Genomic DNA, 68552 nt, shown 5'->3' with positions numbered 1-68552 from the left:
AAAAAAAAAAAAAAAAAAGAAGATGTGGTTTATTTATACCATGGAATACTACTTGACAATGAGAAAAAATGAAATCTGGCCATGTGTAGCAACATGGATGGACCTTGAGGGTGTTATGCTGAGTGAAATAAGTCAGGCAGAGAAGGACAAATATCATATGTTTGCACGTATAAGAGGATTAGGAGTAACTTAACAGAGGACCAAGGGGGAGAAGAAGGGAGGAAATGGTGGGGGATAGGGAGAGAGGCAAACCATGAGAGACTCTTGAATGCTGACAAAAACTGAGAACTGATGGATGTAGGGGGTAAAGGGGATGGGCATGGAGGAGGGCACTTGTGGGGATGAGCACTGGGTGTTATGTGGAAACTAATTTGACAATAAACTATTTGTAAAAAAAAAAAAAGAAAGAAAGAAAATGCTGATGTCATTTAGATAAAAACAGCTCTCCCCTTTAAAAGAGAGAACACAGGATGGTGCTTCTCTTTATCATGGTTCTCCTTTTCTACTCAACGTACTCAGCCACTTTTTCGTGAGCAGGCAGCAACGCTCAAGTCTATGGGCCTGCAACATGCCCAGCTGTGTGAGGTGGAAGAAGACATCATGCAGGTATAAAGGGTCCTGGCTCCCAAAGGAGTTACAGACTAGCTGGCAGCACAGCCGGCCAACAAGCAACAACAGTGCAGAGAGATGAATGCTCAAGAGCTGGTGGGGTAGAGGAGCTTGGGATGCCTAGTCTGGGGAGAGGAAGGTCCCTGATTTTGTGGACTTCCCCTTCCTGTCCCTGCTGTTGTCAGACTACATGGAAAGGCAGTAAAACATGGAGGTGAAGAGGATGAGTCCCATCTATCCTGCCTGGTGTTGTTTAACCCCTGGTCATCAGCTTTCACATTACACAGTGGGGATGCTAATATTAGTGCCTACATCATAGGATTACCATGAATTTAAAAGATGTTGCTACATAACAGTGCTTACAAGAGTGCCTGGTACACAATATATGTTCAACACATGTAACTTGTCACCATGTGTTACATTCAATATTTACTTGTTCATTCACTTTCTTTCTCTCTCTCTCTGTGTGTGTCTTTATCTGTCTCTCCACTAAATCATAACCTTCATGAGCAGGGGATTTTTTCTTTTATTGTTTGGTACAATAATCTCAGAGCTTGGAATAGTCACTAGGACACAGGCACTTCCTAAATATTTGTTTATTGTATATATGATCACTAATAGTATACTTGGCTTGAATTATTTTAGTAACCTCCCAGCCTCTATATACCTCCAATAATTTTTCTCTCCTGCCTAAACCTTTTAAGGTTCTTGGGGCTCTTGAGTTGCTCAGTTAGTTAAGCATCTCAGTCTTGATTTCAGCCCAGGTCATGATCTCAGAGGGTTGCTGAAGGGGAGGTGAGTGGGGGAGGCGTTAAATGGGTGATGGGCATTCAGGAGGGCACTTGGTGGGATGAGCACTGGGTGTCATATGTAAGACATAAATCACTGGATTCTAATCCTGCTGCCATGACAATACAGTATGTTAACTAACTTGAATTAAAAAGAAATAAAGGAGTTCTTTTCACAAATCAGGAGTTCACACCCTGTCTCTCTTCTGTATAATTGGCCTCAGCCTGTGTGGACAGCTTTGTCACTTTCTTTTGCCCCAACCCTTACAACCACCTGGCATAGTCTGCTCCCTGTCTTAGCTCCTGCTTTTTCTCCTCCAACCAGAGCCTTTACATGTGCTTTTATTTTCTTTCTGTATAACATGACTTCCCCTATATCCCCCTCAATTAGAATCCTAATTCCCTTTCATAGTCCATTTCACACTGTCTTTCATTTGAGAGCCTTTTCTTCACCTCTCCTCTAATACTACATTTCTCCCCTTTGTGTGCCTATTTTGGCATTCGTCTTGTTCTTCCTTGTGTTAGCATTAGGGGTGTATACATCTGCCTCCTGTTTAGATCAGGAGCTCATTTAGGGCACTAGCTGTGTTTTTGTATCTTTATATTCCTGACCTATCCCAGTGTCTGGCATAGAATGGGCACTTAATATGTGCTTATTGAAGAGCCTCAAAGTTACCCCAAATCCTATAACCTCAAAGTTACTTGAGTCCTGTACTTGTATGGCCTTCATATCTCACATCCTGGTGCATGAGTATCTTGCTTATTTACTTACTCATTCATGTTCTGCTTTAGAACGTGAGCTTTGGGGCACCTGGGTGGCTCAGTCGGTTGAGCACCCGGCTTTGGCTCAGGTCACGATCTCACTGCTTGTGGGTTTGAGCCTCATACTGGGCTCTGAGCTGACAGCTCAGAGCCTGGAACCTACTTGGGATTCTGTGTCTCCCCCTCTCTCTGCCTCTCCCCCTCTCTCTGCCTCTCCCCCAGTCTCTCTCTCTCTCTCAAATATAAATAAACATTAATAAAAAAACCAAGAACATGAACTCAAAGATGAGAACCTTGTCTGTCTTGTTTACATGTGAGTCCCTAGTGCCTAACAGTGTCTGGTATGAACAATTGGTCAAGTGATATTTGGGCAATGAACGAATCAATTCCAATTGGCTCTGACACTCAGTGTCTTTGTGGGAGGAGTCTGCCTCTTCCAACTGAATCGCTTATCACTTTCCCACATCCCGCCTCCTCCGTTATTTCTACTTTCTGACTCTCTTGGTACAGGGCTGACTTCTATATGCCCAGTAGCCAATTCTAAGTACATATCTGCTCCATAATTTGTTTGTTTGTTTTTTAACTTAGTGAGAAGAGTGCTCTTACCAACATTTATATATTTGAAGTGATATCATGACCTCAAAAACAATTACTTTTGTCATTCGTGTGGAACTTTTAAAAAGCACATTCCCAGTAGTATTCACAATATTGAGAGATGTTTCATCTTGAACAGAATGAACTTCTAAAAGCTTTACTTTGATTGTTTAGATTAGATGAAAAAAAGTGAATTGTTATTGGAATTAACAGATTTTTTTCTAATTGATACATCTGATTGCATTAATATAAAACTGGTATCATTTAATCGTGTTTTCCATTCTTCTCTTGGTGGTGGTTGTCAGAAAAACTTATCACTTCACTCCTAGCATGAGTGCAGTAAAACTTGGAATTGACAAATGTATTGGCAAGATTGTCCAGAAAAACATAACCAATCGATAGAAGAGTGTATATATTTATCTAAGAGTTGTATGATAAGGAGTTGACTTACATGGCTATGGAGGTGGCAAGTCTAAAATCTTTACAGCTAAAGTCTCAAGCTGGCAGGCTACTGTAGAAACAGAAAGAGCTCACAGTCCATTTCAAATGCTGCCAGGCAGGGGGAATTCTCTCTTACTTGGGGAGAAGGCATTGTTTTATTTTATTCAGGCCTTCAACTGATTGGATGAGGCTCACTCACGATTAGGGAAAACAATCTGCTTTATTTAGTCTGCTAATTCAAGTATTAGTTTCAGTCAAGAACTCTCTGACACACATACCAGAATAACATTTGACCAGGATTTTAGACAGTGTTCTTAAAACCACTGATAAACTTGGAGTTAGATACTGATGCTTCTGGAACAGATCTGTGTTCTGTTTTTTTATGTAGCCAGTAATATCACCATGGTTCTCAGCAAAGATGATAAATGCTGATAACCATTTTGTGTGTGTTACAGTTTTATCGTTAACTTTATTGAAAAAGAGAAAGATATTTACATTTCCATTACTCATGCACTTTCTTTTTTGTTGAACTCATTGCTGCTGAGAGTTTATTGTAAAATGAAAGCAGCATAGCAAACACTAAGATAAATAGTTCCAGATTTTATACCACACAGAATGTGAAAAAGTTGCTGCAGCAAGGTTGCTCCCGTTACTCTCTATGGGCCCTTGAACAAGACTCCTGCATGTCATGTGTGTCACCCCAACTTTCCCCACCGACCTGGGAGCCTGGTGGCCTGTGGCTTCCTGCACCTGGCAGGTCATGGCACAACTGGAAAGAGCCGAAACACCAAGTCTGTAACTTAGCACCACTCCAGAGGGGGAATTACTCTCCTTGGTGGCTTGTGTCTGTGTGCATTTCAACATCTAGGGGAGAGCTGTACGCAGTGTCCCTAAGATGGTGGCACTGAGTCAGGAAAAGATGGGGAAGGAGAGACAGGTCAACCCTCATTGTCTTCCAGATGTAGCCTGGAGTAGAAGTTAGAACTTGCTCACTGCACATGTGACTCCCACTCCAAGAGATGCAATTGTGGCAGAAGCCGGAAGTACAAGTGAAAGGGCACCAATCCAATCATGGCTTCTTTTAAAGAAATTCTTTTTTTTTTAATTTTTTATAATGTTTTTATTTTGTTTTTGAGAGAGAGAGAGAGAGAAAGAGAGAGAGAGCAGTGGAGGGACAGAGAGAGAAAGGGAGATACAGAATCTGAAGCAGGCTCCTGGCTCTGACATGTCAGCACAGAGCCTGACATAGGGCATGAACCCACAGACTGTAAGATCATAACCTGAGCCAAATTGGACACTTGACTGACTGAACCACCCAGGTGCCCCTTAAAGCAATTCTTAATAGGACTCCATTAAGCAATGACAACCTAGGCAGAATACCAGGATGATATCGGTCAACAGGCACCATCCATGACAAACAGAGCATTTGGTCACCTTACCTATAGGTGCTTTATCCTTAGGCTCTAGGGATGCTCCGATCGTGGCTCACTTTTAGGGTCATTTCTCTAGGGTTTCCACGTCTGTGTAGTGTCAGCATCCAAGACTTGCAGGAACGTGGGGGCACAGGCGGGGACTCTGCCCTCCCACAGACTCCAGGTCCTCCAAGAGTTGTTGCAGAAGGCTGGACTGTGCTGCTTCCCAGGTGGCTGGGAGGGAGGACATTCCCATGGAACCACCCATTCTCCATTCTTACCTTGATGTAGAAAGCCCAATTTTAACTCCCAGTGTGTATGGGTCTTGAGGCTTCCTCTCCTGTCCCCACGAGGCCTTAAATTCACTTGTTGTTGTGGCTTCTCTCCTCATTTCTGGTCCCTGTGACTTCCCTGTCCCAGCCTCCTTCATAAATACAACTCAGATACCCATGAAATAGACATGTGCTGAAACCAGAACTTCTATGTTTGAGTAGGAGCTGAAGGGGAAGGATTGCTTAGGGTGTCCCCTCCCTCTCAGACACCAAGCCTCCAGGCCTCCTCTGCTTTCCTTGAATAGAAGGCACCGAATGACTGTGGAAGTCAGATGGGCATAGGGGTGTTTGTCTCCCTTGTTAATTGAGGACACCTTCTTGAGGGCACAAACTTCTAGCACAAGGCAAAGCCCAGTGGAAGATTCCATAGGGAAGGCCAGGGCAGGAGAGTTTCCTAAGTCCATCATGTGGTAGAGCCTACAACTCTGCTTTTGGCCTTGGAAGGAGAGAAGAGTGTTTTATCCCTGAGGAGTTTGATAAGATAGATTCTCAATACCTCTTTGGGTAGAGAAAATGAGTTCCAGGATTTTCTTAACATTTTCATTCATTCATTTGTTCATTCATTCATTCTTCCTTAACTCCCAAAACACTTTTTTAAAAATTTATTTATTTATTTTGAGAGAGAGAGAGAACAGGGGGAGGGGCAGAGAGTGAGGGAGAAAGAGAGAATTTCGAGGAGGCTCCACACTGTTAGCATGGAGCCTGATTTGGGGCTTGAACCCACGAACCATGAGATCATGACCTGAGCTGAAACTAATAGTCAGCTTAACAGACTTAACTGACTGAACAACCCAGGCGCCCCATCCCCAAACACTTTTTAACATCTACACCTACTTTGTGGCTGAAATAGCTCTGATGTCAATCCTTCCAGGTTACGGAGAAGAGTTGTCTCTGAGGGCAAAGGAGGGCCTGCAGGCTGATTACGTGGACACAAGGCTTCAAGAACCACTTCCTCCCCTTTCACAGCCACTACAGGAAGTGCCTATGGCACCCACCTCTTGCTGGAAGCCTGGCTATTGTGGGGAGGAGGACCCTGGCCAGGCTGTGGGTCCACCCAAGGGGTTGGTGACTAGGGGCTCCCTTGGCAGAAGAGCAGGGGAAGGTCCAAGTCCAGTGGGGAAGACAACACCAATAAGCCACTGTCAATACCTCAGGGTCTGAGTGGCCCGAGACTAAAAGGGTTAAAAGCCTTGGGGGTCCTGAGGATCTGTCTGGGCGCTAACAAGGCAAGGCTGGGACACTGGGTGTGGACGGGATGGTTGAACAACCCTCCTCAACTTGGGAGAAAGGCAAGGCAAGAGGGAGCTATTAATCCTTTTATAATTGATTGACCCAACCCAGTGTTGACCACTACTTCCAGGGTCTTCTGGACACTCTAATAATTGTGCTCTCAACTCAGCTTCTTCCCAGGCTGGCCAGGGTGCTGATTCTCTCCTGCTCCAGCACTGAGGATCTCCAGCATATGCCCTGGGCTTGAGCAGTGCCCACCTGCTCCTACCCCCTCCCCCCAAACACACACACACACTCACACACACACACGCTTACAAGCATACATACACCCATGCCTGCACATGTGGGCACGCACACACACACACACACACACACACACACACACACACACACACACATCTCATCCATGCAGGTTGCAGGAGAGTTTTGCAATCCTGGTCAGGCCTGGGCAGGATAAGATGGCAGCTCTCATTCTTTCCTCTGGGTCACAGTGGTTTCAGCCACACAGTAGATGTGAATGTTAACAAAAAAATGTATAATATGAATACACGAATGGATGAATGAATGAAGGGATGAAAATTTTAGGAAAACCTGGAACCTCCTTCCTCTGTCCAGAGAGGTCTGGGAAAGTTTACTGCACTTCTCAGATAAAAAGCACACTCCCAGCAGCCTCAAGGTAAGACAGGAGAGAGTAGGGCAGTGCTCCTTCTCAGCTGGGGGACACCTGTCTCCTGGACTTCTCTCAGAGGGCACTCCAGGCTGGTGACATGCCCCCTCTGGGGCTCCCTCTCTTTACCTGAACCCAGTTTGACCTCCAAGAGCAGGCTGACTTTGCCTGGAAACACATGGAAGCAGGCACACTTTGAATGGCAAGACCCCGAAGGCAACAGTGGCAATGGTGAGATGATGGGTGTGATGCACGGTGGGCCATCCCATAATCAGCAAGGACACAGGGCAGATGACAGAGGTGGGCAGAGCAGGTTTCTGGCCTGGGAAAAATCAGTGAGTGGTAATGTCCTTTCTGTCCTGATCCTGGGGGCCACAGTCTCCTGTCAGTTACATGGCTGTGATAAGCTGACTACTACTGGATTCGTGCCACTGTGTGCATCAGGCATGATGCTATAGAGGCAACAGCATAGAAATAAGAGTCCAGATGCCAGAGTTCCAGTTACCATTCTCTCACTGCATCTTGTGTGACTTTGAGGTAGGTACTTGACTTCTTTGAACATTGAACTCCTAGAAAAATGGGAATAGACAACCTTACTTCATCTCTCTTCTGGGGGAGATGGGACCTTCCCAGGGTTAGAGTGAGAGCCACTCTAGAGAGACTTTAGACACCAGCCAGCAATGCCCTCACTTGACACAGATAGAGAGCTGGGGTCCAGAGAAAGAAGGGGCATGGGCAAGGTCACACACAGTAAACCAGAAGTAGAGCTGGGCTCAAAGCCGGGTCTCTGGCCTCTTGGGCAGTGCTGGTTCCCCTGCCTCAGTCTAATCAGCATGGGTCCTCACAAAAGGAAGTTTTCTAGAGGCTCTAGGTGGCTCTAAGATCTTCTAGCAGGGAGACCAGCACATGCATAGGAGGCTGCAAGCAGTCAATACTGTTGTACAAATTGTGGAAAGGAAACAGAATCCCAGGACCTGTTCCCACACTAGCCAGAGAACTACTGTGTTAGCTGAAAGTCCTTCCTGGTATCTGTCGTCACCCTCACTCTTATCCATTTAAACCCACCGGTGGTAGTTCTGTCTTTAGTGTCTAAGTTCAGCCTTAGTCAACAAGTGATGTTTGCTTGCCTACTGAGCATAAACTGTGCTTAGCAGAGAAAGACAGCTTTCTTCCAAGATGCAGGGAAAATTCATTTGGGTTGAATTTTCAGGGGGCAGAAGATGGTTTCCAGAAAGAAGAGAGAGGAAATATGATGACTGCCATTTTATTTCTTTTAATCACTAGAAAGCTCTGATTTATAGGTGCTGAGCACGTCACATAATACTTTCATAATTGTCAATGGCTTTTCCTCAGAGTCTTTAGTCAGTGGATATCAGGGGCTCTCTACTTCTTCTTTGCTTTTGCTTTCTTTCCTTTGTTTGTTTTGTAGAACTTAGATTCATCTTGGCCTGGCTGGCCAGTGATAGAGAGGGGGAAAAGGATAGGAGCATTGAGGTTCAAAGTCTTCTTCTGAAGTTTCAGGTCCAAAATATCAAAAGTTATCTGTATCTCATATTGAAGCAGCTCCTTCAGGCATTCTATCTGAATGTGAATGGCCTCATTGATGAGATTTTCTAACTCCTGGAAGAAATAGAACATGGCTAGTGGTCAGAGCTCTGGAGAAGGCTGAGGCCGTCTGCAGATATCCAATTCTGAACACATCAGCTCTTTTTTTTCTGTGTTCTAAAACATTCTATTTCCCTCACCAGATCTCTTGGCCACCGTTGTCCCTCTACTTTGTGCTCTGAGAGGCTGACTTATAAGGGCTGCCTCAGTCGGCTACCTTGACCTATAGCTTCAAGTTGAGTTCAGCCAATGGAAGATACTGGCAGGAAATCTGAACCTGGGAAGAGAATGAAGTCTCTTGACTCCCTCTGGATCTGTGGTGGGTTGGCCATGGCTCTGATCCTCTGCCTACAGCCACACCTCCTATCCCATAGCCTTCTCCTACAGCTCTCTTTCTGGATTCCAGTGACTGCTTCTTTCCTTATCCTTTCAGGCCTACTGTGGCAATAACCCTGGTTGAGTGTGTTATTTATTACTAATATGGTTCTGGGCCTATAGGCTAGTCCCATATTCCCCTATCTTCTGGTCAATGCATGTTCCACTTGGATATCATTCCCCTTCCTTCCACTCTTGCCCTCATCTCAGTTTTACATCTCAAAGTTCCAGTAGCAGCTTTCATCAGAAGGGACAGTGAAAGTTTCTCAGAGAGTGTCCTCCAAGCAGCCAGCCATGGAAAGAATGGAAACTTAGCCACCATCTGCCATGTTAAACTTGAGACCCTCTCTGTCATCTCAATCAGGATTATGGCACCATGGAATCCTGGAGACATAGACAATGTAATTATGTGTCTCCAAATTTCCTGCTTGAGCATCCAAACAGTAGAGGAGAGTTTGTGCTTGTCTTGAGGGTGTCAGGTGACAACATACTTGTAGTATCTAACTGTCTAGAAGACATTTCTTTGAGATATCTTATTTTAACTGAAAATATCATGCAAAATCTTGTATTTGCTCCAGAATATCTCCTTGCTTGTTTTTATATAAAAATAATATTCTTACACTAAGTCCTTGGGGAGAGGATTGTGCTCCAAGAGGATGTATCACGTTTATCCTATGGTGTTCAGTGTCCCCACCTCAGGCACACAAGCAGGGGCACACAGTGGAGGGGACCCTAGTTCATGAGCTACATCAGGCAGGAACCAGCAGCAAAGTAATGGGGGCTGGAAGGGCAACTGGGAGGGGCAGGGAAGGACTGCAGGAGTGGGAGGGAAGGCACTCCCTCCCATCCATTCCCTTGTCCACATGTTCTAGAGCAAGATCCCCCGGAGGAGGTGAGACAGGCTATTGCTTAAGTTCTTTTCTTCTTTTAAAAAAATTTCTTTTGAGAGACAGCACAAGCAAGGGAGGGTCAGAGAGAAGAGGGAGAGAGAGGGAGGGAGAGAGAGAGAATCTTAAGCAGGCTCTACGCTCAACACAGAGCCATATGTGGGGCACAATCCCATGACCCTGGGATCATGACCCAAGCTAAAATCAAGAGTTGGATGGACACTCAACTGACTGAGCCACCCAGGAGCACCTGTTGCCTAGGTTTTGTTGGGTTCTTCTTTGCTGGACATCGTATTGCACTAAGATTACCTGGCAGCCCAATGTGCTATTTCTCTGGGAGACTTGACTTAACCTAAGAAGAGTATCATTTATTCTATTGTGTTAATTGCTCTTTAGAGATTTTCCCCATGTTGTACTTCACAGGGCCATTCGCTCCTTGCCTGACAGTTTAAAAACCTTTTGGAATACACAAGCCCTGTGACTCTCCACCCTACCCCAGCCCTAATACCCCCAACATAGGCACCCATGTGTACACATATACACATACTTGTCTCTGTGTTCAAAGATACTGCAATGATGCTGCTATTAAGTGCCTATGCTTAGTTAAAAAATTAATATGGACTCTTCCAGGCCCTTAATAAGTTGGTTGTCCTGGGGCCAATCTAGTCACCATTTAGTAAAGAGCTGGTGGGTCATTGAGACTCTGGCTCCTGGAACCTTTGTGGCCTTAAGACTGGTCGAGATGACAGCCCGATTTCTTCGATCCATGCCACAATCTTATAAGTTCTCCCTGGACCACTAGCCCCACTGCTTTGCCTACCTCAGCATATCACCCACCTTGAGCTGTCCCCAGTGGCCCTTCCTTCACCAACTTTCCCCACCCCCAGGCCCCGATGAATGCCAACTCTGCCGGCAGATGAAGGGCACTGAGACAATCTGTGGTGGTTCAGAGCCTGGGCTTTTCTTTAGACATTGGGATCTGTCAGGCCTTAGTCCAAATGTAAACTCTACCACCTGATACCTTGGTGACCTTGGGCAAGTGGATTAAGTTCTCTGAGCCTCACTTTTCTCATTACTAACATGGGGACATGAATTATATCTCACAGAGATATTTTGTGAAATATGTATGCAAAGGCTGTGGCTGCAGCTCAATGACTGTCTGTCCCCTTCTTCCCCATCCCATGTGTGCAGACAATGGGGTCTTGTCTGCGAGTCTGACTCCAGCCTCCATGTGCTCTTGGTAGGAATGCGCATTTGTATGTAGTAGGTAAGCATCCTCCCCCCTCACGGGTCCAGCCTTACCTCTCTCTTCAGAACCTGGCTGGGTTGCTCGGGCACCTCAGAGAATGTTTTCTGTAGCTTGTGCTCCTGTTCCAGGTGCAGCGCCTCTTTCAGGAGCCGCACATTGGTGCGTTTCTGTACCTCAGCCATACTGAGCTCTGCCACTTGCTGCTCAATCTGCCAGATGTCCCTGTCCATGCCCTTGGCTAGCGGGAGGGGCTGCGGAGGTGCACACACTTCCAGGTGGGTGACAGTCAGGTTGACCTCCTGGTCCTGGCCTAGGACATACTGGTAGAGTTTGTAGTGGCGGATGAAGGTGTTGTGGAAGTAGTCACAGAGGGCCAGCAGGTGAGTGGTATTGAACTGCCCCTGGTAATCTCTGAGTTTATTCCCCAGGATTGTCACAGCCTCAGTGATGGAGCAGCCTGTGGGCACAGAGGGGCTGGGCATTGTCAACTGAGGTAAAGCTGCACTGATAGGTGATCAACATAGGTTCAGAAACTAGGCCCTTTGACCCCAGAAACCATGTCCTACCAGTTACTCTATTTTACCATTTATCAGTTCTTAAAAGTTATGGAGTAGGGGCACCTGGGTGGCTGAGTTGGTTGAGTGTCCAACTTCAACTCAGGTCATGCTCTCATGGTTCATGGGTTCAAGCCCCTCATCAGGCTCCTGCACGGGGCCTGCTTCGGATCCTTTGTCCCCTCTCTCTCTTCGCCTCCTCTGCTCATGCTCTTTATCTCAAAAAATAATGAACACTAAAAAATATCCCCCCCAAAAAAGCTATGGAATATATCACATTTCCCTTTTGCCTTGGCTTCTAGGAAGTTCAAAGCCAAATCTATATAGTAACTTACCTTTATCTCATTTTTAAAATATGACTATCCCACCCCTTACCGATATTTTGACCTTTAACTCTTATTTTAAAGGTTTACTTCCGCTGTTATTTATATTGTTTCCACTCCAAACCCTTAGGAAAGGAAATGAGGATGTAAAAAAAAAAAAAAAAAAAAAAAAGATTCTTGGGGTATCAGGATGGCTCAGTTAGTTGAGTGTCCGACTTTGGCTCAGGTCATGATCTCATGGTTCATGAGTTCGAGGCCCGCAATGGACTCTGTGTTGACAGCTTGGAACCTTGGAGCCTGCTTTGGATTCTGTGTCTCCCTCTTTCTCTGCCCCTCCCTTGATCACACTCTGTCTCTCTCTCAAAAATAATAAATAAACTTAAAAAAGGATTCTAATAAGAGTAGAGTATGAGATGGCTAGAGAGACAGATGTCCAGGCAACCGTTATCTTGGAGATGTGTGTCATAGACTTAGGCAAATATTGCTTCTACCATGCAAACAAAGATCAGTTTTGGGGTTACACCATAGAATGCTTTCCTGAGCGAACTGTATTCTCTCACCCTCTCCATGCACTCCTTTTGCCCACAACTCCATCAAAAGCTGTGGTCAAGGAAGCAGGACTCTTCCCAGCATATGATTGGGTCTTAACACAGGGGGTGGCTCAGTAAAGGGTGTATGCCTTGGTGAACAGACATTGGGCAGAGAGAGGGACAAGAGACAAGTGATAGAGAAAGAACATGCCTTGGTACAAGGATACCTGGGTCCTCACACAGATGCCATCCCTGCCATGCACTGTAAATTCAATTAAGTGTCTCTTGCTTTCTGACTCAGTGTCTACCTCTGCAGAATGGGACTTTGGGCCTGCTGGCCACCAAGTCATATGATTTTGGGGATTCACAGTTTTATCTACTAAAGGTCGATACAAAGTGTTTGATGCACTGAACCTGGATTTCCTTCCGGAGTGGAGGCCCAACCTGTCTGTAGATACTCCTCCTTATCTCTCCTATGTGAGGGCCCCATGTGCTACTGGTGGAGCCTCTCATCTTTCTAGCCAGAGGGCCCCTTTCTCTTTTAGGAGGGGCTGTCTCAGTATTGCCCATGTAGTTGCTTGTAAAATCCTCCACACTCCACCCCCACTGTATGTTCATCTGGCTCCTCACTCTTGGCTTTGTGTGGGCATATTTAACCTTAAATCTCCCCAGAGTACTGAGATGGTAAGTCATCACTGTCTTAGAAAAATATTAGTAGATGGATCACTACTCCACTTTTAGCCTCATTTAGAATGTGCTGGGAAGTGTCACTTGAATTTAGACTTCAGTCTCCTGGGGGAAGGATGAAGAGAGGCATCTCCAATGTGCAGAACAGGAGGCTGGTGGCTGTTTTCTCCCTCTTTCAAGGAAAATCAGCAGGCTCAGAGGTCCAAGAGAGTGCTTCTGTTTCCAGATGGTGTAGAAGGAGGGCACTGGGTTTGGAGGCCTGAGACAGCTCTGTCCCATTCTAGTTGTGACACTGGGCCTTAATTCCCACAGATGTAAAATGAGAGATAATTATATTTAATTGATAGGATTTTTATGAGGATCAAATGAGATGACTTTATCAAGTGCCTTTTACAGAGCCTGCTACAAGGTGGTAATTAATAAACACTGTAAGAAAAGATGAGTTTGTTTCTGCCCTGTGAAAAGTCTCTCCTGGCCACATCTATAGTTCCTTCTTTCCATCTCTCCATCTGTTCATCCACCCATCCATCCACCCCTCCATGCATCCATCCATGAGTGCATGCATGCATGTATCCATCCATCCACCCCTCCATAAATGCATCCATCTATCCACTCATCCATCCATCATCCATTCATCCACCCATCCAACCACCCATTCATCCACCAATCCACCCATTCTTCCATCTATCTCTCCATCTACCCACCCATTCATTGAACCATCCAACCATCCATGCACCCATCCGTTTCCCATCCATCCACCCATTCATCCCCCCCATTCATTCCCTACCCACCCACCCATCCATTTGTCAACTGTTACTGAGTGCCTGTTAGTTACTAGGAACTATGCCAAGTCAATACTATGGCAATACTATGATAAATAAGATGCATTCTTTATTTTTAAAGTACTCACAGGAAAGACACACAAGTAAATGTTACAATATATGTGTAAAGAGAAACAGAATCAGGTGAAGAGGAAGATTCAGTTGAGGATAGGGATTTCCCTGGAGGAGATAATGCATGAACTACCTCTCAGAGGCTTAGTGGGGGGACTGAGCCAGTAAAGATGGTGAGGGAGACACTTTCTGGGTACAGCCTGGGTGAAAGCATTGGGGTAAGATGCTTCATGGCATGGGTGGGGAACAAGCTTGGGTTTGTTGTTGTTGGCATGGAAAAATCGGAGCAGAAAAAGGCAAGGGTTGTGTGGAGAGGTAGTGGAAGACAGATGGGAGGGCCTTGAATGTTGCATTCAGAAAGCAGGGCTTTGCATTATAAGCAGTGCAGGGTCTGTCCAGTGTTGTAGGAAGATTGTACACATGGCCATGCTTGCCTTGAGCTAAATCACATTGACGGTCATATGGTGATGGTGCATGGCTTGGCCCAGTCCAGATGGGATTACTGTGGCCTGACAATGCCAGGTCAGCAGGTGTGGACAGGAGCAGATTTGAGTAGCAGGACCGATGGTCAGATGTGGAGTGTGGCAGCAGCCTGCATAACTCCCAGGTGCTTACATGAAAAGAGTGGTGGAACCACCAATAGAATATGATATAGGTTGGACATTCACCTCTGACATGACCCCTGCCCTCAGAGAGCTTCCAGTTTGTAGAAGAAGTGACAATTAAAAAGATGACATTTCCTTTTTTATGCTCAGTCCCCAGCACAAGGCTTTGTGCACAGTTGGAGCCAATGGGTAGCTAGTGAGTAAATGAACAAATTCTGATGTTAAGTGCAGTGACAGAGCTATTCATTTACCCATCCAACAAGTATTAGGGGCTTTCCATGTATTACAAGCTCTTCCAGGTTCCAGGGAGGCAGTGAAGGGCTAGGGAGAAAACACACAAGAGTATAACTCTGTTCAGGCTATGCGGGCTGGGTGGGCACAGAATAACAAGTGACTTTGTTAGGGAAGTCAGGGAGCAGTTCTCTGAGAATGTGATGAAGGGGCTGAGATGAACAGTGTCAGAGGAGTTAATGGACAAAGAGAGGTAGGAAATAATGAAGCAGGCAAGGGCAACGTTATGTGCCTGCAGATGGAGAAAGCATGGCCCATTTGAGGAACCAAAAGGTTGGGGGTGAGGGACTGGTAGGCTAGAAGGCAGCCAGTGAGAGATTCCCTGGTTCTAGAAGAGGTTGGGCGGTGGACAGCAGCCCAGTGGTGCAGGACCTCCTAAGATCCTGTGGGAGGAATTTGGTCTTTATCCTAAGAGTGATGTTTTTAAAACAATGACCCTTTCACAACATGAGTCAGATCATGGTCTTCCTCTGCATAAAACCCTCCTTTCTTCTTCTCCCTCTGTTTCTGCCTGGCACAATGGCCTTCCCCTATTTTTCCACCATACTATGTATACCTTTGTGCCATACCTTAGCTTCAGATTCTATTCCTGGCTAATGATGCTCTGCCCCCAGATGCTCTGTTCTGCTGAGTGACCTTTACACACGGCACCTGTCTCAGGACCCTCTCACCTGTCACATGGCTTCTGGGTCCCTTCTTGCACAGGTGTGAGCTTTGTGCTGCTCTGATCCCGTGGGCATTTTGTTCTTTTCTTTTTTGCTTTTGGAGAGGGTTGGTTAAAAATCATACAGAATATACAAGTCTCTGTTGTTGTTGTTTTTTAAGGTGCTCATGTACATTACATAACAACATAACAAGAGGTGAAGATTTCTCTAAAAGCAACATTCAAGCAAGTGCCCATGTTTAGGACAAAACTGGGCACTGATGTGCAGAGAGGACTAAGCGAAAGTACAAGGAGATGGGTGCTCACATGGGAAAGGTATCCTGACCCAGGACACGGGGGGACCAGGAGCCAGCAAAGTTCTCCTACAGAGAGGACACTGGAGCCCAAAGGAAGAATGGGAAGTTTGACAGAAGATGGTAGGGAAGGGCCCTCTGGGTGGAGCCCACAGGACAAAGGCTGAAAGTAAATAGGGCACAGCGTGGGCATGTACATGATCCACATGGTTCAGAGTTTCTGGGAGGAAAAGCTGGAGTCTGGGAGACTCTCTGGGGGTGGGAGTGGGGGGCGGACAGAAGGGCTTGGCATCATCAGTTTGCAAAGGGCAAGCTTGTATATGTCACATGAAACAACTGGACTTCAAAACAGAAGCCAGGCTCTTTAAAGAGAATTCATTGATCATTTAAATTTGGCTTCAGGACCAACTGGTACCTTCTGAAATTGCATCCAGAATTTCAATGCACTTTTTTTTCCTGGGGGGGGGGGTGTGCGTGTTCATAGAAAGAATCATCAGATTTCTGAAAGGAAAATTAAGAACTGTGGCTGAGAGCTGCAGAGCCACTCAGAGATCTTAAACCGAGAAGGGAGAGGTCAGATGGGTATTTCAGAGGGATAGTAGTGGTGTGTGGGGATGGCAAACATGATCAGTAAAGGAATCTCAGAGTCTGGGGGACTAGGGTAAGGTCATTGGTTTCTGATAATCAAAGCTGGACTCCAGGTTGGTATGGAGGCAACTGTGTGAAATTTGTGAGGTGAATCATTGCATCTTCTCTGGGCTTTGTGGAGCCAAAAGAATGTACTGGAAAATGCTGTCCCTCCTCCAGCCTGGCCTGTCAGTGCACGGAGCTGGGATCACCTGCATCCTCCAGATGTGGGTGGCCACAACTGCCTCGTTTGCCAAGGCCAGCCCATGATTTTCTCTATTGAACCTGTGGGCAGCCATGCACAGAGCCCAGGTTTGAATCAAGAAGTCTGAGGGCTCAGTTGTGCTGAGTGACCTCAGCAAATGTTGGCAAGTGCTCCCAGCTACCTGTCATCCTGGCATGTGCCCTGTTATGGGCATGAGCTATTGCTTTAGCTTCAAGGTCATAAAACGCAAAAGTGGACCTCGTCCAGGGTCAATGGGGAAGGAGGTCTTGAGTTTGATTCTAACTTCCAGCCCCAAGACTCTTTGGACCAGCTCTGGTTTTCAACAAAGATCATCCAAAACTTGCTCATGAGACACACTTTCTTGGCCCTCAGACCATTCTCTATTTGCCGCAGGTTGAGAAGTTCCGATGACTCAGAAAGCCAGGGATTAAGTCTCAGAGAGAATCTGCCTCTGGCTGCCAGGGGACAGATCTGTACGTGCAAGTTGCTCTTCAATAACAGGGAGTGGCCTTCATTTGCATTGGCTGCTGGGAACTTCCTGAAGACAGTCCCCAAGCCCCTGGAGGCCAGCACCTGCATGGGGACGCAGGTATGGGAGAGGAGGAGAGCAATGAGGAGGTGAAGAGCGGGGCTGGGATGACAATACCAGATGCTCCAGAATCAGGGCAAAAAAGCATTGGGCTTGGACCAGGCATTCTGGACACCTGCCTCCCACCACCCCTCATATTCGGGGTCTGGGGCTGGGTGAGAGCAAGGGAGATATGCCGTGTCCTGAAAGGGCTGGGAACGGTGAAGAGGCGTTGCTCCTTCTGGGTGGGCGTGAGGGGGAGGATCCAGGTGCCACTAGTGCCCCCTGACAAACCAGTTTGGTTGCCCCCGCCTTGGCTCGAAGGGGAGGAACCAAGTCAGGCTGAAGCCTCGCTGGCTTACCTTTCTATGCACCTACCAAGGCTGACCTGGGATGGTGGAAAATAGATGAAAACACAGGACCTGCATCTCCACCCCCATCCTGCATCCTAAATGCTGCCCCCTTGCCCATCTTTCAACTCATGGTAAGGTTCTGCCAAACTCATTTACACCAAGGTGCAAATGACAGAGACAGCTCATGTGCTTTCCTTGAGGTAGCAAAAGACTCTTGTTGAGGGAGCTCCCACTGGTCCCCACATGCCCTAGGTCATCTCAGATTCCATTGAATCCCTCCTATGTGGGAGGTATATAGGCACTTTACTGGTGAGAGAAACTGAGGCTCAAGGACTCAAGGGATTTGCTTAAGGACACACAGCTGGTGCAGTGGGGATCCAGAATTCAAGCTGCAGCTTCACCCAGCCATCTAGTTCCAAGCAGCTTTGGGCTGTCTTTGTAGACCCTTAGAGATGGACACTGGAAGGAGCCCTCAATCCTTTCAGACACATGTTCAAACAACATGTCTGATGTGTTGCAGTAGGTATTACATAGAAATGAGTGCTTCAAAGCCAGAGACCTTGAAGACATGTTGGATCAAAATAAATGAAGAAGGCCCTTAATATGCTAGTGGGCTCGGCAAGTGGCCCCAAAGTGTTGAGCATCTGCAATATTTCTCAAATTTATTTGAGGCAAATAGTCTCTTGGAGCAAGAAGCATATTTGAGCAACTATCTTTTCATATTAGAGATGGGAAACTAAGACCCCCTTTGCCTCTATGAACTGCTCTAGATAACCTCACATAAGTGGAATCATAAGGTACTTGGCCTTTTGTGGCTGGCTTATTTCACCTATGGTAATGTCCTCAAGGTTCATCTGTGTCATAATTTCCTTCCTTCATCGGGTTAATTAATGTTTCATTTTATGCATATAGCATGTTTTGTTTGTCCATTCTTCTGCTGTTGGACAGATAGCCCATATGGATGGGTTGCTTCTACCTTTTGACTGTTGTAAACAATGCTTCCATGAGCACAGGTGTGCAGATATCTGTTCAAGTCCCTGTTTTCAGTTCTTTGGGGGTTTATACCAAGAAGTGGTATTACTAAGTCATGTAGCATTTCTATGTTTAAATTTTTGAGAAGTTTCCCTACTACTTTCCTGCTCACTAAGTGTTTTGTTTTTGTTTTTAAGATAAACCAAGAAATGCTGTAAAGAAAAAAAAATCTACTCCAACAGCAGGACTAGAAAGATTCAGTTGACCTTTTAAAGATTTCCTCGCTTTTCACGTTTCTGGGACTCAAAAAGGGCAAACATAGGGCCATGTATTTTAAATTGTCATGTGCTTTTGCAAAAACTCCTCTCATTGCCCCAAATGGTCCCCTGACCTTGTCCGTTTAGCAAACGCACCCCTCACTGTTCCTCACTCCCTTTCCTCAAGAAGTTGGCATGCTTTTTTTTTTCATTGAAAAGGAAGTGTTTTTATTTTTTAATTTTTTTTTCATTCCAATTAGTTAACATACAATGCTATATCAGTTTCGGGAGTACAATATATTGATTCAAAACTTCCATACAACACCATGTGCTCATCCCAACAAATGCACTCTTTAATCCCCATCACCTATTTCACCCATTCCCCTACCCACTTCCGCATTGGTAACCTCTAGTTTGTTTTCTATAGTTAAGAGTCTGTTGTAGAAGTTAGCATGCATAATGCTAAGGAACTTTGGCAGGAAGAACAGATCTGGGGCCACAAGGTCTCAAGGTTAATGCTGGTTCTGCCCTTATACTGTGTGATAATTCGTAAGTTACCTAACCTCTCTGAACCTCAGCTGCATCATTGAGAAATCCACCTACAGTTGCTGTGGACATTAAAGGAAATGACCCATGAGGAGAGCTCAGCACATAGGGACTGCTGAGTGGATGTCCCCATCTTCTTCACCCCCTAGCACAGTGCCCTGGCAATGTTTGCTGGAGGATGGCTGACTGAGTGTGATGGATTAGGCTGATTCATAGAGGAGGGCCCAGAGGGCAGAACAGAAGTCTTCAGATGGAAGTCTCTCATATGTAGAACAGGAGAGACTTAACTGAGGACCATGGGGGAAGGGAAGGGGAAAAATAGTTGGGGAGAGGGAGGGAGGCAAACCATGAGAGATTCTTGAATGTTGAGAACAAACTGATGGCTGATGGGGTGGGGGAGGGGGAAGGGGGGTGATGGGCATGGAGGAAGGCACTTGTTGGGATGAGCACTGGGTGTTATATGGAAAGCAACTTGACAATAAACTATAAAAGAAAAAAATGACAATCTGGACTAAAAAAAGGAAGTCTCAAAGAGACAGGTTTCAGTTCAGCAGCAGGAAGAACTTTTTAGAAGCAAGAGCTTTCTTTCTCAGAGCAGTCTAGTCTTGAGGGGTGAAGAGGCATTTGACTAATGAGAGGATTATTGAATAATGTATTTGTGGTGGTGGTGGTGGTGGTGGGGCTTGGGTTAGGTGAGCTCTTGGGTCCCTTTTTGATTCTCAGATGTTACAGTGATTTCCATGGAGCTGACAGTCCTCCATAGCCACATCTGGGGCACTGTGGGTACCTTGTGGCCAAGCTCTGCAGCTGTCTCAAATTTAGTAAAAGGAGTCCTGACTTTGATCTTCATCATCATCCTTGCTGTCATTATTCTGAGTTGAAAACGATCCAGGGATAACACTGTCTCAGGGACCTAGACTAAAACCGGGCTATTTTGTACCCACACCTTGTCCCTTCTATTGTTGGGGGGCTCTGAGACTGAGCAGCATGTCCAGCTGACTGAAGAAGGATATGGGAAGTTAGAGGTAGAGCATGAGGTCACTCCAAAGGGCCAGAGGTCGGGTTTAAGGTACTGGAACCACCCACCCACACACAGGTGGCACATCCAGGCCAGAACACATTAGCCAAAGGGCATGGCTACTCTTTGCAACTGGGCCTGCGTCACCCACCACATTGGAGCCATCTTGTTGAGGGTCAAGATCCCAGGCACATGCTGTAACTCCAGTTGACCCAGTTAGGAACCCCACCCCCAGGTGTTCCACACCTGGTTCTCCCAGGTGTCCCGCTCTTCCTGCATGCAGGCAGCCTCAACCTCTCATCGCAGGGTGCTCTCCCAGGCTTCATGCTTCTCAAACCCTGATGTACTCTGTGGACAGTTTCCTTTGATCAAAATGGAAGGTCACATGGCAGGGTATGTGCTCTGCTATCAGACAGACCTGGATTCAAATCCATTTACTGGAGGTGTGACCTGGGGCAAGTTACTTAAACTCTCTGGGCCTCAATTCATTCATCATTAAAATAATGTTTATGATGCAAGATCATGGTGAGGATTATAGATGCCCCATGCAAAAATGACAGGATCATAAAGTCCTCACTGTTCCTCCCTCTACAGGATGTACTCTCCCCCCCAGGGAAGGCCAGAGAAGGTTTCTGTGACATAGTCTTGATTTCTGGCCTACTAGCTGGCACAGTCTCACCTGGAGAGCTGTGACCTTACTTATCATTATGGGCTGAATTAGCACAGTGTCTCCCACAATTCATATGTTGAAGTCTGAACACTCTGTGCCTCCTAACTGTTCTCAGAAATAGGGTCTTTAAAGAGATAATTAAGATGAAATGTGATCATGTAGGTGGCTGTAATCCATGATGACTGGTATCTTTATGAAAAGAGGTTAGGACACATACACAGGAAAAGCCATGTGAGGACACAGTGAGAAGATGACCATCTGCCAAGAGGGAGGCCTCAGAAGAAATCACCTCTGCTGACACCTTGAACTTGGACTTCTAGCCTCTAGGACAGTGAGAAAAAAAAATGTCTGTTGTTGCAACTGCCCAGTCTGTGGTACTTTGTTATGGTGGCCCTTGCAGACTGATATGCTCAGGGAGGTATCTCTGAAATGGCAGTTGCCCATTTGTCCCATGAAATTTTCCTTCAAGATTTCAACCAATGGCTTCTGTGGCAGCTTCCATTCTCCATCAACGAGGTAGTCACCTCCAAAGGGTGCCTCCTTAGAGTCTAGTGGGAGAGGCATTGGATTCAGGTTGCCGCAGAGAAGTTAGTTACCTTCCAAGAAGAGTGAAGGTGCATTTTCTCTCTGTTTGGGCTGGTCCTGAATTGCTGGAGGCTCCCTGATATAGGGTGGGGTACTTGGGGACTGGTGGAGTAGACCCTGGGCATGGCCATGAGTATTCTGGTAGAAAGAACACACACAGAGGAGCTTGGGCAAGTAATGCCTCTGGGCAGCCCCAGACTGCTGGGGGAAGGTGTGGTGGCTACCTTCCATGCTATGGCTGTCTGGATGACATTTCCTGGAGAATCAGGAGTGGCCATAGATGGAACTACAGATACAGTACAATGACCCACTTGCCCAACCACCTCATGCCTCTACCAACTGGCCATCAAGGCCTACTTCTTTCTTTTTTTTTTTACACAAATAGTTTATTTCAAATTAGTTTCCACATAACACCCAGTGCTCACCCCCACAAGTGCCCTCCTCCATGCCCATCCCTCCTCCCCCCCACATCCATCAGTCCTCAGTTTTTGTCAGTATTCAAGAGTCTCTCATGGTTTGCCTCTCTCCCTTTTCCCCGCCATTTCCTTCCTTCTTCTCCCCCTTGTTCCTCACCCAAAAAACAAACAACCCAGTGAAGAAATAGGCAGAAGATATGAACAGACACTTCTCAAAAGAGGACATCCAGATGGCCAACAGACACATGAAACGATGTTCAGCATCCCTCCTCATTAGGGAAATACAAATCAAAACCACACTGAGATACCACCTCACGCCAGTCAGAGTGGCTAAAATGAGCAAATCAGAGAACTCTAGATGCTGGTGAAGGTGTGGAGAAACGGGCACCCTCCTACACTGTTGGTGGGAATGTAAACTGGTACAGCCCCTCTGGACAACAGTGTGGAGGTTCCTCAGGAAACTAACAGTAGAACTCCCCTATTACCCAGCAATAGCACCGCAAGGCCTACTTCTTAATAGCTGCAGGATATGGGACCAGGACAGAAGGAAAGAGGTACTTCTAGTCTAGATGTCTAGGTAAAGCATCAGAGGGAGATCAGGACCTGCCAGACACTGCTGATGACAGATGCCACAGAAGCTATTCCCTACCCACCCCTCACCTGCTGTTACACGCGAGTTAGAGATAGGATGTGCAGCTCTACACATTCAATGCAATTCCAATCAAAATTGCACCAGCATACTTCTCAAAACAAGAACAAACTATCCAAAAATTTGTATGGAACCACAAAAGACCCCAAATAGCCAAAGTAATACCGAAAAATAAAACCAAAACGGGAGGTATCACCATCCCAGACTTTAGCCTCTACTACAAAGCTGTCATCATCAAGACAGCATGGTATTGGCACAAAAACAGACCCATAGACCAATGGAACAGAATTGAGAACTCAGAAGTGGACCCAAAAGTATACAGCCAACTGATCTTTGACAAAGCAGGAAAGAATATCCAATGGAAAAAAGACAGCCTTTTTAACAGATGGTGTTGGAAGAATTGGACAGCAACATGCAGAAGAATGAAACTAGATCATTTTCTCACACCATGCACAAAAATAAACTCAAAATGGATAAAGGACCTGAACGTGAGACAGGAAACTATCAAAACCCTAGAGGAGAAAGCAGGAAACAACCTCCTTGACCTCCACCGCAGCAACTTCTTACTTGACACATCCCCAAAAGCAAGGGAATCAAGAGCAAAAATAAACTGTTGGGACCTCATCAAGATTAAAAGCTTCTGCACAGCCAAGGAAACAACCCAGAAAATTAATAGGCAACCAACGGAATGGGAAAAGATAGTTGCAAATGACATATCAGATAAAGGGTTAATATCCAGAATCTATAAGGAACTCACCAAACTACACGCCCGAAAAACAAACAACCCAGTGAAGAAATGGGCAGAAGACATGAACAGACACTTCTCCAAAGAGGACATCCAGATGGCCAACAGACACATGAAACGATGCTCAGCATCCCTCCTCATCAGGGAAATACAAATCAAAACCACACTGAGATACCACCTCACGCCAGTCAGAGTGGCTAAAATGAGCAAATCAGAGAACTCTAGATGCTGGCGAGGATGTGGAGAAACGGGCACCCTCCTACACTGTTGGTGGGAATGTAAACTGGTACAGCCCCTCTGGAAAACAGTGTGGAGGTTCCTCAGGAAACTAACAATAGAACTCCCTTATGACCCAGCAATAGCACTGCTAGGAATTTACCCAAGGGATACAGAAATGCTGAGGCATAGGAGCACATGTACCCCAATGTTCATAGCAGCACTCTCCACAATAGCTAAAACATGGAAAGAGCCTAAGTGTCCATCAACAGATGAATGGATCAAGAAGATGTGGTTTATCTATACCATGGAATACTACATGGCAATGAGAAACAATGAAATCTGGCCATGTGTAGCAACATGGATGGACCTTGAGGGTGTTATGCTGAGCGAAATAAGTCAGGCAGAGAAGGACAAATATCATATGTTTGAACTATAGGAGGATTAGGAGGAACTTGACGGAGGAACAAGGGGGAGAAGAAGGGCAGAAATGGTGGGGGAAAGGGAGAGAGGCAAACCATGAGAGACTCTTGAATGCTGACAAAAACTGAGGACTGATGGATGTGGGGGGGGAGGGATGGGCATGGAAGAGGACACTTGTGGGGATGAGCAGTGAGTGTTATGTGGAAACTAATTTGACAATAAACTATTTGTAAAAAAAAAAAAAGAGAGAGATAGGATGTGCAGGGCCTTCTGGGCACCCCAAATCTCTGCCACTCCCATATGCAAAGTGGGAGACCTCAGGGTTCCAACACCTCTCTTCTCTCCTCTCCAGAGACTCAACAGGGCATGAAAAATCTGCCCACTTCCTGCGATTTCTTCCCACCAGGACAGAGCTGAAAGCCTTCTGTTCCTCTGTGCTGTGCCTTGTGACTTCTCCCCAGGGCCCACAGAGACAGAAGAGTGGGATTTGCTCAGTGCTTCCTGGAAACTGGCAAAAGAGGTGCAGTTGACAAGACTCTTCTGGCCAGGAGTAGAGAACATCCTGGTGAGCCATTTGCCAGGACAGAATCAGCTTATGTTTTTGAATAAAGGGCCACTCTTTCCCTCCTGGTACTGAGGACCGATTGGATCAGGAAATAAGCCCAGTTGGCACCTGGCCTGTCAAAGCTCTGAATCATTGTTGTACAAACATGACCCTCCTTAAATTCTGTCTGCCAGCTTTGTTATCTAGTATGCAAACAGAACTCAGCCATCCTTAGCCCCAGATTAACAAAAACAAACAAATAAACAAATCCCTGGAGAAGCTCCCTTCCAAGAAGAGTGACAATCCACTCTGGAAATTAGTTGAAACAGAAGCTTGCACGTAAGTTGGTTGAACAGTGAGACCCTGCTGTCTGCATCTTGCACCCCATGATCTATGAGGACCTGACTTGCTGTCTTGCTGGCTCTTCTTGCCCCTTGCTGCCTGGGTCCCCTAACAAGGTCAGTGAACAAGTGCCTTCTCCCCAATGCTGTTGCGCAGTGGCGCTTCCTCACATATGTGTCCAAGACAGGTCATGAGTGCTGGGTGGCTCTATTAGGGGCCAGGTTTAAGGTTGTCTGTCCCTCCATTCTGTTGACCCATGATTTGAATGCATCTGCAGTTATGCCTGCAAGGTGAGGGGAAGACAATAAATAGCACAGACAGCGAGCTCTCCGAGGGGCAGCATGCAGCAGCTTCTACTCCTGGACTGCCAGCACTTTCTGTTCATCCCACCTCCCCTCCATGTGTGATGGGCACACAGGAGCTAACACTTGTTAAGCACTTACTATGTGCCTGTTACTGTGCTATACATTTTGCAGGCCCTATTTCATTTAATCCTCCCAACTGCTCTATGAGTTAGAACTATTATGCCTTTCATTTTAGAGTCAAGGAAATGAAGGTGTAGAAAGGTATGGTAACATTTGCAAGGTTACACGGTGATAATAGTAGAGGTGGGATTTGAATCCAGATCTTCTGACTACAGAGTTTGGTGCTAATCACCCCGCCTTGCACCCTCTAACATCACCTGGACACACAACACTCAGTGAAGTCACCCTGGATGAGTTGAAAACACTAACCTCTCAGCATACAGGGCATATCATATCCATGGGCATCTAATATCCATCCATCCATCCATCCATCCATCCATCCATTCATTCATTCATTTATTCATTTAGGACCCACTGTGTGCCACATGCTGTGTTTGGCATGGGGTTATGAATAGAGAGAGAAAACTGAAATGGGCACAGACCCTTCCCCAGCAGATCCAGCCTCCCCAGGGTCTAGACTTCCTTGCTATCTAACTATGGCTCTTTGGGGGAAGAGTTTAGATCTGAATAGAGAAGGAAGGAGGACACCTTGATGTAAGCAGGGCTTGAGAAGGATGAACAAGATGGCCACCACAGGCAAAAGGGTGCTTGCAGGCATGTGGGTGCCCAGAGAGGATGCAGCTGCAGAAATCCAGGTATGAAGTGTTGAGGGCATTGGGAAGGTGTGGCCACGGCGGGGAGTGGGCCTGACATGAAAGGGCCTAAGGTTGGCTCTGGGGACCTAGGGCATGAGGAGATGGGATAAGGTGAAAGAGTGTGAGAAGACCCTGGGCTGATCTCAGAGATCAATACAGGGGGTATCTCAGAGGTGGTAGACAGCATGAGTGGACAGGGCCTGGGGAGGCGTAGGTTGAGCTGAGAAAGGATTTGGAAACATCCTCCATCAGGAGGGGCTGATGTCAGGTGCCCCTTTGTTCAGCTGGACACTGGTTCAGTTGGTCCCTACTGGGGTTGGGTTCCAGATTAGGAGGAGAGTTTACCCAGAGCTGGTAAGCACCAGAAGGAGAAAAGTGTATATGGGCCAACTCCTTAGAGAATATGGTCCAAACCTGGGCAGTGTGGTTCAGATAACATCAGATAAGAGAGCAAGAGAAGATCAAGACCAGGTCAGGAATTGAGTAGAATGGGAACAGAACTAAGTAAGCAAAGGCAGAGATTTGGGGAGCAAAGTCAAGAGGAACAAACCAGGCACCCTCAATGAACAGTACTGAATGGCTGTCTCCTGCTGCAGGTGTTAAGGCCTACATTCTGGATGGACAGTTGCACTCATGGGAGTGCCTAAAACCCCTGAAGAATGGGTATTATAATAACAGTAACTAACCCACTGCATGCTCACAAGGCTTCCTATGTACAGTCACTGATCCAAGTGCTTTACATAAATGTACTCATTTAATTCTTGTGGAGATCCATGAAGTTGGTATCATTTTTGTCCCCATTTTACAAATGAGTGATCTGAAGCACAAAGAAGTTAAGGGACTCCCACAAAGTAACACAGTGAGGAAATGTCAGAACCAGAACTCAAAGCAGGGCCTCAGCAATGTTAAGGACCAGTCCAGCCCGATACTGGGATTGACTACAGACTGAAGAGGAAAATCCCAGGGAGTAAGGAGGCTTAAGATGAAATTCTATCCCCTGTCTTGGGGGTATTGATGAACTTGTTCATGCTCTTGCTAGTGACCCTGTGCTAGGTTTCTGGGAAGCAGTGTGGGCTTGGCTGCTATGGAGATGTCATCTGGGCCAACCTAACCATCTTCAGGTGCAACAGCCACCATCCTGAATGGCACAATGGGGGGCCCAAGGTGAGCAGGGCCTAGCTCAGGAGGTTTGGTTCTAGTGTGACTCTGTACCCATGGGTTCTGCTAACCCACAGTCAACCTGGTGTTTCTCGCAAGTCAGTTACCTGGGAGCTGAGCTGGGAACAGTCTTATGGGCCTTTTTTCTTGCATCCTCATTTCTCAGACAAGTCTGCCAGTTTCCTTTACTTCCCGGGCCTGCCTCTGGCCAAAGTGCCAGCCCTCTTGCTTTCAGTCCATTGTCCTGCCCCACTCCCTGGGACACAGGGTTGGCGAGCTAGTACTGGCAGCTGGGTCTCTCTGCTGCCCTTGGCAAAGACCTGATGCTGCATTTGTATGTTTGGAAACTGATCTGTAGTGCGTGTTTCATGAAGTACATGCAGCCACATCTGATCATGCCACCTCTGAATCACATCCCGTCCTCTCAAGCCTTGGGTCTTTGTCCCTGTGGTCGTCTCCTAAGATTAACAGCTGACTCTCACTGAGTACTTACAAGGCACCAAACGCCATGCTATGGGATTTATGTATGTAATCTCATTTAATCCTTAAAATAATCCTAGGAAGTGGATGCTCTGGCTTTTTCCACTTTCTAGATGTGTAACCAGAGGCTCAGAGGTGATGTGACTTGCCGAGGACCACACATCCAGTAAGGGACTGAATGAGGACTGGAGTTTTCCCTTTGAGTGCTGAATTCTATCTTCTGTGAGTCAAATTTCAGGCATGAGGGGCTGACTCAAGAGCTTGTTCCCACTCAAGGTTTTTACTAACAATGTTTCTCAAATTCTGAGATGATTTAAAGGTAAGAGGAAGAGCCTGTAAGCTGGAGAGCCCAGGATCAAGATTTAAAAGATGTTAGGAGGAAGGGGAGATGGGTCAACACTGACGAGATGGAATCCATGGGGATAATTGTAAAGCCTTGCAAGTATACTTAAAATTGCCATTGCACAAGGGCAGGATGGGAAAAATCATTTACATGTGGGACTGCCTGCCCAATATAAATCAGTGAGACTTTGATGCTGATAAAGTAAATGCACCCATAGGCTATATAAACAGTAGCATCATCCCCAGGACAGAGGAGACAATAAAATTCCCAATCACTTCATTGACCAAGTTGCAGGTTGTTTTGTGCTTGGATTTGAATGACATATTAAGAACACTATTGACAGTCACAAGTATTCCCAGAGAAGGACAGCAAGAAAAAGAGCAGTGATGGGAAGGTAGGGGGAAAGGGCCTGTGGGAATGATGCTGCATTAAGAATGATAAAAGCAAGGTACCTGGATGGCTCAGTTGGTAAAACTCTGACTTTGGAACAGGTCATGATCTAGTGGTTTGTGAGTTCAAGCCCCGCATTGGGCTCTGTGCTGACAGCTTCAGATTCTGTGTTCCACTCTCTTTCTCTGCCCCTCCCCTACTTGCTCTCTCTCTCTCTCAAAAATAAAAACATTAAAAAATTTTAAAACGAAAGAATGATAAAAGCAACTGTGGATGTCTAGTTTGAAATGTAAGGACATAATAGTCACATTAGATAAAGCGCATTAAATATCTGCAGGGCTTGCATTCTGGTTCTGGGGGACAGATTTTGAGTGTTCTAGTAAAAGGTTCAGAAGGCAGATGTAACTAGATATAAACAAGACCTTCCTAATAACAGGAATGGTTGTACAAAGGAATGAGTGGCCTTGGAAAAAGGGAGCACCCTGTTGCTTGGAGGGTGTCTGCAGAGGCTGGAAGAACCACACTGGCTGGTTGAGGGGGCTCCTTGCAATAGAGGGAATTAAGTTTCCTGGCCACTGAGTGTCCTTCCAAATGCAAGGTTTTAGAAGTCCACAAGACATATATAGGCTGTGTTGGCAAGTTAGGCACTAACCAGATATGGTGAAAGCTCCAGGGTGATCTAATCTCCTTGGTTTGAAGTTGGGTCTACATCATCATTGACTGTTTTTCACGGGCTCAGCCTGTGGAAGGCTCTGATGGAAACTTGAAAGAGCCCGAGTTCCCACCTGCTTGGGGCTGACATTCTTCTTCCCGCTCGTCAGTGTTTGTTCTGGCCACAAGCCACTGCAGAGCTCAGCTCAGGTTGAACTCTGGTACCTGAGCACTGTTGTGAGCAGCAGGGAGTGGGACCCAGAGGGATGCCAGGAAGGCCCCAGGGTTGGGGTCTGGGGGATGGCTGGTAGGAGATGAAGTTTCCCAAGGATCTCTGAAGCCAGCCAGGAGCAATGCCATGTCTGGTTCAAGCCTTCAGACTGAGATCACTGGTTTGGAGGAGAGAAGTTAAAGGACATATGGGCAGCTCAAGAAATAAAAAGAGACTGATCCATGTACACATAAGATGTGTGATTCAGTGGCAGCCACTAAATGGCTTGAAGCAGAGAGGTGACAGGATTTTATTTGTGCCTGAAAAAAAATCACTGTGCAGTCCAGTGAAAGGCTGCAGAAGTATAAGATCTGATCAGCAGTGGGCTGGTCAAGAGAGGTAGGTGGGTTAGAAAGCGTTGTGGACAAGGAGCTGGTAAAAAGTGGTGAGAGCTTAGGGAAGGACACTGAGGCACTGCCGACTGGACTGATGGATGAGCTCTGAGTGCATAAGGGGTGGGGACATGATGTACGAGGGATACAGCATCAAGTGTCCTATTTGTTTGGCAGCTGTTGGAGACTTTGGTCAGAAGTCCAGAGGAGAATTTCAAATGTGCCACATGTTAAAGAAAATATCATGCTTAAAAAAATTTCAAAATAAAGAAGCACGGAAAAGCTTCAAAAAGAGTACACCATCAGGGCTGTGTGGTATTGGCAAAAGAATAGACAAATAGATTAATGAGACAGACAGAAGAGAAAGCCCAGAAATAGACCCACACGAAATATAGGCAACTGATCTTTGACAGGGGAGCAAAGACAAAATAATGGAGCCAAGATAATCTTTTCAACAAATGTGCTGGAACAACCTGGCATCCATGTGAAAACAAATGGAATCTAGTTACAGACCTCACACCCTTCACAACAATTAACTCAAAACGGATCACAGATCTAAATCTAAAATGCAGTACGATTAAACTTCTAGAAGATAACATGAAAAAACCTAGATGACCTTGGTGATGTTTGGTGATGATTTTTAGATACAACATAAAGACTTGGCTCATGAAAGAAGAACTGGTAATTAGGACTTCTCAAAAATTTAAAATTTCTGCTCTGCAAAAGACATTGTTGAGAAAATAAGACAAGCTACAGACTGTGAGAAAATACTCGCAAAAGACACACCTGATAAAGGACTGTTATCCAACATAGACCAAGAACTCTTAAAATTCAACAAAAACACCTACTCTGCTTGAAAAATGGGTAAAAAATCTTAGCAGACATCTCCCCAAAGAAGATATACAGATGTTCAAGAATCTCTCATGGTTGCCAAGAACCAACTGAGGGCTGATTGGGGTGGGGAGGAGGCGAAGAGGGGCAGTGGGCATGGAGGAGGGCACTTGTAGGGATGAGCACTGGGTGTTATATGGAAACCAACTTGACAATATACTATTAAAAAAAAGAAGATATGGTGTATATATATGTATATATATATATATGTATTATATACAATGGAATACTCCTCAGCAATGGAAAAGATTGAAATCTTGCCATTTGCAGCAACGTGGGTGGACCTTGAGTGTATTATGTTAAATGAAATAAGTCAGTCGGAGAAAAATACCTATGATTTCATTCATATGTGGAGTTCAAGAAACAAAATAGATGAACAAAGAGAAGGGAAGGAAAAATAAGATAAAAGCAGAGAGGGAAGCCAACCATAAGAGACTCAAATACAGAGAACTGTTGGGTGGAGCAATGGGGGGTGATGGGCATTAAGGAGGGGGGATGGGCACTGGGTGTTACATGTAAGTAATGATACACTGGGTTCTACTCCTGAAACCAATACTACACTGTATGTTAACTAACTTGAATTTAAATAAATAAATTTTTTAAAAGTTTAAAAGATATACAGATGGCAAGTAAGCACGTGACATGATGTTCCACATCATATGTCTTCAGGAAGATGCAGGTAAAAACTGCAAGATACTGCTACACACCTCCTACAATGCCAAAATCCAGAGCTCTGACAATGCTAAATGCTGGTGAGGATGTGGGCCACAGGAACCTTCTCTCCTTTATTGCCAGTGGGAATGCCAAATGGCACAGCTACTTTGAAGGACAGTTTGGTGGTCTCCAACAGTACAAAGCATATTCTTACCTTATGGTCAGCTGATCTCATTCCTTGTTATTTACCCAAAGAAGTTGAGAACTTATGTCCACCTAAAACCCTGCACACAGATATTTATTGCAGCTTTATTCATTATTGCCAAAACTTGGAAGCAACCAAGATGTCTTCCAGTGGTTGAATGGGTACATAAGCAGTGGTGCATCCAGACAATGAAATATTACTCAGTGCTAATAAGAAATGAACTATCAAACCGTATAAAGATGGGAAGGAAAATCAAATGTATATTATGAGGTAAAAGAAGCCAACACAAAAAGACTGTATGATTTCAACTGTGTGACATTCTGGAAAAGGCAAACATATGGGGATGGTACAAAGCAGTGGTTGCCAGGGGCTAGCGGAGAAGGATGGATGAATAGATGGATCACAGATGTTTTCTAGGACAATGAAACTACTCTATCTGATGCTTAATGGTGGATACATGCCCTTATACATTTATCAAAACCCATAGAATGCACAAGACCAAGAATGAACCCTAATGTGAACTAGGAACTCTGGGTGATGATGATGTGTTAATGTAGATTTGTGAATTGTAACAAATGTACCTCTCTTGGGGGGATGTTAGTAGTGAGGGAGCCTGAGCCGGGGGAAGGGTTTCTGTGAGAACCTTCTGTTCCATTTTGCTCTAAGAAAAAGTCTAATAAAAAACAGCGCAACTAAAACCATAAAACTCCTACAATAAAATGAGAGGAAACCTCCTTGACATAGGTCTTGACCATGATTTTTTGGAATAGTACCTAAAGCACGAGCAACAAAAGCAAAAATAAACAAGTGGGACTACATCAGAGTAAAAGGCTTCTGCCCAGCAAAAGAAAATATCAAGACAATGAAAAGTCACTCTATAAAATAAGAGAAAATATTCACAAAACACATTTCTGATAAGGTGTTAATAGAAGGAACTCCTACAATTCAACAGTAAGATTCCCAATAATCTGATAAAAAATGGGCAATGGATCTAAATAGGTATTTTCCTAGAGAATATATTCAAATGCCCAACAGATCCATGAAAACAGGCTCAATATCACTAATCATCAGGGAAATGCAAATCAAAACGGCAATGAGATTTCACCTCACACCTGTTAGAATGGCTAGTATCAAAAAGCAATATATAACATAGTGTTGGAGAGGATGTGGAGAAGAGGGACTCCTCATGAACTGTTGGTAGAAATGTAAACTAGTACAGCCACTGTGAAAATAGTATGGAGATTCCTCAAAAAATTAAAAATAGAATTACCACATGTGATCCAGCAATTCCACTTCCAGGTATGTATGCAAAGGAAATGAAACTGCTATCTTGAAAGAGGTACCTGTTACCCACAGGTTCACTCCATCATTATTCACAGTAACCAAGCCAAGACATGTAAACAACCTATGGTCCATCAGCGGATGAACGGGTAAAGAAAACATGATATTTTTCAGCCATAAAAATGAAGGAAACCCTACGTTTTGCAACAGCATGGATAAACCTTAAGGGCATAAAGACAAATGATATATGATCTCACATGTGGGTTAAAAAAAAAAACTGAAGTCATGGAAATGAGACAGACTGATGGTTCCCAGAGGTGGGGGCAAAATGGACGAAGGTGGTCAAATAGTACAAATTTTCGGTTGTAAGAGTAATAAGTCCTGGGGAATTAATGTACAGCATGGTGACCCTAGTTAATCATATCATGTTGTATATTTAAAAGTTGGTAAGAGAGTGGATCTTAAAAGTTTTCATCACAAGAGGTGATGAATATTAATTAAACTTACTTTGGTAATCACTTTGCAAAATATACATATATAAAGTCAGTATGCTGCATATCTTAAACTCATACAATGTTATATGTCAATTTTATCTGATAATAAAACTGGGAAAAAATAGTACAAAGAAAATTTTCCCACAAAATGCCCTATCATCTCAGAATGCTTTCATGTGCATTACCAAACACAGGGCATTCATAACCACTGCTATCAGAATTGGGAGATGATGTTTAAATCACTCCAGTACTGTTTAATCTCCAGACCACATTAAAGTTTTACCAGTTGTCCATTAGATACATCCTTCATAGCAAAAGGACCCAAACTGAAGCCACATGTCACATTTAGTGGCAACATTTCCTAGGAGGCTTTCAGTTTAAAACAGCTCCTCTGTCTTACCTTGGCTCTCAGGACCTTAATGTTTTTGAAGCTCACAGGAGAGGGACTTTGTTTAGCGCCGCGAATTTAATGCTTTCCCATGGTTAGATCAGGTTCTGAGTCTTTGCTAGAACCATCACAGAAGGGTGCTGGGTTCTTCTTTTTCATTCTACCAGGTAGAATGTGATTCTTGGTGTGTCCTTTTACTGATGAAATCTACTTGGATCATTTCGTGAAGGTGGTATCTGCCAGGCTAACTCACATAGAAATATTCTTTTCCCTTTGTGATCAGTAAGAATGTTGTGGGGAGGAACTATGTAAATATCCCATTTCCCATCAAGCATCCACTTACCGGTTGTAGTACTTATTGATTATTCTTGTCTGAAAATTACTATGATGGTGGCCAAAGAGAGACTGCTCAATATATTTGCTTAAGGAATGAATCTGCATTTCACAGCCCAAGACAAGTGTGGGTGTGATCACATTCTCTTGCACCAGGGAGTCACAGGAAGAGATGTTCTTCCTCTTCTCATGAAGCACAGCACAGGGCAGGGGTGGGAGAGATGCTCCCTCCATAAACTCACTTTACTGCTTTCCCCTTCACTGCTGCCAGCAAGCTGTTGCCTGTAAAGGATTCCTTCAAGACATTCAACAGACCAAAACTTGATACATGGAACAATTTGCAGTCTTTCAGGAATGCAATGGGGGGGAGGGGAGAGGTCAGTGAAGGGTTTTAAGCAGAGGAGTGACATGTTTGATTTCTGTTAAGTAAAAACAAAATTAAACAAAACAAAAATTATGAATCTTGGTTCCTTCTCTTTTCAATAAAACCTGATTCCACTCTGAGCCTACTCTCAGCCAGCTGCCCCAGATGTATTGATCTGATAAGAAAATTCATACTTAAGTATAAATGACTGACCAAGAGACAAACATTCTGGCTGCTGTGTGAACAGCTTAAAGTGCAAAATTTTTAGCCAGGGAGATAAGTATAAAGACTCAGTGTGAACATTCAGTTTGCTTCAATTTCCAGAAAGACTAGACAGGAAACTTGTTTATGAGCATGCTAAATGTCAGAGAAAGAAAGAAACGGACTTCCAGCTCCTCAGAGGGTTCCTGAGGTTGTAGACTGCAAGGGGTTCCTGTGCCACCCCACCCATTCCCCTGCAAGTCTCGCTGACCCCTGCCCTGGATGTCCCATACCTTTGGTTTCCTTGAGTAGCTCTTCCGTGAACTTGACCACCTTGACCACTTCCACCCATGGGAAGCCTTTGCCCACGGCAAAGATGATGCTTTCGTAGAGGGTATCCAGCAGAATGCTTCTGCGGGAGTCTCTCACCTCATCAAACTCTTCCCAGTTCAGCAGTCTCCGTAGGTGCTCCCTACCTTCTGGTTTCTGCAAGGCATGGTATGAGGGATGGAGAGTGACACTGAGGAATCAAGATGCCATCCTCACTGAGCAAATCACCACTGGGGCCTCACAGGGCTCCCATTGTCCTAAAGAGTCATCAGAAATGTGAGTATGCCTGGGGAGAATTATGCTTTCATTTTTGGACAGCTCTCATCCCCAACTCTTTTTTGGAAATGTACTGTTCTTTCTAGCATGGCTCCTTCCTCTGAGAGGTCTCATGCTAGTCATTGCAGCTTGAGCAGGCTTCAAGTCCTGAATTATGGTCCCTCCTTCCTCTCTAAAACAAAAGCTGACTTCCCTATGAATCCACTCTCAACTAACTGCTGCAAAGGTATTGATCTGTTCATGAAATTCATACTAAAGTATAAATGACTACAAAGAGGCTTGGTGAGGCTGTTTTAGGAGAAGGAATATGTCTTTTTCTTGGTGAAAATTTAGGCACTCTAGCAGGCCAGGAAGGGAAACTTGATCAGGGACCTAGCTAAAAGAACCCATTTCACTTGAGAGTTTGTCTGGACCTTCCAGAAAGGTTCTTATAGGTAATCACAGAGGTAGGAGAAGCAAGTGCGGGACAAGAAAAGATGCGTCATGAGGTGGAGACCCACTGAACATGGGAATTTTGCATCCTTGGGGTAAGGGGGGCTCTGGCTGGGGTGGAATTTGTGGGGGAACTGATGGCAGAGTTTCTGCCGGGGGCGGGGTCCAGAGCCCTATCCTTACCCCCCAGGAATTCCTCTCTCACCACCTGACCCAGGCAGCCATTCCTTGCAGCGCTCATGGACTCCCAGGTTGGTGTTAGCTGGTTGGGACATCTAGAGCAGCCAGGGAAAGCACATGTCCCAGGACGGGGAGGGAGGCCCCACCTGCTCATCAACTCATGACTGCAGGTCAGAAGCTAACCTGTGCACATAGTTGCATGAGGTCTTCTTGTCTGAGCTCTGAAGCAGTGCCCTGACACCCCACTGTGGAAAGCCCTATTCTGGAAGGAGCGTGCTGAAGGATCCAGGCCCCCCCTTGCTCACACCTGTTGCCATAGAATTGGGTCTATGAAACTCTGCCCCCTCCCTGCCTTAAAGCAACAACCCCCCCCCCACCACAACCACACACATTCTCTACACACATTGGCATACAAGCTCAAAGGGCTCACAGGGCCCTGAGGCTGCCTGATGAGAGGTGGCATCCCATGGTGACCATCCCCTAGGGCCCTCCTGGCCCTCCTCAGAGTGGAGGCAGGCACAGTGCCTTTATGGTCATAACCTCCTTCCCTTCAGGCAGGCTCTGTCCCTATAGGCTGGAAAAATAGCTTCCAAGCTCCAAAGGCTGGTAAGCCTTTGGCCTGGCATTCCAGCTGGCACACCCCCGTTGTGGGCCTTACAGGTGGTGTGCTGAAAAGGAGTCATTTCCAAGGTGTCTATCTGAGGAAGCACCATAGAGGGACCACTTCTCACACACACACTTCACTCTTACACCACTGAGAAAACTCCTTTTAAAAGCCCGGTTTTCTCTTCACCTGGAATTGGAAGACTTTTTTTACTCCCTGGGGTGTTAAGAGTGCCATGTCCCCTACATCCAGTTGCTAGGAGACCTAGCCAGGACTGACTCAGATTTTCTGGAACCCTGAGGATGAGTGTGCCAGCTTTGTGAGGTCATGAAGGCCTGCTTCGAGGTGGCCTTTTCCAGGTTTCTTTTCTCCTGGCCCCTCTGCTCCACCTGGGCTCTGGGTCTCATCCCCCAACACCAGCTTCAGGGGCCTTGATCCTTTTCCTCCCTCCCACCTTTCCTTTACAGGAGGCGAACCTTCTCAGGCTTGCCTGTAAACACCCATGAATGCCCCCATCCTACATAACCTTCTATCCCAAGCCCCATTTCTCTCCTTCCTTTCAAGGTCAAGGATTTATCTCCATGAAAAGACTGGCCTCCATTTTCTGTCTTCATGTTCATTTGGAGTTTCTTCCCACCAAGGTCTAGTTTCATCCCACTTCTGCACTGGCCTGTAGCATCTGTGACTTCCTGCTTCCTGCATCCTGACTTTGTTTTGGAGTTCAGGAAACAGGTCTGTGGGGGGTGAACCCTAACATGGTGCCCAAGCATCCACATGCCAAGATTAGTAGGGGTTGAGTCTTTTCCTGGCTAGCTTTGCCCTCTGTGTCCTGGAAGCCCTGGTGCCTACCAACAAGGGTGAGTTCTGCTTTCCCTGACTCCTCGACTGTATGCCATGACGCCATGCCCGGGAGCCTCCATGAGGAAAACCTTGGATGCTGGCTTGGGTTGGCGGCTGAACTATCTGACCCTGCAGCTGCCTCCATTGGTACCTTCTCAGGCCTCTTTGTCTCTTTGGGTTTGGGCCTACCAAGGGAGTTCCTGGCCAGGAATGACAGCTCCCAGGTTATAGCTCTTGACTGAGTCAGGGAAGAAGAGCACCCAAGCTCCTAGTATCTGCCACTTCAACCACTCAAAAACATTATTCCCATCAGTCCAGTAACTCCATCAAGTTGGCTCTGTTCTGTGCCCACCTTTGTTACCCTCATGGTCATGTTACTTCAAGGCCCCTTGCTGTCTTTCCTGCCATGAGGAAAAACTTGGTTAGGACCACTTTGTTCCACTCCTGCAAATTACTAGAGATAAAGGGATAGGGAGGGGGTGTCTTTTGTTCCCATGAGGCCCTAGGGCTCCTCATTCCAACTTAACCATTGTCTTTCCAACAACCTTCACCCCCTTGTTAATCTCACGAAGGTGTCCCTTTGCAACGTGTGGCTGCTTCGTCATGGATCCCTTTCCATCCTTGTCATCCTTGGCTGATGCTTCTTGGCTTCTCATAAGCTGCTTTCTCCTGAATGACCTCTCTCACCATGCATTCCCTCTCTGCCTTCTGCGAAGACTTCTCTTCCTTTATTTGTCCCTGACATGTTGGTGCCATTCATATTTGATCTTAACCCTCCTCTGTTTTTAAGCTACATGTTCTTTTTAAAAACTCTATTATGGTAGCACTTAACGTGAGATCTACCCTCAATAGACTTTTAAGTGCACAGCACAGTCTTGTTAACTACAGGCAATCTGTTGTCTGGCAAGTCTCTAGAACCTATCCATCGCACATAACTGAAACATTATGCCCATTGATGAGCACCTCTCTGTGTTCCTTTCCTTCCAGTCGCCAGTAATCACTATTCTACATGATGAGTCTATGAGGGTGACTGTGTTAGACATCTCATATAAACAGAATCATATGGTATTTGCCCTTTTATGACTGGATTTTTTCTTTCTTTTAAAAAGCAGTTTCTGACAATGCTTTATTTTTTCCCCTTAAATAGTTTATTGTCAAGTTGGTTTCCATATAACACCCAGTGCTCATCCCCACAAGTGCCCTCCTCCATGTCCATCACCCCCCTTCCCCTCTTTCCCACCCCCATCAGTCCTCAGTTTGTTCTCAGCATTCAAGAGTCTCTCATGGTTTGCCTCCCTCCCTCTCCTCAACTATTTTTCCTCTTCTTCTCCCGCACCATATGACTGGTTTCTTTCACTCAGCATAATGTCCTCAACATTCACAGGTCACATATATATTTTTTTTTAACCAATAGTTTATTGTCAAATTAGTTTCCACATAACACTCAGTGCTCATCCCCACAAGTGTCCTCCTCCATGCCCATCCCCCTCCCCCCCACATCCATCAGTCCTCAGTCTTTGTCAGCATTCAAGAGTCTCTCATGGTTTGCCTCTCTCCCTTTCCCCCACCATTTCTGCCCTTCTTTTCCCCCTTGTTCCTCCATCAAGTTCCTCCTAATCCTCCTATACGCACAGGTCACATATTTTTGAGGGATTTTTTTTTCTAGCTGCATGACTGCAATGTCCATCCATTGCAAATGACTTCCAAATTTATGCAATGGATGGTTCTCTTCCTTTATCCCCAGCCTGGGGAGTGTTGATGTGCTCAGTCTTTTCCCATAGAATGGATGACTGGGGAGCTGTGCTAGGTTTATGGGGTCTCTGGGGACTCAGGGTTTCCATGGGGAATTTTGCCATGGCGGGTGGATCCTGACACAGTGCTTTGAGGGGGGTGAGTCCCCAAGTCTAGGCCCGCTGGGTGGAAGCTATCCCTGCTCAAAATTCTGGGGTAGGTTCTACAGATCAGCCACTATGTCTGGTCTTTTCCTTGACTTCTCTCCTAAGTGGCATTGGGCTCGGGCTCAACACCCTGGACATGGAACCCTTCTCATCTACTTTTCCATCCTTCTCAATTTTCTCCTCATACCCACAACTCTCTTTGTTACATCAGAAACTCAAACTAGCTTAGGCCAAGTGAGATTTTATTGTTGCACAAAAATAAAATGTCTTAGGGTATGTTTAAGGTGAGGTGCTTCCATCTGTATTCATTCTCAAAATCTTCCCTGAGATTTTGCTTTACCATCCCCTTCCTAAAATTCACTTCTCACTCCCCTCACCTGGCTAGTTCTCATTGATTTTGCAACACTCAGCCTGCATGTTAGCTCTTCTGGAAAGTCTTCTAGATTCTTCTTCCCCAGGGTAGTTAGGCGTCCCTCCAACTGCTCCAGCCAGCAACCTGAGTCATTCCTGACTGCTGCTTCTCCCCTCTGTTCCTTCCCAGACAGTCCAAGCTCTACCAACCTTTTCTTCTAACTATTTATTGAGATCCTTCTCTTCTCTTCAATCCTCACTACTACTACCCAAGTATATCCTCTATCAATTCTTGCCCCCACCCCCATCACCCATTCTCTACACTGTTGCCAGAGTAAACGAACATACAAAACAAATCTGATTATGGGATGGACGTTGGCAAGAGGGAACTTGCTAAAGTGATCATAATGTCCTGTATCTTATTTCGGGAGTTGGTTACTCTGACATGTATCCTCACTTAAAATCTCTGAATTTTATTTTGTGTAAATTATACCTTCCCTTTTCTCTACACACACAAATACATAACACAGATAAAACTGAAATATGTCTGTTTCTTGGTTCAAAACTTGCAATGGTTGCTCACAGAGTAAGCCGCAAAGCTCCATGAGGCTTAAAAGGCACTATAATGATCTGGATCTTTCTTCCTTGTCCAGTCCATCCTGGTGGCTATGCCCACTGCCTCTAGGCCTCATCCGTCCATACTTTCCAGTCCTCCTCTGTCCTCCCTCCAGAACTTTGCACACTGTCTTCTCTCCTAGAACACTCTCTCCTCCCTCATTCTGCCTCGATCATTCTCGCACTCAGATCTCAACTTAATAATCTCTCACCCAGGGAAAACTTTCCTGAGCCCCTGTGACATGGTCTGTAGTACTAAATGCATCACCAACAGCACTTTGCACATTGTAAGTGTTCACTTAACCATTTGAATTATTTGTCTTAATGTCTGTTTCTTCCTATATTTTAAAACATGAGAACATTTCATTTTATCGATGACTATTTTATTCCCTGTTCTCCACGCCATAGTAGGCTTGTTGAGTGAATCATAATGACAGGATATTTCACCTGTTTATTGAAGGCCTCTATGTCTAGCTTGCTTGTCCCATGAAGACATGGACAATGCCTTTTTCCTCTCTGGGACCCTGCTGCCTAGCGTAGGGCCTGGATGGTGGCTGGCACTCAGCAAATGTTTGCTAGTTGCATAATTGAAAGCATCATGAAGTGATATTAACAGGAGGAAAACAGATTATAGACCTACCTATGTATTTGACTCATTTTGGCCACACCCAATGTTCTTCAGTTAAACATGGAATTTTCTCAGATCTCCCCTGAGATCTGTACAAAAGTCATAGAGTCCAGCACTCTTGAACTTAATGGTACTTAACATGCCTTTTCCTATTTACTGTTTGTGGAATGAATGTGTGTATCTCAGCTCACCTATCTTATAGACTTGTTTAGTCATAAAAACAAAACAAAACAAAACAAAACAATTTCACATACTTACCAAGCAATGCTAAAGAGTGCTTTCAGTTAGTAAATAGTGAGAGTTATATTCCAGGAGCTTTAACTATCTCTTTTAATCCTTACAATAATTCCACAGGCTAGATATAATAATGATCATTCCTATTTGACATATGAGGAAACTGAGGCTTAGAGAGATTAAATACCTTGTACAAGATCACAAAACTGATGTTGGAACCCTAACCTTAACACTTGGCAATATTAACAACTATTGAAGATTGCAGGATTCAAGAGTTTTCTAGATAAGACCTGGATGTTTCAGTTCACAGACTCTAGTCAGTTAGTGCTCAAGTAGAGTTTACATAACTGCTTCCTTCAGGCTATGATATACACTATAACCTGGAGATTTCAAACACGTTTGAGTGACTCAGGGAAGATCTGATCTTTACTTTTTCTTTTCATCCTTTAGCATCATTAACAACTTTTTTTGTAGTAACCATGTTACAACATTAGATCCTCAGACCTTATTCATTTTATAACTGGAAGTTTGTGCCCTTTTACCAACTTCTCCTTATTTCTGTTTCCCCAACCCCAGCCCCAGCAATCACTTTTTAAACTCTGTTTCTATGAGTTTGAAATTTTTTAAAAATTATTTTTAGACTTCATATATAGTGAGACTATGCAGTAACTGTCTTTCTGTGTCTGACTTTTTTCACTTAGCATATTGCCTTCCAGTTTTATCCATGTTATCACAAAAGGCAGAATTTCCTTCTTTCTTATGGCTGAATAATATTCCATTACACACACACACACACACACACACACACAACACACACATCCCATCACATCACATTTTCTTTATCCATTCATCCACCAATAGACACTTAGGTTGTTTCTGTATCTTGGCTATTGTGGATAATGCTGCAATTAATATGGAGAGGAAGAAAGCTCTTTGATATCCTACTTCATTGCCTTTGGGTGCACATCCAGAAGTGAAATTGTGGGATCATATATGGTAGTTCTATTTTTAATTTTGGAGGGAATCTCCATATTCCGTAAGGTTGATCAACATTGTTTCTTTTTTTTTTATTTTTTATAAATAGTTTATTGTCAAATTAGTTTCCACATAACACTCAGTGCTCATCCCCAAAGTGCCCTCCTCCATGCCCATCCCCCCCCCCCCCCCACATCCATCAGTCCTCAGTTTTTGTCAGCATTCAAGAGTCTCTCATGGTTTGGCTCTCCCCCTTTCCCCCACCATTTCCCCCCTTCTTCTCCCCCATGGTCCTCCATTAAGTTCCTCCCAATCCTTCTATACGTGCAAACATATGATATTTGTCCTTTCCTGCCTGACTTATTTCACTCAGCATAACACCCTCAAGGTCCATCCATGTTGCTACACATGGCCAGATTTAGTTTTTAGAACTTTGGGCTATAGGGACTCATAGGAACATATTTAGACATAATAGAAAAGAGAACATCACTCTTAGTGGGCATGAATATGAATATGAAAAAGGATATTCATGGATAATGGGTAGCTCAAGAGGGTTGATCCTGACAGAGACTCTTTGTGGTCTATCCAGGACTTATTTGCCCCTAGTCTTACCAATAGGACCCCAATTTTCCCAGAGGGGCACTGTACACAACTGAAAAACATTACCTTGCCTCCCTTGCAGATTGGAGTGGTTATGGGACATAGTCCCTGGCCAAGTATACTAAGCTTTGGAAAGCCCATTTGCCCTTTATCCCTTTCTTTCTTCCAATTGGGAATGCAGAGATAATCACTGGATCAGTGGCAGTCCGGTTGCAAGTACATGAGTGAGAATCCCATCCTGGGGTCGCTGATGATAGCTAAAGATACTGCACCAGCCACTGACTACTGGACTCTGGAATTTTTGTGATATGAGAGAAAAAAAAACCTACCCACTTCTTAAGCCACTGTTATTTGGGTTTAGAGTTATGTGTATTGACACTCAGTCTCTAAGTGCTATAGAAACTAATTTCTGAGGTCCAAGTTGGGTCAAATCAGGTCGTGAGATGGACCAGGCAATGGGGGTTTCACGTTCACAGAAATAAAGTGATTTGCCAGAACCAGGAAGTGGGGGCGTTTAGGTTGCAGGATATCTCCCTTGGTCACCAATGCGTATTGCAAGTCCTACTTCCTGTCAGGGCCCTGAGAAAGGGACAGTCATCAGTCATCTTGGGAGACTTTTCCAGAGTTGGGGGGGGGGGGTCAGGAAGTCTGCTCACTAACATAAAAAAGCCCTATTAAAGACAAATTATCATGCAATCCAGAGGTCTACCCTATAGGGGACACTTGTCGGAAGGTAAATTTAGGCTTTGTCAGCATGTAACCTGTTAATTTCCCTGGGCAAGGACCCCTGGAAGTGGAGGACATACACAGTAAACCTCAGCATGTTTCTAAACAATCATTCACTCATTCACTCAAAATGTTTATGAAGCATGTGAGAGAAGCCATTCTGCTGCTAGTGTGAGATACAGATATAACCTATAAAATCTTCTATGATGTGCCCCCTGTTCCTTGCACTGGCCTTGAGGCATATTTATTCTTGGGGATTTTGAACATTTTTCTTGCCTCTGTCCAAAAGGCTCTTCTCCCAGGTACCTGTTTGACTAGTTTTTTTCACCGAGGACTCAACCAAATGTCACATCCTCAGAGATACTTTCCCTGACTATGTCTCTAAAAGGGCAACCACTTCCTCTCACTCTCTGTATCCTCATCCTGCTTTATTTTCCGTCACAACACTTATTACCACCTGTCATGTATTTATTTGCTATCTGTTTTTCTCCACCTCACTAGAATGAATGTCCATGAGAGCAGGATCTTTGCTCTGCTCACTGTAGGGACCATGTGCCTAGAACAGCATCTAACACAGAGCAGACACTTATACATATTAACTGATGAATGAACACAGGCCTCTCCAGTCTAGGAAAGGAGCAGACCAGTCATAAATACTGCTGTTTGAATATAAGGACAGGGCACTCAGGAGGAGAGGAAGGACACCCAGTACAGACAGAGATGAATACCTGGAGAAAATCACTCTGTGGAGACAGAACAGGACTAACTGGGGACTGAGGGTCAAAGAAGAGAAAGAGGATGGAGTCTGGATTAGCCATGTAAGACAGGTTGGGGACCACTTCTTCCTCTAGTCAGGAGAAGTGAGTGGATGATAAAACAAAGAACAGGTGGGGATGTGGGGGCATGATGGAAAGTTCAGAAGGGCCATCATACAACAGGACCCTAACTTCAATGTGGGAGAGAAGTTTGAAAGTTAGCTTCAGGGCCAGGGGAGAGATCATCTCAGGGAGAGATTTTTTTAGAATAACCTAATATGCTTCTTTGGTTGTGCCAAGATGGCTCTTGGGAAATACTGAAGCAGAGGGCAGAAGTCTACATAAATGTCTCTGCATAAGAAGTGGAGAGAACGTTCAATATTCAGCCTCAAAAAGTGGGGTCCTATTGGCAGTGAAGAAAGCAGGTATGGCAGTTAGGTGGGCAATCAACCTCACCTGCCCCAACAACAAAGCCTTTCTGCCTGAGGATAATAAGACATTTGTTGGGGGAAAATAGCAGAGCCCTGGGGTAGAAGAGGTGAGGGATCTAGGGGGTTCCAAAGAGGAATTTGAAGAAGAGGAGACAATGGAAAAAGCTAGGGTCCAAGAGAAGGGGCCACCATGAAAAGTCCTCACTGGCAGGAAAGGGTGAGGACCATTAGGATCTCCTAATCCACCTATATGTGAAAACATATGGTATCTGTCTTTCTCTGCCTGACATATTTCACTCAGCATAACACAGAGAGTGGCTAAAATGAATAAACAAACCAGGAGACTATAGATGCTGGCAAGGATGTGGAGAAATGGGCACCTTCTTACACTGTTAGTGGGAATATAAACTGGTACAGCCCCTCTGGAAAACAGAGTGGAGGTTCCTCAAAAAATTAACAATAGAACTCCCCTATGACCCAGCAATAGCACTGCTAGGAATTTACCCAAGGGATACAGGAGTGCTGATGCACAGGGGCACATATACCCCAATGTTCATAGCAGCACTTTCAACAATAGCCAAAACATGGAAAGAGCCTAAGTGTCCATCAACAGACGAATGGATCAAGAAGATGTGGTTTATCTCTACAATGGAATACTACATGGCAATGAGAAAGAATGAAATCTGGCCTTGTGTAGCAACATGGATGGAACTAGAGGGTGTTACGCTGAGCAAAATAAGTCAGGCAGAGAAAGACAGAAAATATATGTTTGCACGTATAGGAGGATTAGGANGGCACATGTACCCCAATGTTCATAGCAGCACTGTCAACAATAGCCAAAACATGGAAAGAGCCTAAGTGTCCATCAACGGATGAATGGATCAAGAAGATGTGGCCAGATTTCATAAATCTGGCCATTTGTAGCAACATGGATGGAACTAGAGGGTGTTATGCTGAGCAAAATAAGTCAGGCAGAGAAGGACAGATACCATATGTTTGCAAGTATCCGTGGATTAGGAGGAACTTAACAGAGGACCATGGGGGAGAAGAAAGGGGAAAATAGCTGGGGAGAGGGAGGGAGGCAAACCATGAGAGACTCTTGAATGCTGAGAACAAACTGAGGGCTGGTGGGGGTGGGAGAGAGGAGAAGGGGGATGATGGGCATGGAGGAGGCACTTGTTGGGATGAGCACTGGGTGGTATATGTAAACCAACTTGGCAATAAACTATTTAAAAAATAAATAAAAATTTTAAAAAATAGAGTGCTCGTTTCCTTATTTATATAGAAGATTTGGAGGGTGAGAACCATTTATATTCAGCTTATTAATAACAAACAGAAGTTAAAAAAATAATAAAGTTACCTGGGCAAACCCAGTGTGACTGTTAAATTTATGCATCAACTTGACTGGCCTAAGGGATGCCCAGATAGCTGGTAAAGCATTATTTCTGGACTTGTCTGTGAAGGTGATTCTGAAAGAGATTCACATTAAAATTGGTAGGCTCGGTAAAGCAGATTGTCCTCCCCAATGTGAGTGTGCATTATCTAATCTGCAGAGGTCCCCAATAGAATATGAAGGTGGAGGGAAGGTGAGTTTGTTCTCTCTGTGTGAGCTGAAACATCCATCTTCTCCTGCCCTTGGGCATCATTTCTCCTGGGATTTGGACCTTTGGATGCAGGCTGGGACTTGCACCATCAGATGGTTCTCAGGCCTTCTGGCTGGGATTAGAACTATATATCGCCAGTTCTTCTGGGTCTCCAGCTTGCAGATGTGGGGCTTCTTAGCTTCCTTATTGCATGGGCCAATCTCTCATAATCTCTTTCTACATATCTATATCTCTAAATATTCTGTTGGTGTATTTCACTTGAGGACCTTGACTAATACACCTAGATTTCAAATACAGAGCAATCTCCACTCTGTAACCCACATCTATGCACATCTAATTGGACTGAAACCTGTTTCTGTCAGCCAGAAGCAAGCCTTGAATATTTCATTTGTGAAACTGATCAGTCATATTGATTTTGAACATACATTGGCTAACTCTTTGCTTCTTGTTGGCAATGAAATCTCAGTCCCAGTTGTTTCTGCAGGTGACTCTTTAACCTCATTAAATTCCAGTGAGGAAACCACCAAGTTTCAAGTTATATAGTTCATTCCTGCCTCTAAGCAACCCTGTACCTAAACATGAATATTCTAAGAAAGAATAGTTTCCTGCCCTCAGAGAGAGAGAGAGAGAGAGAGAGAGAGAGGATTTGATAATTGCAGGCTTCAACAGTTCCCCAGAAGTGTTGCCAACACAAAGCCAAAATGATCAGTTCAGTCTAAAATGAGTAAGTAGGGTCTTGCTAGGGGAAAACTGGTTATTCAGCATTGATAGAGAAAACAGCTGACGGATATGTGTACTTGTCAGCTGGTTCTTTTAGGACTTCATACACCAAAATTCTATCTCTTGCAATGACATCATATTTCCTTTTCTGATTTATTCAGGGAGATGGGAATCAGCTAGCCACCTCTCCCCTGGTGTCCCCAACTCAATACTTGTGTTTCCATGGAGCTCCCCCTGTCAGTACAGGCTGCTTGTGGCCCACCCAAGCAGCTGGAATCAGGTGGGACCCCCTGGTTCTGGGAAGGCCTCCCTGAAAGCCCATGGGGGCTATGTTTAACAGTCTTGAAGAATGCACCCTTGGGCAGAGGGCCAGGAACAATCTGTGTAACCCACTAAGCTAATTACTCTCTCTGCAGATGGTGTCCCCCACTAATCCTCTCTTGGTTTGTCATAATCCAGTTCAGTTCTGAGGAGAGCTGCTGGGTGTCTGGCCTTCATACAAAAGGGCTGTCTGCTTAAGCAGAGGAGGTAGGGCACCTGCTCTGTGGGGCTGGGGCTCCGGGCCCTTGAGCCAAGGAGTGCAGCCACAAGGACTGTCCAGAAGAAGACCACCAGCTCCGTGTCCCCAGTAGGCTGAATCAACTTCAGAGAGAGGGCAAGCATCCATACTGGCCTAATTTTCCTCCACTGGCCATTTCCCTGGGGGCTCGGAGGAACTAGCCATGACTGTTTGCTCTGCAGAGAACAGTGAGTCTTTTTAAGTCTCAGTAGGGTCAACTGCCCCAGGGGCAGAGTATCTTGGCTCTGGAAAGTTACAGCCAAGAGGGAAGCATTTCAGCCTGAGACTTTGGGAGGGACGTCTTGAGCAGAATGTATACGGTGATGCAAGATTGGTTCTCTTCCCCTAGCTTGCTGGGCTGTTTGGTGGTAGGTCATGTTTAAACACGGTGCTGCTAAGATTCAGGTTCCTGCTCGTTAATTTACAGGATGTTAATATTATATAGCCTGTCTGGTTCACCCACCTGCACCGGGAGGGTGAACAATGCAGTCATTGGAGCCAGAGAGGAGGAAATCCCTCCTGAGCACCCTTCTCAGTCTCTTGGGGTGAAGGGGAGCTGCCCCTCTACTCCTACAGGGTGAGGATGGCCCATGGTGGGGCAGTTCAGGGGCCACATTCGCTTCTCAGAGGATCCAGACTTCAAGAGAAGGCTATAAAGAGCCAGGGTGAATATAGAGATTGGCAGGGAAAGGGGTTGGGCATCCCTAGGAATTACCTCATTGAATTTCCTCTACTGCCTTCAGGGTTAGCATCATTGTGCCCATTCCTACAGAGAAAATGGGGCATAGAGAGATTAAATAATGGAAGTGCCACTAAGTCAAACCTAGGTCTGCCTCAAGCCTCTTTCATCCATGTTGCTCTTTTTATGGTCATCCCTAGGTGAGGCAAATGCCATCCTCCTGTCCCAGATTTACTAACAAAGAGACTGAGACTTAGGGTAGCTGGGTGATTTGCAGAGGGCACCCAGCCAGTGAGGGCAGACTCCCGGCCAAGTCCAGCATGACTGCCACTAATTGTCTCTGTGTTTCAGTTCTGCACCTTCCCACAGGGCTCCACCCCATTGCAGACTCATCCTCTACTTGGAGGAGGAAGTTCACTCCATAGTAATGGGCAAGGAGGCACAAGCCACTGCCTTCCTGTGGTGTAACCATGAAGGAGGCCAGGGAGGGTACTTGGTCCCGTTCCACAGCCCAGAAGTGCCCCTCAGACAGTGAGAATATCTTCTGCTCTGGGCAATTTCTAGAGAAGTATAACCTGCATCATCCTCTATTTATACTCTTAGATATATAAACATCATCCAGAAATCCTCTTATTATGGTGACTCCAGACAGGCCTGCTTTCCTCATCTAAGCTTGAGGGAAAGAGGAGAGCTGGTTGCCATTTTCAGCATGAGGGTACTTAAATGTATGTTTGTGTATTTGTGTGTGGGTGTGCATGTCTATATGTGTATGTCTCTGTGTGTGCATGTGTAGATGTGCATGCCTGAAATAAATGTGTGAGCATGTGAATGGGTGTTTGTGTGTTTGTGCATATGTATGCACATAATTTTGTATGCATGTGTGTGTGTGTGTGTGTGTGTGTGTGTGTGCCGATGCAGGAGACATGGTGTTGCTGAGAGACCACTGGACTAGGTGGTCACAACGCCTAGACTTGCTGGCTGCATGGAACCCTTGTTTTCCAAGCTTTCGTGTTCTAGATGGAAAACTAGCAGAATGGATTAAAGGAACCATATCTTCTTTCCAGTGCAATAGCCTATGCATGAAGTGTTCAGCAGCTTTCTCAGCTCCAAGTTAAATAACCCCAGTCCCTATAACCTTTCCCTGTAAAGCACATTTTCCAATCCTTTAATCATCTTGGTTATTTTCCTCTGAACTCCCTCCAAGATACCTATGTCATTGGATAAGTATGTCGTATAAATTAGTCAGTAAATCAATCTGTCAGCAATATCTCTTGAGCAACCACCTTGTGGCTTGCAGGAGGTACTGGGCTGATACAATCCAACCACACAGGAACAAAAAGATTTTTTTCACTGTGGCCCAGACCAAGGGTTCATTTGTCCACCAGTGGCCTGAAGCACAGTGGACATGCTGGGAAGATATTGTTCCTTCCTATACCGTCATCTCCAGAAGCTCAGGTCTGTGCCTCAACAGCAATATCTGAGAATGTTTTCAGTAAACACTTCAGGGCACTTGCTCTGTTCAGAGCCCAGTGGTAGGCACTCTGAGGGTTACAAAAATGAGTGTGATACTGTTCCTGACCACATGCATGGAGGAGAGAGTAGGATGGGTTCAGAAGCAAAGAGGGTTAAGTGAGTCTTAATTGAGGACCTAGCCAACCTCACAGCTGCAGATAAGACATTGGTGTTCAATGTGGACTGCTTTGTAGGCTTTTTTCCCAGATGCAGCATACTCAACAATAAAGTGAAATAGCCAAAATATTTCAGAGTTTGGAGAAAACCAGACTTTCATTTGAGTAATGATTTTATCCCTTATTAACTGGGTGAACCTGGGGGCAAATTAGTTAAGGTTTCTGAGTCTCAGGTACTTTACATGGCAGGGTAATACCTACCAAGAAAGATTGGTTGAGCTGAGACATCACATTTGTAAAATGTCTGGTACATAGTAGATTATTGATATTATAATCTCCCTTCCCCTCACCAGCTCATTAAGGATCAGTTCCTGCAAAGTCTTCAGTTTCTCTGGATGGATATATATTGTTGGCCATCCCACTAATTGGGGTTCTAAGCTCTGTGAGTCGATCATGTGATGTATACAATAGTATCATCTTTGCTTACTGATCCTAAAATAATTTTCTTCAAAGGGCACCTGGGTGGCTCAGTTTGGTCAAGCCTCTGACTTTGGCTCAGGTCATGATCTCGCGGTTTATGAGTTCGAGCCCTGCATTGGGCTCTGTGCTGACAGCTCAGAGCCTGGAGCCTCCTTCAGATTCTGTTACTCCCTTCGTTCTGTCCCTCCCATTCTCATATTCTGTCTCTGTCTCTCAGTAATAAATAAAAACATTAAAAATAAAAAAATAATTTTCTTCAAGGTTGAAGGGCAATATTTTACTTATAGCATGTAAGTAAAAGTATATATAGTATAGGATATGCTTCATGATTTTATAGTCTGAGATCAATAGCTGTCTGTGATCTTAGCTTTTATCTTTATGGTTGGAGTCCATATTCTTTTTTCAGTTTAGCCTTAGACTTTTTGTATTAGAAAGAGCACTTGGTCCTTGACCAAGACCTCTGGCTAACCTGCAGGATAATTTTGGACAGGTCACTGAAGAGACAGCTGTGGTACAAAGCAAATACTTCTCAAATATGAGTGTGCATCAAAGTCATCTGGAGGTCTTAGTAAATAAACACAGATTGCTGAGCTCCATCCCAGAGTTTCTGATTCAGTGAGTCTGGGTGGAACCTAATAAGTTGCATTTCTAAGACATCTGGTGGTGGTGAGACTGTGGGTTCTGGGCCTGCACTGTGAGAGTCGCTGATGTAGGAAGAATGGCTCTGGACCTTAGTGGAGCTTGATCAAGTGAGCTGACCCTTCTGAGCCTGTTTCTTTATTTATAAACCTCTACCTTACAGATTCGATTTAAAGGTAATAATTAGAGAAATTGTGATGAGCAAAGAACTTCCTAAACTATAAAACACAATGTAACTATTAATAGCTTAATATTCCCCATCAGCTTTATCTTACTCACCTATAAATGAGGATAATAATAGTAATTTTTATAATGATTAAGTGAGATGACTGATATAAAAGCGATTTATGAAATATAAAAAACTATGGAGTTTGGTTCTTATAACTTCTCTAGGCCTCAGATTCCTCATCCATAATATGACAAGGTGGCCAATGATTTTATCTTATGTGCCAGGTCATGTGGTAGCTCATTATTCTACATGAGGATAACCAGGTTTGTTAATACCCTGCTGATGCTGCCTTGTGTCCTGTTGGATCCTTTGGTCAAAGCTACATGTTGGGCCACTGTTTCGTTAGGATGCTTCTGGCTCCAAGAAATGGAATTCCCAGCTAAAAGTGGTTTTAAGTTAAGGAGTTTGTTGTCCAGAGGCAGGGTGACTTCAGGGTTGATTAATTCGATAGCCTGACCAAGTTAAGACTCTGGAATTCTTTTGGCTTTCTCCACGTGGTCACGTGGTGGTTGTAGCAGTGCCAAAAATCACATCCACATACAACAGCAATCAAAAGCAGGAAGAGATGAATACCTGACTTGTATTCCTTTTAATGTATAAAGAAGCCTTCTTATTGGCTAAGTGGTATCACATGCCCTTTGACAAGGGAAATAGAATTACATGATTAGTTTAAACTAGTCAAATATTCAACCTCTGTGGCTGGAAGAGATTCGTGAAACATGTGGTCACCCAATCAGGCCTCTGTCAGCAAGTGAGAAAGTCAGTAAGTGTTAAAGAGGAGGTGACCAGTAATGTCCCTTTCCAATCAGAATCCTGTCCTTAAGGCTTTACTTGCATACCTCCCCACAACGTTGTGAGGTTTTCCTGTACCTGGGGCACACCTAGAAAGGCCCTACCCCAGAATATCAAAAAGCAGTTTAAACAGGTATTTTCCATTCTTCATAAGAGAACTGATCTCTCTGGGAGTCAGGGGGAGCAATTCAACCTCCTTTCCCAGCAGGAAGGTTACTGGTCTAGAGGGACAGACTCAGTGGCCACAGAGTCTTTTCTAGGCAAAGTGCTTGATCCTGAGAATTCATAAATCCACACTGCAGCACTACTACTGTGCATGACATTTCCTCCTGAATCTAACATAGTACTAATACCTACAGCATGCACCTGACAGACACCTACATGCTTAAGAAAGATACTCTAATGGCCACAACTAAAGTAGTTTGGTCAGCAAGCAGGTTTGGGGAGAGTGAAGGCTTTTATAGTGGAATAGATATTGCTGGCATTCTAAGAAAGTCATGTCTGTGGATTTTTAAAATCTCATTCTTCTTCCTCTGTAAGAGCTTTGTGAATCCATTGGAGTAGTGAATCCAAGGGTTTTCTGAGGGAGGGGAACTCCTCCCAACAGTTTTCTGTCTTAAGGAACAGACTCCTATCTAGGCTCAGTGATGGCCACACAGCTCTGAAAGGAGGCAAATCCTAGAGGGGAGGGGAGGGCTGTAGCTATCACTGCACTGACTCCTTCTGACCATGGGGTGGATGCCCTTGCCTCTGAAGCTCTCCACTTAACTCTTAATAAGTGTCATGGGAAAGCTGTTAGGTTAAGATCCCCAGGGGTGTCTCTAGGGGAGATATGTGCAGAGTTGAGGAAAATAAACACTGAGAAGGTGGAAGACTGTGTCTAATTCCCCTGTGTGTGTGGTATCTGTCCATGCTCAACAAAAGTGATTTCTCTAAATGAGATCCTACCTGGAGCTCTAGCACAAGAGTCAGATGGACCTTACTGCTCTTCTGTTTTGAAGGTCTCATTTTATTGGCAAAGACATGGAGGTCACTTCAAATATGACAAAGAACCCGGGGCTTTGGACGTCAAGGTCCATGCCTGCTCCACCATTCTTTGTGATTTGTTTTAAAATTTTGGAGATGTGTATCAGATCCATGCAGGAGCAGATGGTCTGGCCACTAGATTTCAGAACTGTGGTTCTCAAATCTATTTGTTGTGAAACTGCCCAAGGCATTTAAAAAACACACCCCCTCTAGGAGGAGGCCTGGAAACCTACACTGAAAAGCAATTAATGGCAAAGGTTGGTGAGGATGTGGAGGAATTGGAATTCTTGTGCACTGTTGGTGGGAATGTAAAGTGGTGCAGCCACTATGGAAAAACAGTATGGCGGTCCCTCAAAAAATTAAACATAAGATGATTCAGCAATTCCACATCTGAGTACATACCCCAAATAATTGAAAGCAGAGTCTTGAATGGCTTTTTGTACACACATGTTTAAAGTATCAGCATCCACTATACCCAAAAGACAGAAGCAACTCTATCAATGGATGTGTGCATAAAGAAAATGTATGTATATACACACAAGGACATTCTGACATCTGCTACAACATGGATGAACTTGAAGATGTTGTGCTAAGTGAAATAAACCACCCATAAGAAAACCAAATACTGTATGAATTCACTTATATTAGATTCCTAGAGGACTAAAATTCATAGAGACCGAAAAGGTGGTTCTATCAGAAATTGTAGATGATGGCTTCCAGGGACTAGGGAAAGGGGGAATGGGGAGTTAGTGTTTAATGGGAACAGAATTTCAGTTTTTCAAGATGAAGAGGCCTGTGGGTGGATGGTGGTGATGACTACCCAACAATATGAATGTACTTCATGCCAAGGAACTATACACTTAAAATGGTTAAGATGGTATATTTTATGTTATGCGTACTTTACCACAATTAAAAAAAAAAACAGTAGCAGCAACAACAATGAAAATATGCGTTTAGCTGTCACAGATTGGGTTCCTTGGGAAGCAGAATCTGAGATGCAGATTAGGGTACTAAGGTTTATTAGGGGGTGCCTTTAGACCAATCCCTACAGGAGAGAGTGAAGGAACAGGACTGGCAGAGGGAGAAGTGGGCTGCCATGGAGTCTTAGTGGTGACTCAACCAATTTTATAGGGAGTTCTCAAAGCAGACAGCTATTGATGGCTGTCCCCGACTTGGAGAAAGATGACCAGGCCTTTATAACTGGGCTTGCATGGATCCATCATTGGGTGTGCACTGCCTTGCAAGAGATGTGGCCCTGGGAAAGGCTGTCTTCTGCTGAAGCAGTTCCTAAGGGGGTTAATCACTGAGGGCTGTCATTTGAGAAGAATAGGTGCAAAGTGCCTAAGAGCATGAGTACCTAACAGGCTTCAACACCCATTTTTAAAAATTCACTGCAATCTTCCTAGTGCTTTCTAAGGAAAGCTATGTCTCCTTGTTTTGTACATAAGGCATTGAGCAGTTAAATCATTTGCCTAGCCACATAGCTAGTAAGTAGCTGAACTGGTTTAGAACTCCAACATCCTGTCTAAGTTCAAGGCTCTGTCCACACCTACCACCTATAGATGCAGGTAACAGAGGCTCCACCTTGAGCCCTGGACATTAGAGGGGCTAGTCCTGGCCCACCTCTATTGACACCCCTTCCTAGGGGATGAGGAGTCCAGAGGCACCAACGGTGTGCCTCAGCTGGAGTGCATATTGGGGACTCAGGGTTCCCTGGAAGTTTCTAGAGCTTGCATCATATCTTCTCTAGGTCCATGCCCTCAAGGTTCATAGTAAAGTATGCAGAATCGTTTGACAGTTAGTAAATGAAAGACAAGGTCTTAACACAGCACACAAGATTCTTAACCATTCAGAAAACCAGTGCTGGTGTCCATGCTTCTAGGTTCAAACCCCAACTTCCCTTCGCAGCTGCTGCCTGTTTCTATGTATTTAATCTCCATTTTCCCACCACAAAATGGAGATGATAGTGGTGGGTCCCACATGGTGTGTGGGAATCAGATTGGCAGGGCAAGTACAATATAAACGGGTGCTGGTGTTACAGGGTCCTTATCACAGCAGTCTCTCCCAGCAACGTTGTTGAATCTGATGCACCCTTTGCTTCTCCTGACCCAGCATGGCCCTTGCCTGTCTCCAGATGAGACCCCAAGCTCCAAGGTGTAGGGATGGCTCCTGTCATGCTCTCTGGGGTGGCCCCAGTGCCCAGCCTGGGGTGTAGTCCTTATCTGCTGAGTGACAGAATAAAGATGGGCAGGGTGGCCTACAGGGTGTTGAAGGAATAAAGGTTTTCTGAATGAGACAAAACGCAAGCTGGAGGGAGGATAAAGCTCACATCAGCAGGTGTCTTTTGAGTTCATAGTGTGGAATCTTGCACTGGTGACCAATAATGAATGTGTCCTCCACCTGGCCTGGTTGTGACATAGGAGCAGCACTTCCTCGCACAGTGGGAAACAGCCTGTGGGTTACATCTCTGAGCACTCCCAGAGCCCATCGTTTCATGGTTGGGAACATGGAGACCCAGTCAGCAGAGGCCGAAGGCTCAAGGGCACATGACTGTTTCCCTTCCTGGAGGCCTTCTTTCCTGGCAGGATGTGCCCATCCCAGAATGTGTTAGCAGTGATTCTCTAAGCTGGCTGTGCTTCAGAATCACCTAGAGTGATGGCTCATACCAATTCCTCACCCTCAAAGGTTTGTATTCAGTTCTAGGAAGTGGTGTTTGGAAAATCTGGGACTTCACCCAAAACCTCTGGTGGTTTGGATGATTTGGTGTTGAAGACCGAGGCTTGGGAACCACTGGTTTGGAGAAGATCTTTACAGAAATTAATTTAAGATTTTCTTTTCTATTTGTTTATTTCTTAATTCCCACAATAATGTAAGAAACTGTAGAAATCCAAGAGATCCAGGGTCACCAGTCGGTCACCTGAGTGTCCAACTTCTGCTCGGGTCATGATTTCCTGGTTTGTGGGTTCGAGCCCCATGTCAGGCTCTGTGCTGACAGCTCAGAGCCTGGAGCCTTCTTTGGATTCTGTGTCTCCCTCTCTCTCTGCCCCTCCCCTACTTGCACTCTCTCAAAAATAAATAAATGTTAAAAAAATTAAAAAAAGAAATCCAAGAGATCAAATGTTAACATAAATGGTCATTAATACAAAAATCAGTCAAATGGGTTGTTAGTGTTGCATAAGCTAAATAACCACTCAGCTGACTTTTTCATATTTATTAGAAATAGCATGTATTTACACAGAGTTGGAGAGAAGCGGTTCTTGTTCCTGGCTATATGTTATAGTCCCAAGGGGAACACTAGAAAAGTGCCAGTTCAGCAGGCCATCTCTGAGGTGGGGCTCTAGGTAGATTCTTAAATGCGGCCAGGTTTGAGAATTCCAGCTACGGCATTGCCAGAGCGCCCCTTAGTTACCAGCTTCACAGCATCCTCAGAGCAAGCCTACAAAATAGGCAGGGATTTTGTTTTTATTTTATTAATGAAAAAGGATGAAAAGGCTGATGCCCAGATTGGTGAACGAGCCAGCCAGAAGCTAGAGAGGGAAAGAGGTGGTCTTTGTTTATAGATGCTGTTAGCTCACCTTGACCCAGTCAACTCTTAGTTGTTACACTTTCCTGTTTACTTGAGAGCAGGGGTGAATCAGACATGCGTGGCCTTGTGTGCATTTCAAAGAGCAGTGTATGGCACAGGGGTGGTCTGCTATGGGCTGCTTTTCTCTGGAAGCTAGAATTCAGGAGGGCCACTGGCTTTTTGTAGAGTCATAGACTTTCAGGATGGACAGCTTCTTTAGGGAGCACCTTGTCCAGCCTCCTCATATTTGGGGGGAGAAGTCAGAAGTCTAGAGATAGGGTGTGAAATTCCTGAGTCCTCATTACCCCAGTGAGATAGCATCTCAGTCACATGGTTCCAGTCCTGAGCACTCCTTATAATTCCAGTTTCCCAGACCTTGAATAGACCTTGGGTCCTCCTGGAGAAGAAGGTCAAGGAGCAGAACATAAACTTTCCCAGAGAGGAGAATTGGGCTGGATGCTCTCAGAAACCCACATGACCTTCTCACATCCCAAACTTGTCCGTGGCAACATGCCCCCTTGTTGAAAGTTGCTGGAAGTTTCGGCTACCTTTCCTGACCACCTCCCAATCTCCTCCCACCCACCCTTGGCCACATTTGCCAGAATGACACAGACTATACCCAGTTTTTTTGCTCTGGTTTTGTAAACCACTTTCTTGTAACATACTAGTTGCTTCCATTCTCTGAATTTCCATGGATCTATCAACATGTTTCAGGACCTGGGTACTTTGCCACATACCACCACCTGCCCAGGTGAGAGGTAGCCGGGAAGCCCCCAGGCAAGAAAGGAGTGTTTTTCCAGCACCCACATTAGGTTCTTGGCTGAACCAAGATCTTCTCTTTCCTGGTGCAGGGATTGCTGGATCACATTCCAACTTTTTCCAGACTCTTTGTTACCTTATTACCTGGCAAAAGAGACAGATTGAAAGACACTGTTCCCCTCCTGCCCAAGACATTAATCTAAATGCTTCCTTTCTGAGAAGCCAAGAATGTGTCCTTCATCACTGATCTTCAAGTTTTGGGGGGAGCCCACAGCAGACTACCTATGCATATCATCCTATGGCAGAAGCCAGATTAGGAGCCATCAGAAGAGTTAAGAACACCTATAGGGTGCCAGGCATTTTCAAACTTATGCTTTCATGTAGAACTTGGGGTCATTTTTATTTTCTTTTTCAGGTGAGAAAACTGGGGCTTGGGCTACTAGTTAATTTTGCCAAAATTACCTAAATAACTAGTAAGTGGGGAAAAGAGCCAAAATTTGACTATGCCCATGTAACCATAAGCTTCACGGTGCCTTGCTTGAAGCTCTGCATTAAAAAAAGAGAGAAGGGGCGCCTGGGTGGCTTAGTCGGTTAAGCGTCCGACTTTCGTTTAGGTCATGATCTCGCGGTTCGTGGGTTCGAGCCCCGCGTCGGGCTCTGTGCTGACTGACAGCTCAGAGCCTGGAGTCTGTTTCAGTCTGTGACTCCCTCTCTCTCTGACCCTCCCCTGCTCACGCTGTCTCTCTCTCTCTCTCTCCTAGAAATAAAAAAAATAAAAAAAGAGAGAAATAGAACGTCTGTGACATTCCTCTCCAAAAAATATTTTTATAATTTTAAAAAATTGATCATGATTTTGCTAGAGCAGATGTTCTACTTGTACCTTCTAAGAACACCCTGCTTTCTTCTTATCTTTCTCTTAACTTACTAAGCATCTAACTCAAGGGATGGGTGTATAGACAATACTTTTATAACCAAAATACACTTGAGCTGCTTGGTGGCATTTTGCAACATCCTAGCAGGATCAGAGAAACTCATTCTGATATTTAAAACTTTTTTTTTCAAAAGTCAAGTATTTACTAAAACCTCCTTAAGAGGTCCCAAGGGGTCATTTCATGGCAAAATATCCAACAGATCTTCTTCATCTATTTTCCCCTCCCCACAGATTTTTCTAGTTTCCCCCCAAATTTTTCCCTCTTGATTTTAGCCAGTACTACTCTCCTTTTTTTCTCTCACTTTTACCTACCCAATTAATTTTGTTTTTCTTAAGTTTCTTGAGAATTTTCTAACGTAAATGAATCAAAGTCATCACCTGCTTTTCCAGTTCTACAGACTTACTCTTGCTCCTCAAGCACAACTAAACTTCAGTCCAAAAAGTCACCTTTCCTTTGTGTGGGGTTGGGGATGGTTGGAACTGGGCAGGGGAAGTAAGGCACTGAGAGATGTGGTGAATTGTATGGTGCACCAAATCAGATTACATTTGAATGCAGGTAATGGAAAATCAAGTTTTAGTGACTTAATTGAAAAACTCAGAGGCAGTCCAAGGCTGGTATGGTAGTTCCATGGCCATTGGCATGCAAACTCCTTCTATCTCTTATCTTTAATACTGGATTCCATCATGAAGGCAAATTGGTGCCTGTAGTCACTGCATACATGTTCCAGGCACCTGGAAGGAGAAGGGAGTGAAGGGGAAAAGGTTTTAACATCCTTAGGAGAGGTTTCCTAGAAGCTCCTCCAAATGACGTCAGCTTAAAACTTCTTGGTCATCCTGGGGCACCTGGGTGGCTCAGTCAGTTAAGCAACTGACTTTGGCTCAGATCATGATCTCACGAGCCCCATGTTGGGCTCTGTGTTGACAGCTCAGAGCCTAGAGCCTACCTGGAATTCTATGTCTCCCTCTCTCTGCCCCTCCCCTGTTCACACTGTCTCTTCTCTCTCAAAAATAAATAAACATTAAAAAAAATTTTAAACCTCATTGGTCATCCCCATCTGAAAAAAAAATTGGGAAATGTCATTTTATTAGTTAAATATATTGCAGCCTCCAATATTAAGGATTTGGTGAGTAAAAAGAAAGGGAGAGTGGGTATTAACAGTCTTTGCCACACATGGTCATAATTTTGATCACACTCCCTCTTGGGACTTTAAAAAAAAAACTCTTTAAAAAATTAAGTCTTTTATTTTGAGGTAATTATAGATTTATATGCAGATGTAAGTAATAATACAGAGAGATCTGCACCCTTTACTCAGTTTTCCCCAATAGCAACATCTCATCAAACTACAGTACAATATCACAGCCAAGATATTGACATTGATACAGTCAGGATATAGACATATCCTGCGCCAAAAAGATCCTTTATTTTGCCTTTTTATAGCCACACCCACTTTCCTCCTTAACTCTGGCAACCATTCCTCTGTTCTCCATTTCTATAATTTTGCCATTTCAAGAAAGGTAAATGAATGGAATCAGAATATGTGACATTTTGCCTCACAACTTGTGGTGTGCATCAATAATAGTTTGTTCCCTTTTTGTTGTTGAGTATTATTCTATGGGATGGATTTACCACCAGTCTGTTTAAGCATTGATTCACTGAAGGACATCTGAGTTGTTTCCAGCCTCTGGCTACTACAAATAAAGCTGCTGTGAACAGCAGGCTCTGCAATATCAGTGCAGAACCTGATGTGGGGCTCAATCTCACAAATTGTGAGAGCATGACCTGAGCTGAAATCAAGAATTTGACACTTAACCGACAGAGCCACCCAGGTATCCTCTTAAAAAATATATACATATTCTAAGTTTATTTATTTATTTTCATTCATTTCTAGATTTCATTTATTTCTAGATTTCTTATGGGGTGGATACCTTGATGTCTTGGTAGTCTAAGTACAGTGCAGCCACGTTTTCCCTACTGTCATGAAACTGAAAGGCTCACAATAAGATGCTCAAATAGCACAGTTTGTTAAAGAAATTGAAAGCATCATTATAAACAAAGAGAAAGACATAGGTCAGGTTGACACACTTAGAATTGTATTACCTGGTATCTCAGTGTGGTTTTGATTTGTATTTCCCTGATGAGGAGGGATGCTGAGCATCGTTTCATGTGTCTGTTGGCCATCTGGATGTCCTCTTTCGAGAAGTGTCTGTTCATATCTTCTGCCCATTTCTTCACTGGGTTGTTTGTTTTTTGGGTGTGGAGTTTCATGGACGGACCTTGAGGGTGTTATGCTGAGTGAAATAAGTCAGGCAGAGAAGGACAAATATCATATGTTTGCACATATAGGAGGATTAAGAGGAACTTAACTGAGGAACAAGGGGGGAAATGGTGGGGGAAAGGGAGAGAGGCAAACCATGAGAGACTCTTGAATGCTGACAAAAACTGAGGACTGATGGATGTGGGGGAGGAGTGGGGATGGGCATGGAGGAGGGCACTTGGGGGGATGAGCACTGGGTGTTACGTGGAAACTAATTTGACAATAAACTGTTTGTAAAAAAAAAAAAAAAGAATTGTATTACCTGAATCCTGGATAATACAATGTCTGTATGTCCTGTTTCTCTTTCTCTCCTGTTGCTGATGGAGTTATATGGAGCAGAACTGAGGGTGAGCAAAGGGCCTTCAGCAGAGCTAATGTGTTGCTTGCTCTGTCAGAAAGCAACACCAAGAACACCTGGCCCCAGGTGCCCTGTTGGAGCTTCTCCATTAATCTTTTGAGCAGCTAATGGGTTTAATCTGTCCTTCTGTCTGGTGATCAAATTTATTTGCCTCAGCTCTAGTCTCAATAATTCCAAGTCTCAAGTCTCAAATGATTTGGGTAGAAACTTTTATCTAATATTTTGAGAAAAAAATCAAGGGAGGAAATTATTTCATTTCTTCCTTCAATTTTTTATTTCCATGTGAAACTGTCTTAAATTTCTGCTTAAATTCCAGCATTCATGGGAAGTTACTATTTCGAAGCTTCTGTTTAAACTTTTATCATGAAGATGAATCAAGCTGTTTTACTATTTGGTTAGACCTCAGTGAGAGTCACTAATGCCTCCAAATAAGTGGAAATGCGTTTGAATATGTGTCTAATTTGCATCAGCAAACTTAGCCAGTATTTTTGTGTTAACATGTGTAATTGACATAAGCCATACCTGAAACTAACAAAATATTACAAAGCAGGTGTTTTCCAATTGCTCTTTCCTATTGTGGACTTAGGGAATATTCCCCTTGTCTGTGTCTGCTCTGGCTCTCTGGTCACCAACTCCGGAGTGGGTGCCATTGCCTGCTCTTTCTGGAGAGGGGACCTGGCCCTGGGGCTGCAGACAGGAGGGTGGAGCTATCCCAAGAATTAGTTCCTTATCAGGAGGATACAGAGTCCTGAAAAAACCCCCACCCCCAGAGTTTGTATTTCCTTTTGGATCTCTGAGCATCTTTTGATCTTGAAACGAACCCATTTTTCCTCTCTCTCTTCCTATTTCCCCCCGTCTCTTTCCCCTCCTGTCTCAAGCAACTTAGGGAAATAAGTGCCTATATGGGAGATAAGTTACCACAAATAACATCTACATTAACTCTTCCTTTGCAGGAAAGCTCAACTGAGCACATTAACTAGAGCATCTAGTATATTCTCAAGTGGGTCAACTGACTAATGGGGAGTTCTTTGGGCTATTTTTTTTACTGATATATTTATTTAATATTTAATAACAAACTCTATTTAATAACAAAAAGACCTAGAAGAGTCTTCTGGTTCCTGCACAACATCACAAACACAGTAGATTTATCACCTCATTAAATCTATCACCTAACTAGCTTGATTTCAATATAGTAGATGAGTACTGAAGAAGATATTGTGCTCTCCTCAGACTGTGAAAGGGGGCACAGTAACTCATCAGATGCTGTGATGAGCCCAGATGGTTGGGGAATGTGAACTGATGTCTCTAACTGTGTGAGCATTCAGTTTGGGTTCAGACTTAAACTGCTTTCTCCTTACCTACTCCTCAGACCCTAAGCAGATCCCTCTTGTCTCTGGGCCCCAGATCTTTGGCTCTAAATGCTTTCCGAGGATAGCTGAGAGCAGGGTGAAAGTGCTCTGTATACCACAAAGAGCCTCTCCTAACAGGAACCTTTTGCCATGGCCCAAGGTCCTAAGGCCTGGAGCTGTTTCAGGGAGCTATGTGGACAGGCTGAGCCTTGCCCTGTCCACTCCCACTCTCTCTGGGCAACAGTCAACTTCCCAAGGGGCATCTTGCCCAGGCAGCCTGAGTGACAGCAAGGATAGGTTGGTTCTGACCTGCTGCAGGCATCAGGTCCAGCTCTGAATTACCTAATCCCAGCTAAAAGCATTTCTGATTGCTTGACCGCTGACCTCCTGCAGCTGGATTATCAGATGTGGCTTTGGGGAATAGGCTTGTTTATAATGCCAGAGACAAAGGGAGGAAACGCAGAGCAGTTAAAACAACAGTCCTTCCTGTTGCCTCAGCGCCTGTCATCCAAGGAGGTCATTATGAAGCAGGCTCCTTGGAATTGGCAGAGCCCTGAGATGCAATTCGAGGGGGAAGGGGAAGAAGAGAGGCATTGACTGTGCAGGACAGGTGTTGATGTCTCCATTTTACACAGGAGCAGTGACCAGGCTCTGACAGGTTAATTCATTAGTCCAAATTCAAGGCTTTACATCTTCTAAAGGGTAGCACTGGGACTTTGAGGGGTTCTGGTTGACTCCAAACCTGCTTCTCTTCCCTTTGCCTCATGTTGCCATCTTCATACTGAGCAAAGCAAGCCTTAATCTATCCCAAATGCTCCCAGTGACCCTCTTCAAGGCCCTGCCATGGGGCATCCTAGAGTTCATGTTACAGACTCAGAAAAGATGAGCACTGGAAGGGCCCAAAAGCATCACTTAGTCCAAATAAAGTCCAAATAACCCATTTTAAAGATGAGAACACTGAGGTCCAGAGAGATGAGTGAACTCCTCCATGCCCACATAGCACTTAACACTGTGCCTGGCAGAGGGCAGGTCATCCAGAGGGAGTTGTTGATTAATTGATCGAATTAGTGGTGGAGCAGGATATAAGTCCAAGCCCCATTCCAGTTTGATTCTTAGTCTGTGCGGGGCTCTTCAAATAGACCTTTGTCCACAGGTCAATGCAGTGGCCTGACCTGGGGGAACTTCTGTGGCCCTGCCTCCAATTTTTCCTGAGTCCCCACTATGCATGCCTTTTAAGTAAGTAATATTTATTTTGAAGTAGTTCCAAATCTACTGAAAAGTTGCAGGAACAGTACAAAAACTCCCAAATCCTCCTTGATCCCTGTAGGCACCCAATCACCCTTACCAACTGCTCCCTCGACCAACAGCTCTGTACCAGGAGGGGAAGGGAAAAGAAGAGCAGAGGAAATAGGAAGCTCTTAGTGTTGCTTATTTTATTTTTATTTTATTTTATTATTTTCATTTATTTAAATCCAACTTAGTTAACATACAATATAGTATTGGTTTCAGAAGCAGAACCCACTGATTTATCACTTACATATAGCATCCAGGCTCATCACAAGTGCCCACCTTAATGCCCATCAACCATTTAGCCCATCCTCCCACCCCCGTTCCGTCCAGCAACCCTCAGTTTTTTCTCTGTATTTAAGAGCCCCTTATGGTTTGTCTCCCTCTCTATTTTTATCTTGTTTGTCCTTCCTTTCTCCTATGTTCATCTGGGATGGACATCTTAGTGCTTAAATCAAAGGTTTTTCCTTTGCCCAGAGAGAACATTGAAGAATCCTGTCCCAAGAGGTTACTTCTTTCTTGACAACACCAAGGACTTAATAGATATTCAATAGGTACTTGCAGAACAAAGGAATGAATTGGTCTCATGGAATAACGTGAGTTTTATTAATTATGTTTTCCTAGGACATCCAAGAGAAAACAGAAAGTACATGAGGCATTGGGTATCTGGGGGCAGGTTGAGAGTAACAAGGCATGGTAGGGTGAACAAGACCCAGAGATTAACATGAGGGTTTTCTGGATGCCTAGAAGGGACTCCTTTTGGAGGAGGTAACAGAATCATGGGCTACTGTGGATCAAGGATCACTTGGAAAGCTCATGGGCTTCTACCCCCTCATGAACTTGTACCTAGTGAGGTAAACTGACTTCCTCAAAGATGAATATTGGCCCATGGTATAATTAGGATGAAGAATTAGTCTACTGACTCCCAAGTCTTTGCTTGTCTCCCCGAATTCCACAGTTTAACTGTTCTGTGCATTTATTATTATTGGCTCATGTTAATGTAGCAAAGAGAAGGCAAAAACCTCACAAACAATCTACACATTTACTACAAACAATCTACAGTACTACATTTACTGTAGTAGTAAATGCAGGAGCCACCACTGTGTCTATAGACTCAGTTCCTGTTGGGATGTCCCTCAATCCCTCGAATGTCTCCTAGTTAAGCAAGAGCCCAGGGACTTGGTACTCTTCTGCCAGCTTCCTTGCTAAACCCAGGGCTGCCTTCAGTTCCAGCAAGCAGTACCTGAGCAATGCCTGTAACTTTGAGGATAGACCTGAACAATCATGGAAACCAAGTTCTCCAGAAACTTGCATCTCTTCTCTGACTGTTCAGATTTCTTTGATTTGAAATTCCTCAACTCATTGCAATCACAAAGGGTCAGTGCACATGCTTGTAGAAATCTTGAAGCTGCCAGTGAAGATGAGGTTGTACAGTAGGGTACATCTTGTTCTGTGGTCATGTGCTGAGAATCTTGGTGTTCTTGCCCACAGCCATGGTTGCTGCTTCTTCTTGGATATTGGAAGAGAATGTATTCTAAACTATTTGCACAAGAGTGAGTGACTAGGCTGTCAGAAATGAGCCAAAGTTATTTTCTTCCCTCTGTAGGTTCTCTGTGGTATGAGTGCTCCACCCCATTTCATGCCCCCATCATCTCTCTTCCTGCTCAGACAACTGTGGTGTGGTCTGGTCTGATCCTCTGAGCCGTCTTCTCTATTTTTAGGCCCTGAAGCTGCCTCAGGCCTGATTGGGAAGCAGGTGAGTTTGGGAGCCTGGTTAGGCCTTTAGCCACCCTTCTTTGCAGTAAGAATGCAGGATTTCTAGAGTCATGAAGATTGGGTTCCCTTTACATCTGTCAGTTTTCTCATTTAAAAAAAAGTAAGGAGTATAGAAAGGAAAATTAGTTCTTGCATTCCTCATAGTACAATGTGAAGATTATATATAACACTATTAAAATTGCCTTGTAAACAGTGAGCCACCATAAATTAGAGGTTACTGAAGTTCATATTAATTTGAGGTAGGTCTGGAGAAGTTTTTGGAGTAACTTGGGTCACAATCTGGAGATTTGAAGCCGCTGCAGTGCTCTAGGTTGATACCAAATTCAAGAAGGATAAAAAAGATGACAGTTGGCTTCTCTTCCAGACAGTAACTCTCTGGGGCCTGGTACATAGGAGGAGGTTGTGGAGAGGGTTTTTGGAGAGCTGTACTAAGGTTTCAGACATGTTACTGGCACCCCTATTCAGGGTTTCCTTTGGCTGGAAGCTGATGTCATTTGGAGTATTTGGTTACTTAAGTCTCCATCTGCTCCTCCAGATCCATTCTTAGACCTTTGACCTATGTGGATTGCCTCACAGACCCCTGCACCCTCTGGCTTCTGGTTGGGTTGGCCAATAATAGCAGACACCAGCAGAAGATCAGAGGGTGAGAAGAGAGAGGCTGGGTTATTTGTTTTCCCACCCCCTCCCAGGCCTATGCTTTTGGCAACATCTGGATTTTCTACTCAAGGCCATTGGGTGGCTGCTCTATAGCTTTTCTTCTCACTGGTCTAGCAATGCTTTTTCCTCATCACCCCTTCAGGCATGGGGCAGTAATGACTTCCCACTGTTGCCATCTCATAGGCACATCACAGTCCCTTGTTGGACCCTCTACCCATGTTTCTTTTATCAACTCTTACAGTCAACCCTTTGACTGTACCCTGTGTTTCCCAGGAGAACCCTGACTTTATCAAGGTGGGTACCATCAGATGCTGACCCTCATTCTTCAAGTGACCTCTGGGGCTCAGTGGGTCCAGGCCCTGAGCTTTGGTGGGGGAGCCAGATCAGCATAACAGATAAGCAAGAGAAGTGGCTGGGGTACCACTCATTATACATCAATCTCAGCCCAAGGATGAGTGAGTATAAACTTTTATTTATTTTAATTCTGAATATGGGCTGAGCAGCCTCAAAGAGTTCATCATAATTGGCTCTAAACAGTGTCAGAACATCAAAGCTTCCTTAAATGCTTTTAAATCCTAACATCGACCTCATTGATCCTATATCAGGTCAGCCTCAGATTGAGAATCATATGACCATGTGCCCAATGAATGTTCATCTATTTACAATATTGTCTCCTTATTCATAAGGGATGTGTTCTAAGACCCCCTGTGGATGCCTGAAACCATTGATAGTACCAAACCCTATATGTATACTGTTTTCTCCTATACATTCATACATTTGATAAAGTTTAATTTATACATTAGGCACAATAAGAGATTAACAATGACTACTAATAAAATGGAACAATTATAATAATATACTATGATAAAATTTATGTGAACGTGGTCTCTTTCTCTTTCTCTCATAATATCTTATTGTCCTGTACTCACCCATCTTCTTATGATGATGTGAGATGATAATATGGCTGTATGACGAAGTGAAGTGAGGTGAATAATGCAGACAATGTGTTAGGTTACTATGGACTTTTTGACAATAATAGGTCAAAAGAGGGATCATTTACTTTATGGTTGCTGATGATGGGTAACAGAAACCATGGTAAGGGCAGGGACAATAGTATTCATTTAGGTAATCAATAAACATTTCCTAAGCACCTTAAATGTGCTATGCACTGGGGACCCCAAAATAAGTGGCCTTGCTCTCACCCCATCTCCTAGTATAGTAGGAGAAAAAGCTGCATGTACACACATCAATGATACACTCAGCATTAAAATGAGGGGAAAGAGATAAAGCACTGAAGGAGCTCAGGAAAGAGAGAAGAAATTGGGATGAGATAGATCATTACTTCCTCTGGATTTGGGGTGGAGGTGACCCCATAAGTCAATACACTGGATTGTATAGCCAAGAGATTATTGCTTACCAATAAGCTAAGCCAAAAGGGAGACCTACTATGTGCCATGGGCTTCACAACCATCATCTCAAAACTCCTGGTAGTATCCTCACTGTGCAGGGAAGGAAACAGCTTTGAGGGTTGGATGGCTGCCCAGCAAGTTCTAGGCTCAAGGTTTGCATCTATACAGTCTCTTCCACATCTATACATTGCAGAACAACTGCTCCTATCCATTTTCCAGAGAAGGAAAGAAGGTTCTGTCTGCATCTGATGATGGGTTGTAGAGTGGAGTGCTAGCCAGTTGTCACTGAACCTAAGTAGGAAAGACAGGGATCGCCTATTGTTCTTGCACACTGGAGTTGCCCCATGTTGTTTTACATCATTTGTTAGGATCAGTGCGTGATGGTTAACTTTATGTATCACTTTGACTGGTCTAAGGGTGTCCACATAACTAGTAAAATATGATTTCTGGGTATGTCTGTGAGGGTGATTCTAGAAGAGATTAGCATTTGAATCAGGAAACTGAGTAAAGAAGACCTTCACACACATAAGTAGGCATCATCTAACCCACAGAGGGCCCAAATAGTACCCAAAGGCAGAGGAAGGGAGATTTTGCTCTCTGATTGAGCTGAGACCTCCATTTTCTCTTGCCGTCAGACATAAGCGCGCTTGGTTCACAGGCTTTCAGACTCTACTAGGACTGACACCATCAGTTCCCCTGGGTCACAGGTCTTTGGACTCAGACTGAATTATACCTCTAGCCCTTCTGGGCCTCCAGCTTGCAGATGGTGGACAGTGGACCCATCAGCCTCCAGAATCTCATGCACCAGTCCTTCAAGATAAATCTTTATGTATCTCTCTCCATGTATTCTGTTGGTTACATTTCCCTGGAGGACCCTAACTACTACTCAATGGTAGGATTGTGGGAAGAGAAACCGCCTGGCCTGCACCACTAAGCCCTCTCCCCAGGCCAGGTATGTCCCTGTCTTTGCTCCCTTTTCTTCCTCAGTTGGACCTGTCCTCTGGTGGCCCCTTGAAGGCCCCTCCCCCACCACTCTCACCATGTGAAGCATGATGACAAAATGACAAAAACATTCTCAAGGAAATGAGCGGTCCCGCTCACAGAGGCTGCTGTAAGTGTCTGAGAAAGCAGGATTTGGAGTTATTCATTCGACTTCCATGGACTGATTCCAAATCTGCTCTGTGCTGGTTTCCCCCTTCCTGTTTTTGAATCCAGACACTTGTGGTCACAGTGTCTTCCCCATGGTGCAGTCTTTATGGGCTTGTGGTCCTTGATTTTCACTTCATCAAGAATGGGCTGCTTCTCTTCTACCTTCAACCAACACTCATCAACGGTTTGAGGCAGTCTCAAGGGAGAGCCATGGTGTTGGCAGTCTGAAGGCTGGCCAAGCCTTGCCCCTGTCATTTGTGAC

The 68552-nt window shown here is 44.7% G+C and overlaps 1 protein-coding gene across 2 annotated transcripts; it reads right to left on the bottom strand.

Moving 5' to 3' along the window:
• Window positions 1-8097: 8097 nt before the first annotated feature.
• On the bottom strand, window positions 8098-36582 carry CUNH8orf74 (chromosome unknown C8orf74 homolog). Of its 2 annotated transcripts, none has more exons than XM_039222341.1 (4): window positions 36516-36582; window positions 34798-34990; window positions 11005-11408; window positions 8098-8455 (listed from the first exon to the last, which is right to left on the bottom strand). In XM_039222341.1, the coding sequence occupies exons 1-4, from the start codon at window positions 36561-36563 to the stop codon at window positions 8219-8221; spliced, it is 882 nt and encodes a 293-aa protein (XP_039078272.1). In that variant the 5' UTR covers window positions 36564-36582; the 3' UTR covers window positions 8098-8218. The 2 variants fall into 2 exon arrangements, with proteins under 2 accessions (XP_039078272.1, XP_039078273.1); XM_039222342.1 differs by lacking the exon at window positions 36516-36582 and adding an exon at window positions 35906-35963.
• Window positions 36583-68552: the final 31970 nt, after the last annotated feature.

The sequence above is a fragment of the Hyaena hyaena genome, unplaced genomic scaffold (genome assembly GCF_003009895.1).
Source record: "Hyaena hyaena isolate Hyena2069 unplaced genomic scaffold, ASM300989v1 scaffold_1104, whole genome shotgun sequence".
Taxonomy (NCBI): Eukaryota; Metazoa; Chordata; class Mammalia; order Carnivora; family Hyaenidae; genus Hyaena; species Hyaena hyaena.
Note: the sequence above shows the minus strand (reverse complement) of the source record. Positions and strands in the feature narration are given on the sequence as shown.

Excerpts from the sequence above, each read along its gene's own strand:
- CUNH8orf74 (XM_039222341.1), bottom strand. The coding sequence starts at position 36,563 with ATGGCACTCTTAACACCCCAGGGAGTAAAAAAAGTCTTCCAATTCCAG. Across the intron at positions 34,991-36,515 it reads AAAAAGTCTTCCAATTCCAG|AAACCAGAAGGTAGGGAGCA; the intron begins GTGAAGAGAAAA and ends CATGCCTTGCAG. Across the intron at positions 11,409-34,797 it reads GCTACTCAAGGAAACCAAAG|GCTGCTCCATCACTGAGGCT; the intron begins GTATGGGACATC and ends CTGTGCCCACAG.